The sequence below is a fragment of the Elaeis guineensis genome, chromosome 3 (genome assembly GCF_000442705.2).
Source record: "Elaeis guineensis isolate ETL-2024a chromosome 3, EG11, whole genome shotgun sequence".
Classification (NCBI taxonomy): domain Eukaryota; kingdom Viridiplantae; phylum Streptophyta; class Magnoliopsida; order Arecales; family Arecaceae; genus Elaeis; species Elaeis guineensis.
In genome coordinates this window covers 124,373,289-124,435,885 of record NC_025995.2, presented here as the reverse complement: position 1 = coordinate 124,435,885, position 62,597 = coordinate 124,373,289, and the positions used below count along the sequence as shown (strand labels likewise).

The window sequence follows — 62,597 nt, the reverse complement described above, 5'->3', positions numbered from 1 at the left end:
ATTATATATAGATTTGAATATTCAGATATTGATCGGATAGTTATCTATCGATATCCATATTTTTTTTTTTATGGATATAGGTATAGATACATATATTAGTTGGATCATCAAATTTTTGTGTATATCCAGATTGATTCGAATATGAAAATGAATCCACACGGACCACCTTCATCCTTATGAATCTTTCGACGTCTATTTCTCCATTTCTCGTTGCAACATCTCGGTATCCTTTTATCTCATCAAAAAAAAAAAAAATCTTAGAAAAATGAGACCGAGCTCCTAGTGCCACTTGAAAGGAGGGAGAGAGAGAGAGAGAGAAGATGGGAAGGAAGAGACAATTGGAGACTCATGCAACCCTATACCCATGTGCAAAAGATCTCTCTAATGGAGACGAGTGCCAAAATAGTTAAAGGTTCTTGCTGCATCATTCCTCATCATTTCTGTGCTATTTAACTTAGAGCCGGTACCGCACCTCCTAAGATTAGAGTAGAGAAGAGGGGATTAAAAAATTAATCTGAATAAAATTATAAAGCTTCTCTCACACTCCGAATCCAACATCCAAATCAGACATGTAATGGCTGCACATTTCTCAGAGCAACACCCTAAAGAATATATAAAGCCTGCCTTTTCATCAATATGTACACAATCCTATGCTTTTCACTGATCGGTTTCAAGCTCCATAGAATCTTCTGGATCTATAAAAAAAAAAAACAGAAGAGGTGAGCTTTACGAGCTCAGTAAGTTATCAGTATCTCTGAGGGATCAAGCATAATTAATTTTTAAAATATAACAATATAACAGAATATGTAATAAGATAATTTTCTTTCAAAATATGCTATACAAATAATAAATATCTAAAAATTCTCTCTTAGTCTTTGATGACTACAGCCACGATCAATTTCGTGATAAGATCCGAACGAGACGAGCCCCTGAATAACAAATACGTGATGTATCACCATGTGTTAGCGATCAGTCTCGACCATCTAGACTCAAAAGGAACTAGCTTTGATTTACACGGCCATAATTCATCCCGTGACAAGACAAAGAGACTAGTTTTGAAATATATACATCCGACTCATCAGCGTGTGCCAGCGATCAGCTCTGACTAGCTAGGTTCGAAAGAACTAGCTCTGCCAGCAATCAGTCCTGACTAGCTAGATCTAGAAAAAATATATTTCTGGCTATGGCCAATGATCAGTCTCATTGGCTAGACCTGAATCATAGTCAACTAGAGAATTTTTCTCACAATTTCATAGTAATCAATTTCTCATACATCATCAAACCAGTTTTCATAATAATAGCAAACCAGGCGTTCCATATCTCATTTTCAGAAATAAGAGAATAATTTATTCAAAATTTATGCAAGAATAAATATTTATAATTTAAAGACCACAAAATCATCTCTTTTCAAATTCGTAATTATGCAGAGGTGATGCCATACTTGATCTAATATTTTGAATTATTTTTCATTCAAAAATATCTAATTTTTAAATATTTTATATATAAAAATCTAATTTTAAACACATAAATATGTATAAAAATATACTCAGAGATAACAAAAACTCTATCATCAGTTGAATCCAGATCATGTAGGGATAAAGTTTTCCTATTTCAATTTTTTTTTGAACAGTTTCGATGAAGCGGTAGATGCTGCTGACTTCACATTGAATCGGATCTAAAAGGATCGGTTCTCACATTCTCTCTCCTTAAAAAAAAATTCATCCTCAAAGTTTAAGAAATATAAATCTTTATACGTTAAAGGTGGTCAACCCCAAGAATTTACATATACCAATTTGTTTGGCTTTGGTATTTCTGTCAAACCAAATGCATAATCACATTACTAAAATGCTTGCAAGCAATCTGATCGCTCAGGTCAATCATAATGCTCATGCAATCTTCTGTATCAAAGCACAAACAATTTGGCACTTCTGCATTAATTTTGAAATTTTGTCCGTATGACATATAATCAAAGATCTTATCTTTCCTCAATCAAAATCAGTGCAATCAAAAACTTTTCATTGTATTTCAGATTAAGATATAGACTAATAAGACCAGCACTACTTGAGTGATCGAGATGCTGAGATCAAGATAAATGCATACTTATTTAAGATTGAATTAGGATCAATTGGTTGCAAAAATCTTACAACAAGATCATCTATTAAAATCAATTATGTTTGGAATAGAGTTTAAAATGAATTCAGCATGACACTTATGATGAAGTTTTGATCTCACTTTGGAATAATCAGATGGCTATGAAAATGATTCATAATTATGTAGCAATGACTTTGGGCAATAATGGACCATCCTGATTATGGAAATAATCTCATTAAATCTGAAAAGATAAAATATCGATATCACGATTCCTATGTCAAAGTTTAGATGATAATGAGGGAATAGATCAAATTTAATTAACAATCAACTAACATGAGACATTAGGTCGTTAAAATTTTTTTTAGCACAATCAATATAGTCATATCATGACTAATCTAAGAATCCATAGTACTCACATTTCTCTTTTATGAATAAAAGTTTTTTTTTATTGAAGAATCATATCTTCTATCATAATATATTTCAAACCATATTAATATTTTCGATCAATTTTAAATGACTCAAACCACCATGCTTCCACTGTACAACTCTGATCAATCTTTTTCCAAAATTTCTTAATGATCCACATTAAAATTCTAAAAAAATCTAAGTAAAAGATTTTATTGTCTAAGTATATTGGATCATAATTTCTCTCGAGATAATTATCATATTTGTACCATTGTATAGTCAAGATATTAATTTTAAAATTTGATTGAGTCAAGCCAACTTTAGATCACCTTGACAGTTCAATTAGACAATTTAAATCAATCTCTCTCTTTTGGAAAAATCAACTTCTAAGTTATTCATCATGATTATGTAAATTGCTAGAGCATCATAATTAGAGAAGCAAATCAATTTTAAAGATCCATTCATAATATTAGATAAATAAAATATTCTTCTTAGCCAAATTTCATCATGATCATAAAAGTCTTCCTTACTCGTAATATCCTTAAGTAATTATTTGATTACCTTCTGTTAATATGACTTGAATTTTGGATATTTTAATGGGCTCAAATTATGATTTGACCCGAAGAGCCCACATTACGATCTGAATGAAATATTTTATGAGGTCTGTAGTTCTAGCGGAGGATATGAACCAGTATAAATATTATATTTTCTGTCAATTTCGATAGTTTTTATGAGAGATTTGGGAAATCAAACTGGAGCTAGGGTTTGAAGAGTTCTGAGTAATTGTATCTCTCTTTTCATCATAGTAAAATTTTTTCTCTCGTATCTTGCCCGTGGATGTAGGCTTTACAGCCGAACCACGTAAATTCTGTATCTATTTTTCTTCTCTTCTCTATTTTGTGTGATTGTGCGAGTTTTTGTGTGCCTTATTTTGTGTCTGTTATAACACCTTCTTTCTATTCTCTTCATCAATCAAAACAACTGTAGTCTTCTAATAACTTTCAATAAATTTACGATTGCTATCACATCATATTTAGATTAATTTTCAAAAATAAATTCAATGCTTAGCTCAATATAGTACAACCAATCTATATTACTCAATATATATTTCCTCCTATATCAATTATTTAATCTCGATGTCTTTCTTAAAATTAAATCTATGTCAATCTTCTATGTTTCAATCCTAATGATCATAATTGATATCCATAAGAAAATTTCAAATACTATATAACAATTTAATTGACTTTAAATATCTATAATTATTTTGAGATAATTAATCAAGATTCTAGTTCTATCATACTCTCACTAATCTAAGTTTATGATCTTTAACCTAAGCTCTGATACCACTATATCACATCCCAAATCCAACATCCAGATCAAGCACGTGATGGCCGTATACTTTTTAAAGTAAAATCCTAAAGAATATGCAAGACTTACCTTTTTATCGATACATAATCCTATGCTTCTCACTGATCGGTCTCAAGCCCTATTGAATCCTTTAGATTTGGAAAAAAAAGAAAGAGAAATGAGGAGGGATGAGCTTTTGGGCTCAATAAGTTACTAGTATCTTTGAGGGATCAAGCATAACTAATTTTCAAAAATATAACAATATAATAGAATATATAATATGATATTTTTTTAAAATATATCATACAAATTAATAAATATCCAAAAATCCTCTCTCAATCTTTGGTGACTACTGTCACGATCAGCCTCATGACAAAGTTCGAGAGAGAGTAGCCCCTGAATAACAAACACGTGATGCATCATCATGTGCCAGCAATCAGTCCTGACTGGTTAGGTCCGAAAGGAACTAACTTTGATTCACACGGCCACGATTCATCCTGTGACAAGATAAAAAGACTAGTTCTGAAATATATATACACGACTCATCAGCGTATGCCAGCGATCAGCTCTGATTGACTAAGTCCAAAAGAACTAGCTCTATCAGTGATCTGCTCCGACTGACTAGGTTCGAAAGAAATATATTTCTGACATGTAACCAATGATCAGTCCCGTTGGTTAAATCTAAATCATAGTCGACTAAAAAATTTTTCTCATAATTTTATAGTAATCAATTTCTCATACATCATCAAACTAATTTTCATAATAATATTAAACCAGGCTTTCCACGTCTCATTTTCAAAAATAAGAGAATAATTTATTCAAAAATTGTGCAACAATAAATATGTATAATTTAAAGATCAAAAAATTATTTCCTTTCAAATTCGTAATTATGCAGAGGTGATGCCATATTTGATCCAATATTTTAAATTATTTTTCATTCAAAAATATATAATTTCGAACTATAATAGTTTCTAAATATTTTATATACAAAAAATTAATTTTAAATATATAAATATGTATAAAAATATATTTGGAGATAAAAAAAAATTTATCGTCAGTTGAATCAAAAAATCATAATTTTCGGCACGTAGCTTGATCCTTAGATCTGTATTTCTTTTGATCAAGATCAAAGCCCTCGATCAGATCCAGAAAGGAGAAAAATATTTGATGTAGATTGTGATTTGGGTCGAATCATAAGATGAATGTAATAATCTCGAATTGATCTGGATCCAATCAAATTATGATCCGACCAATCGGTAATTTAAAAAAAAAAAGATAGGCTTTTCTTTGGTTCTCTTTTCTTTCCTTCATTTCATTTTTTTTCTCTTTTTTTTCTTTTCTCGTTCTTTTTCTCACGTCTTCTCTCTCTCTCTCTCTCCTCTTTTCGTTCTTTCTTCCATCAAGCCGAAGGGGGGCTTTCATTACTAAGGAGGAGGGTAGAGGGACGGAGGAGATGGAGTCGGCGGCGGCGTTCAGAGGCGGCAATCCAGCGGTGAAAAATCCCGACGATCGAGGATAACGCCCCAAAACAGAGAAAGAAAAGATTATGGAGGAAGGGGGTTTTCGAGCGACGGCGACTTGATCGTAGCAGTCCGGCGGTTGCCGGAGGTTGCCGGAGGTGAGGAGGCAGGGAGGCTTCGATGGTGGATTCGATTGAGAGGGGAGGGGTTTTAAAGAGAGAGAGATGGCAAGGGATAAGTTCGATCAACCGTGGATAAAGCTGGCCGTTCGCCGGCGTAATCAATCCAACAACCGACCCCTTCCGGCATACGGCTCTATCCGGTCACCCAACGCAGCCTTATCTTCTCCGATGGCTGAAGATCGGGCAGGGACAAAGTTCCCCTGTTCCGATTTTTTTTTTTTTTTTTTGAACAGTTCCTGTGAAGCGGTAGATATTGCCGACTTCATGTTGAACTGGATCTAAAAAAACCGGTTCTCACAGCTTCCAAATGCATTTTGCATCCTCCCGGTTCCTGCTGGGACAACCGTCCACACGTTTGTCAAACCAGCGAGCGTCTCTCCAAGAAAACTAACAGCTTTTATTTCTTGATTTTTCTGTGGAGCTGTATGAATGGTACGCAAATACGAACACCTGAGCTGCCAGTATTGTATCATCTTTTGCATTGGCTTGACGTCAGTTATAATCCCAAAATGCGATATCTTCAATAGAAGAAGGCCTAGTAAATCTTACTTTTTTTTTTGGATGTAATTGGAGGTAGCCAGCGGCTGCCCCCAGCTCTTGTTAAGATGAATGAAGAAAATTTACAAGAAGAAGGGAAAAGGAATAAGAAAAGTACTTCACAGGCTGTGTAAAGTTAGAACCCTCCAAAGAATCTCGCGGTTCTTCTCTGTTTTCCTCGTACGGAGACACTGCCAACCATGAAATGCGTGGATTGGTTTTTGGAGGGTTGAAAGGAGGGATCGCCTCTTCCTAAAACATATCCTCTCGCCAGACTTCCCACCAAATGGGTGCTGGAAGCTGATCATCTGCTCGTTTACCCAACTTTTGATGATTTTTTGTTCTACACTGTGTCCATAGATCATGCAAATTCGTTGAAGAGCCTCTCTAAATTTAATTGAATTTTGATAGTGGACCAGATGCTTCCGGTAAATGGACACTCTGTGAACAGGTGGTTAACTGACTCAAAACCATTACCACATAATGAACATCCTGCACTGATATTCCAGTCTTTTCTTGGCAAGAACCTCTTTCGTGTGAAGTTTATTTCTTAATGCAAGCCAAAAAAAACTCTAAAGAGTTATTTGGTTGGAAGGAGTGGGGGTTTGGAATCAAAATTGGAATAGATGACTCCCATTCCAACCATTTGGTTGGGAAGAGTCCCATTTCGATTTTGAATCTTGGGTAGAATGAGAATTGTTCAATCTATATAAAACTCAATCCCTACTCTCTTCTATGAATTCAATTTTTTATTCCAATTCTGATTCTGATTTCGATCACGAACCAAATATTTTGGAGGATTTGACCATTTCGATTTCGATTTCAAGTCATTTTGATTCTCATTTCTATTTTGATTCTGGTTGCGAATCAAACACACCCTAACTTCCTCGAGAATTGTTGCTTCCCAAGTAGTCTTGTAATACAGACATCTCAAGCTACCGGTGTTCAAGAATGTGTAATAATTAGAAATGATGGAGGAACCATCATTAGGGGTTAACTTTTATACCGGTACATCAGCGATCTGTGAGGGCCTAACCCGTGTAAGAATCTCACGAAGAGCCTCCAACTGTCTCTTCCTAAGTCAAGGGACCTCAAAATCTGATCCATCAAGAAAATGATCTCCGGCATCATTAAGAAACCACAGAAAGAGATCAAAGCAGTAAAGAACCGATCCAGCAATCCTCCCAGAAACAGATGCCGTGCCCATCCCTCAGCACATAATTCCAGAAAGCACTACTCTGCCAGCTGGCTGCTGATGTCTCTCCAAATAGGTGACAAAGTAATCAGGTTTTTATACAAAATTTGATCTTCTTATATTAATTAAGAACCCTTAATCTGCTTCCACCAATGATTCCCGAAGCACTGTTAACATCTTACAGAAATCTAAACAGAAAAAAGAACTTCTATTTTTCTGTTTTCATCCAACTCCGTCCAGAGCTGCCAAACTGAAGAAGTTAGCTGACGAGCGACTTGAGCACCAACTAAGGCACTTTTCTGATGGTTGAACCATTTTTTGTTTCTATATGTGGTACCCACTTGAATTTATCACATACCTTGCAAGTGACAGAGTTCTGGCGCCGACTGAACTGGATATGCTTGGTTGGGGCAATTGAAATCTGCAATGGGGATGAAATTAGATTGGATGACTTCCATTTTAATTGTGTAATTGAAAAAAAAATTATTTTGATTTTTATTTTAAAGAGAAACGGGAATAACCCAATTTTTCTGTAAGTGAATCCGGATCATCCTCGTGGAGTCAAAATCTCATTCCACTAGAATGAGACGTAAATTTTTTTTTTTTAAAATAAACACCTATCCTCATCCTTAACCCTGTCATCCATTTCTCTATCCGCCATGCTTCCGCCTCCGCCACCTTCCGACCATGTCCTCCTCTCTCTCCTCCGCTCTCTCGCCACCACCACCACCTCCTCCTCCTCTCTCTCCATCGGACTCACCCCGCCACCGTCACCACTTCCACTCCTTCCTCGCCGCCGCCTCCACCGCCGACCTCCCCTCCTCCGCCCATCTCCTCCACCCACCCGCCCCCACCACCTCTTCCTATAACACCCTCATCCGCTCCCTCTCGCGCTCCTGCGACTGCAAACCTCTCGCCCTTCGCCTCTACTGTCGGATGCTCTTCGACGGCGCCGCCGCCACGCCGGACAACTTCACCTTCCCTTTCGTCCTCAAGGCCGCTGCCTTCCTCTCCACCTTCTTGGAGGGCACCCAGATCCACGCCCACATCCCTAAGCTCGGCTTCGCCTCGGATACGTACGTCTCCAACAGCCTCATCCATTTCTACGCCTCCTGCAGCCGCTAATCTCTCGCTCGCAAACTGTTCGATAGAATGCTCCCAAGAACGCGCGTCTCTTGGAACGTTACCATCGACGGATACGTCGCAAATGGGGACTACGACACCGCCTTGGACCTCTTCAGAGAGATGCAGAGATCGTTCACACCGGACGAGTACACTCTTCAGAGCGTCATCCGCGCTTGTGGGGGAATAGGGTCTTTGTCTCTGGGGACGTGGGCTCATGCCTTGATATTCAAAAACTTTGATGACAAAGTGGTGAATGATGTTCTGACAAACATCGACGCGTACTCAAAATGCAGGTCGATAACTGCGGCTCGTCAAGTGTTTGACAGAATGCCCACGCGGGATGTGACCTCGTGGAATGTGATGATTCTTGGGCTCGCAATGCATGGCCATGTCGATGAGTGCTTCGAGGCCTTTGCACGACTGTCTGAAGTGGAGAAATTGAAGCCCAATTCGATCACACATTTTTTTTTTGGTAGAATTCGATCCATTCTTGGCATTCTAGCGCATGCGACCAGGAGGTTTGGTGGATGAGGGTAGAAAATATTTTGATTTGATGGTTACTAAGTTTGGGATTGAACTCAGAATTGAAGATTTTTTGTTAAAAATAAAAATAAAAATTTGAGTGGACTCTGATCCTTATTTTTTATATGAGCCAAACAACAACAATGTGAATCATTCATTTCGATTTTGATTTCGATCGTAAATCAAATATTTTGAAAGATTTAATCATTTTGATTTCAATTTATTTCGATTTTTATTTCGATTTCTATTTCAATTACGAACTAAATACTCTCTAACTAACTTGCCTTTGAATGCATGTGATTTGATTTGATTTTGTTCCGCACCTCCGAACACGGATATCTCGTACCAAAATTTCAGGCATATCGAAAATGAACTGTAGGTTAACGCTGTGCTACAAGATCAAGTCATCAGCGTATGTTGGGTCTTATAGGTCTCGTTATCATCAAGCTAGGCAAGCTTGATTGGGTAGCGGCTTTCAATAGACAGCCAAGTTGAACGTACTTAAGGATCCACATGGACCTATGTTTATTCCAACGTTAGCTATATATTAAATAAATTTTGATCATTTATATAGAATCAAAAAATTAAAATAATATTTTTTAATTGATTTTTTTTGAATATGGTTTACATTGTTATAAATAATATCAAAACTAACCTAATTCATGTTAGAAAATACTGTAGCATAGGTTTATTTGGATCCATCACATGGTAATCGCGATGTTTGTAATTAGATTTATGATAATAGTGATTGGATATCGGATCTCTAGTCTGGTTTAGATGTCCAAATTTAGATGTCCAAATTTAAATAGAGGAGCACATAAGAATTCATATAAGCATATATTTGTCCTATATTGACTATGTACTAAATATATCTTAGATATTTATGTACGATCAAAAACTCTGTATAATATGTTGATCAAAATTTTAATTTATCTTAATCAAGATGGAAGATTAAAGATATTCCAATATTTTAAATATGTCAACCAATATATCCTTTGAAATAAATCTCAATCTTGAGGGATATTATAAATCTATAAAATTGACATTATGTACTAAAAAAAATGTATTATATGGTATGTTGATAATGAATTGGTTAATATCTTGAAATTTACAGGCTTGTAACCATCACCCGGGACATGTCCAAGTCATCCACCCATGACTAGCCGTACAGATGTCCTCCACTTTCGCGAAGGATGGGTTGTACCTTTGGCACAGTAGAAGGGTCCCCTCCCTTCGCAAGAATCCACTGTTAGATTTTGCAATGATAGTTGTGAGAGTTGTGCAGCTGGATGATCGATAATATTTGGAGTGCTCTGATATTAGTATAAGATGCGATCTAATGGTTGCCACTACGAAAGAAGATCAACCATTCTTTTGCAGCAAAGGTACAATCCGAACCTTTTAATGAAGAATCTTACAAAAGCATCAAAAAGTAAGGATTTATTTGGATCTTTTGTACAGGATTTGACTGAAAATTTTATAGAATTTATGAGTTAAACCAACACAATCAGTAAAATTATAGGCTACATTCTGGGTTAGTCCTATATTTATAAAATACCTATGATTGGCTTTGAAGTGAGCCAATCCGAATGTCATAGGGAGTAAAAATTTCAATAAGTTTCTTTTCTCCATATGAGATTGGGACCGGCCATTCCAAAGTTATTCATCAGTATTTTATGAATATAAGCCTAATCCAATTTATAGTTTATGATTTTGTTAGTTATACCGGTTCAATCCGTGAATCCTACAGAAGTTTCAACACAATCATATAGGAAAATACAACAAGCCCTAAGGATCTATTTGGAACGTCCAGCAAGATTGGATTGGATTTTCTATTGGATTTGTAGAGCAAATTTTATATTTGCATAGAGCTCATATAGACATATATCCCCCTCAATCCAAATCCTACAAAAGAAAAATAACCCATGGTCTCTTTTTCTTCTTGCAGTCTAACATTGTTGTGCACACGTGTTAAGATTACGGAGCCTTCTCCTCTCCACCACTACGCAAGGTATTGTCCGCTTTCCCCGACGGCGCCGTCCGTACGGGCTGCACGCGGTCGATCACGGTTTTGTCCTCTCAACCCCTCTGGGCAAAAGGCGCCTCACGGGTAAGAGGGAGCCCGCACTACTTAAGCACATGCACACACGCTGCCCACAACAGGTGTTAAGATTACGGAGCCTTCTCCTCTCCACCACTACGCAAGGTATTGTCCACTTTCCCCGACGGCGCCGTCCGTACGGGCTGCACGCGGTCGATCACGGTTTTGTCCTCTCAACCCCTCTGGGCAAAAGGCGCCTCACGGGGTAAGAGGGAGCCCGCACTACTTAAGCACATGCACACACGCTGCCACAACAGATGCCCCCCACTCTGGAGGGTGCAGGTGTTGAGCGACAGGGGCGGGTCCGCTTTCCCCGACGGCGCCGCCCGTACGGGCTGCACGCGGTCGACAGGTCACGGTTTTGTCCTCTCAACCCCTCTGGGCAAAAGATGCCTCACGGGGTAAGAAGGAGCCCGCACTACTTAAGCACATGCACACACCAGAGTTGCCCGATGTGGGACTATTAAGGGAGGTCCCCCCACAGTCTGCCCACAACAAACATGATTATAGATGGGCTTTAGATTGAGATTAGATAGGCCTTTAGAGAAGTATGCGTCGGGAAGACCAACAGATCCGATAGCTACAGTCCCATCCCATTGGATTTCCTTGATAGGTGGTGAGTGATTCTCCCCACAAGAGGTAAATGCCAAAAGAAGGGTCGATGGCAGGACATAGAAGTCAATTAACCGTCGATTGGGGGATATACAAGTCAGTCAACACTGGATAGCGGGATAAAGAAGTCAGTCAACCCTAGATACAGCCACAAAATTATAGGATTAATTGACAAAATTGTGAGTGAACATGAGAAGAAAGGGGCCACTGCAGAATGTGAGGTTCAAGTTCTGCCCTAACGCTCGTTTGTCATAATAGCCAGAGCCTGGTAGAAGGATCATCTCATTTCAGGAGAACCGGGGAGTGGGGATCACAAAGGAGAATGCTTCCAAAGACATTCCTCCTACTCTATCTGCTCCCCCTTTCCGCTTCATTCATTCCATCAGCGATTGCTGCTAGGGAGCTTCCAGGTGAGCCTGATTTATATTTCCTCTCAACAAGTAAATTTAATATATTTGTCATGTTCTGTTTTCCTCTTTCATACTTGACCTTCTTACAGCACCAAAGACATGGACCGTATCTATAAAAAATAACCATTTAACTAAGGTAAGTTGCACACAAATATTTGAAAAAAAAAAAAAAAGATCGCTGAAGCATCATTTATGTTTGCTTTATATGTGATGCTACAGAATCTATCTCATGATCCAAATCCATCTCTTTTCTTATTTCAACCAGTTGGCATCCATATCGATCTCAGAGAGATCCATGGCTCAAACCCGTGTATTCCATATTTTTTTTTTGAGAAAAAAAAAAAAGCAAAGGATTAAAGTAAATTCAATGTCAGCTACATAGGTGTCCGAAGGTTTTAGTGTGTTTCCCTTGTGCGAAAACACAAAAATATTTTTCAGTACAAGAAAATATTCCAAACATAATTATATATTGCTTGTTAGTTAAATCCGAATGCGGATATGACTCTTTCTGTTGGTGCAGGTGGAGGATTAACCTCCAGCAGGCCTATGCCTGCCGGGCACCCGGGAAACATGTACCGTCGTGGGTGCAGCAATTCTTACTGCCGTCGTGGATCCCCATACCGTCGTAGATCCCCACCCCCAGGCCCATAGCTGGAGTTCTTTTCCTAAGTAATACAAAAAAAAAATTATTTATCTAAATAATTCAAATTTTAATTTATTTATGAATTTGATGCAAAAATGATAAAATGTTATTTTGAATGACGTTTTATCAAGACCACGTCATCCTCATTTTTCATGTAGACGTCGTCCAAAAAAAAAAAATAAAAAATTATTTTACATGACGTTTTTAAAAACGCCATTCAAAATAACGTTTTCTAATTTTTCTCTCAAAAAAAAAATAAAAAAAATAAAAAAAATAAAATTTATAATTTTAAATTTATAAATAAATAAAAATTTAATTTTGAATGAATTTGAAAATATAAAAATTTAAATTTTTAATTCAAATAAAAAAGATAATTTTAAATTATTTTCTTCTTTTCAAATTAATTTTTTTTAAAAAAATATCTAAAAAAAATCTTAAAATTTAAAAAATTAAAAATATCATAGAAAAAAAATTAGAAAGAAATGTGAAAAAAATAAAAATTATAATTTTAAATTTAAAAAAATAAAAATTTTATTAAAAATTATAAACTAAAAATTTAAAAAAATAAAATTTTAACTTTAATTTAAATAAAAAATATCATTTCAAATTACTTTCTCCCTTTCAAATTATTTTTTGAAAAAAATATCTGAAGAAAAGAAAAAAATTGGTGTAAAAGAATAAAAAACACCATAAAAAAAAGAAAAAAGGGAAAAGAATAGAATTGAAAAAAAATAGGAATTGTAATTCTAATTCAAAAATAAAATTTATAATTTTAAATTTTAAAAAATAAAAATTTTAATTATAATTCAAATAAAAAATATTATTTTAAATAACTAAATTAATTTAAATTTAATTTTTTAAAAAATATTCAAATAAAAGAAGAAAATACCTAAAAAATGCCAAAAAGATAAAAAAGGGAAAAAATGAGAAAAAATATAAATTTAAAATTTAAAATTTGAAAAATAAAAATTTTAATTTTAATTCAAATAAAAAAGATAATTTCAAATTATTTTTCCTTTTAAATTTTTTCTTAAAAAAATATTTCAAAGAAAATCTTAAAAAATTAAAGAAATAAAATATACCATAAAAAAAGAAAAGATGAGAAAGAAATGGGAAAAAAATATAAGGTATAATTTTAAATTTTAAAAAAAATTAAATTTAATTCAAATAAAAAATATCATTTCAAATTACTTCCCATTTAAAATTAATTTTTTTAAAAAATATGTCAAAAAAATAATAAATTAAAAAAATAAAAAGTACCATAAAGAAGTCATAAATTTAAAAAAATAGCAAAAAATTAAAATTATAATTTTAAATTAGAAAAAATAAAATTTTTAATTTTTATTAAAATAAAAAATATAATTCAAATAAGAAACATCATTTAAATTACTTTCTCTATTTAAAATTAATTAATTTTTTTTCCATACCATATCGTACGTACCTGTATCAGATCGAGATGTACCAGTACGATCCGATTCATCTATAATTAAATTATTCGATATATTATTATTATTATTTACGTTATAATTTCTATAGTCCTTTTAGCATAACTTTTTTTCTCCTAATTTTCTGAGACACATTCGAGTATGTGTATCCATATGCACAAAGCATAATATCCGATCATTTGAAATTAAATAATATAAAAAAAATAATATTTAATATTATTAAATAGAATAAAAATATCAAACGTACAAAAAATAGTATAATAAAAATTTAAAAAATACTAAGTACAAATCTAACAAAGACTAAGTCCCACAAAGACGTGTGGTGCCCGTGGTCGCTTGAACCTTCTCCGGAAGGTCCTCGCCGGCTGCTCCTCCTGCTGTGATGGCTCCTCCCCTATATCAATGGAAGAGATCTGCTGATCATGCTGCTTAGGAATAACTGATGCTGTCGGATCATCTACGGACTGAGCGACCCGTCAACCCTCTCATCTGGATACATGGATGGGCCTGAAAAAAAGTATCATACTCATGTGGCCAACTGGTATCCGATGATATCATCTGGGGATGTAGGAAGAAGAAGGCGCTGCATCTGTGGATCAAAAGGCAGTGGATCTGTGCAGCATCTAATGATGACATCTGTGGAATATGCGGTGATGGCATATGTAGAACATATGTGACAGCGTATATCTCATATCTGGGCCGGAGCTGCTTCATACCAAAGTGCACAGCTATATGGATCAACACCAATCGCCACTAATGTTCCAGAACTTGTTCTCTCTATCTCCCGCAGTATCCGAATCCGTTCGTCCTCATCAGTCGTAGATAAAGTACGACGACCGTCCAACATAAGATCCGACATAAAATCAATCTACAAAATAAAAATAAAAAATCAGTATACTGTAAATTAAGATGGGCTTTAAATTAAGATTAGATAGGTTTTTGGAGAAATATGGAAGACCAACAGATCTGATACTTACAGGAAATCTAGTTCAATCCTATTGGATTGGATTGTCTTTATAGGCTGTAAGTGATTCTCCCCAAGCAAAGGGTGTCCACAACGGGTAAATGACAAAAAAAGGGTCGATGGAAGGACGTAGAAGTCTATCAACCGTGGATGGGGGGATACGGAGGTCAGTCAACGCTTGATGGCGGGACATAGAAGTCTGTCAACCTGGACACGGTCAAAAGATTCCATGAAAAATTGACAAAATTGTAAGTGGAGAGGAGAAGAAAGGGGCCAGTGCAGAATGTGAGGTTCCGGTTCTGCCCCAACGCTCGCTTAACCTTTGAATTTTTTTTTTTAATACAAATATCCGATCACACCAATCTAATACAAAAATAGCTCAAAAAATTAAAATACACAAAATCTCGTAAGACCAGCAGCTAATCCTCGTTCTGTCTCCACAATCAATCACTGATGTGCTCAGCAATAAAAATCACTATCTAATTTGCTGTAGTATTCGTCTCCTGTAGACATATCAGATTCTCACTGCAACAGCTTGACGAAGATATGTCCTGACATTCTGGATAAATGAATAACCTCAAGCTGTCTGGCGTCTCTCTGCATTCAAGAAATGACAATAGCAGAGTCATCTTCAAGAAAATTCTCTCCGCATAGAACTGCTGCTTAGCAAAGATGATATCTGTCCAAATGGCGTGAAGCTTCTCAGTCGGGACCGAAGGCTTAAAAAGATAAGAGCCACCAGCCATCAAAAATCCTCCATCAAGACCGTGGATGACAAATCCATATTCTATTTTTCTTCTTGCAGTCCAATAGGATTATAGATGGGCTTTAAATTAAGAGTATATAGGCCTTTGGAGAAACATGGGGAGACCAACAGATCTGACACTTGCGGAAAATCCGGTTCAATCCTATTGAATTGCCTTAGTAGGCTGTAAGTGATTCTCCCCAAGCCAACAGTGTCCACAAGGGGTAAATGGCAAAAAAAAAAAGTCGATGGAAGGACATAGAAGTCTATCAACCGCGGATGGAGGGAAATAGAAGTCAGTCAACCCTTGATGGCGGGACATAGAAGTCTGTCAACCTGGACATGGTCGGAAGATTCTAAGAATAATTGACAAAATGGACAGGAGAAGAAAGGGACGAGTGCAGAATGTGAGGTTCCAGTTCTGCCCCAACGCTCGTTCGTTGTAAAAGCCCGAGCTTGGTGGAAGGATCCTCGCATTTCAGGAGAACGGGGAAGTGGGGATCACAAACGAGAATGCTTCGAAAGACATTCCTCCTACTCTATCTGCTCCTCCTTTCCAATTCGTTCATTCCATCGGCGATGGCTGCCAGGGAGCTTCTTAGAGGTGAGCCTGATTTATATTTCCTCTCAAAAAGTAAATTTAATCTGTCATGTTCGTTTTTCCTCTTTTATACTTGACCTCATTGTTGTACCAAGACTGGGCCATATCTATTAAAAATAACCATTTAGCTAAGATAAGTTGCACACGAATATTTTTCTAAAAAAAAGATTGCTGAAACATCTTTGATGTTTGCTTTATATGCGATGCTACAGAATCTATCTCATGATCTGAATCCATCTTATTTCTTATTTCAACCAGTTGGCATCCATCTCGATCTCAAAGAGATCCAAGACTCAAACCGAGTCGTGGGATTACCAGCATATTATTCTTCAAAAAGAAAGAAAGAAAAGAAAACAGTGGATTAAAGTATATTCAGTGTCAGCAACGTAGCCTACCCCGTAGATGTTTTTCTTCAGAAACACATTAGCTTACTTAAAGTGGGGGCGTTCGTTGGTTTTAGTGTTTGTCCCTTGCAAGAAATCACAAAATCTTTTCCGGTGAAAGTAAACATTCCAAACATAATTATATCTCTCTTGTTTAGTTAAATCCGAATACGGATATGACTCTTTTTATTGGTGCAGTTGGAAGAATTCACCACGACAGGCCTATGGCTGCCCCGATAATCCGACATCGTCCTGTTTGCAGAAACCCTGCGTATTGTCGTGGAATCCCTGCCTTTCGTGCTCCACCTCCCCCTCGTGCACCTCCGGCCCCATAGCTGCAGAGTAAAACCGCGTAGGTGTACTGCTACTAATGGCATATTGCCATGAAATGGACGTATGAACTAAATAAGCGGCTGCATCATGATGTCATGTTTGGTTTGTTGTACGTGTACTGTATGCACCTAACTATAATTGGGAATTTTAAAGATGCTATGTTGTTCTGCTACTCTTGTATTGAGTTACGGCCTCTCTCTGTTATCCACTTCTTTTTTTACCATTTTTCACAATCCATGTTCGGATGGAATTTTGGGATCCTCTACTAAATGCATTAACTATTAAATGGCCGCTTGCCCAAATTCTTTGGAACACTAGAGCATCCTTAAAAATTAAAGCCTTTCTGTGCCTAGTTCACATAAACAATTTGGATATCAGGATGCCTTGCAGAGGTGCAAGTATTGATTTCACCAGATCCACCACTGAGCCAGTGAATCAGTCCAACCATAGACCAACATGCACAAATATGTGTGTATTGCATCCCTTTCATTCTTTTTGCCAGCATTGGTGCAGGGTGGCACGTGGTTGGACTGGTTCATTATTAAGTTGGCGGACTTGGTCCAACCGATAATCACTCCTTACTGAGAAAGCTGCGTAGGAACTTTGATAGCTGTGCTTTCTATGACGATGCCCCCGAAATAGTTGACCATGTTTTACTCTCTTGTTTTTCTGCTCTCTATTCTTCATGGCACATGGAAAATTTTTCTTGATCCATTTTGCAATCAGCTATTCTGATGCTTTTAGTAGCATTTAATTAGTCCTGTTCTTAGACTGAGAGGAACTCGCCATCTTTTTTTTTTTTTGATAAAGGAGCCGAAGCATATCAAATTAATGAAATAAGTACATTACAAAGAAAGAGAATCCAAAAAATATATAGTTACAATGAAGGCTGTTGTGCAGGATCCGGTACCACGTATTGCAGCAGGAGGAAAGAAAGAGACAAAACAAAAATAAATCAAATACGTAGATCAGCCAAAAGGCTCGTTCCACGGGGTATGCAAGCTTCACTATAAAAAAAAAAAATTTATAAGAGAAGTCACACCCTCAACCCTCGTACACCAATCTCTCTCTCAACAAGAAGCTCTCCCTCTCAAAAGCTTTCTCTAGAAGACTCCTGAAGCGACCGCTATCCATTGGTTGACAGTCTAGTTGAAGTCCTACCTCTGCTCTCTATCGGTGTCCTTGCTACATCTGCTCATCCATAGATCTCTGTCGAATCACACTACCACCTCTCCAAGCCTCGGTGCCCATAGGCCTTCTTAAAGGCTTCAAATCAAGTACAAAGAGTGTCCTACCCATCTCTGGATTCAGTCAGCACCCAAATCGGACCTGGATGTTGGATCTTGATTGCAAACCCTACAGCTCGTTGATCGTACATCGATCCATGAGAACATCCATAAACCATGAGAAATCAGTGAAAAACTAGCATCGATCAATAGTGGACCGCATGAAACCAAGCGAAAAATACCCTGCTGGTCCACATGCTCCCGTATGGACCGCCCAGCCCGAGGACCACGGCATGCCGCACGGTCTGGGCTGTGTTCGTGCATGGGCTACATGCGCACGCTCGCACGTTGGGTCTTGCACTGCTTGCGGGCCAGCACGTGTGCACTTGGGCTGCACACACCCACGTGGGCTACACCTTCTACTCGTCCATGGGCCCCCGACGGCCATGGGCCATACCTACTGCTCCTGAATCTCCTGTACGTATCTCCTCCATCGAACTCCGTTTGGATTATTTTTGAGCTCGTTGACTCAATTCGTCATCTTGGACCATATTTTGGTTTATTATAAATCAAATATCGAGATATTTTTTCAACAATCTCTATCTCAACTCGATATCCAGTCTTCTTCTAACTTTGAGAGCTTTTGGATCTTCTTGCCCCCATGTCCTGGAACAAACATCTGCGGATCATGGATGGGCAAATGTAGAAGTCGAGCCAGGACACTCGATTCTATTTCTATCGCATGCTATGCTCCTCCTAACCTAAGACCTGCTCGGGATAGCCTCCTACGGCAATAGAAACTTTATCCTGCGGCATCGTCTTCATTCTTTCGAGTCTCGTGTCCATACCCGATCCACCTCCACTAGAGCTCCACCTTGCTTTGGGCTCCCCCAAGCTCTTGAGGCTTCACCTTATGTTAGGCTCCCCATTAGATAGTAATATTCTCTCATCCTCTTTTTTTATCCAATATCACTTTATCACTACACAAAACTTTCAGAATTCCTCCATCAGCTCTCCATCTGTAGCCGATCAAATCCAGTCAGTTCAGTGAGATAAGATTCTATTTGAAATCAGGTGTGTATTGTTAGAAGTTAATTTATAATTAATATTAGTAAAAGTTTAAGAGTCGAATCATTAATATGTTATGGGAATCAAAGAGTCATGTAACTCTTAAATCAAAGAGTCTACTTAGAAAAATTAAGGGTCATTTAGAAAATCAAGAGTTACTTTGTATTCATGAGGATAGCCTAAGAGTCACCTTCATGTATCTATATAGAGGACCTTATGTAATGAGACAAGAAGTATGGAGTAATCTATGATTCTATAATACAAGAGTATTATCCAGTTCTTCTCCCATTTTATGTATTTTCTATGAGCATCATATTCTATCAAAGTAGTAGTATTTGAGTTTATGATTATGCCCATCATCCTTCCAACAAATTGATATCAGAGCAAGATCGATCCTAAAGTAACTATCAAAGCATAGGGTTGATTCTATAGCAACTCACGAGCCTAAGAGCTATAAAGCCATAGAGCCATAGAGCCTCAGAACTTCAGAATCAGAGAACCTCAAAGCTCAGAGCCAGAGAGCTTGAGAATTTTCTGAGAAAGTAAAAAAAAAAAAAAAGCATAGTTTTTTCAATAAAATCGAGAGGTTGAAGTAAAGAGACTTCTTTATCAACAACAACAAGTGTGTGCAATGGAGAATGAAAAGTCTATATCTATGGTTGCACCATTCAGACATATGCTCAAAAAGGTACTTGAAAAATTGAATTTGTCACCAGCAAGATATACATGTAAAAAATTTGGACCAGATCATTTATCAATTTTTGTAGCAACAGTTGAGTTTGAAGATTCGAGTAAAAAATTAGTGATCGATGATCATGAAAGTACTACAAAAAAGAAGCTGAGAATGATACTATGCTACAAGCAATCAAATATTTGAAAGATATTTATAATATTATCATTAAAGATGTTCATTTTCTAGAGATGGATGAAGTTAAGACTGTTACAAAAGATTTGTATAAAGTTATGAAGATTTGAAGAAAAGTTATGAAGACATAACGAAAGAGCGAATGAGTTAAAGCTGAAGATGGAAGAAAGAGTGATTACAGAAGATACTAGGATACATTCTCATAGAACAAAAAGAAGAGCTTATGCTGTACATGATTTTTCTCTTGTTGCAGTCCAACTTCGTGATTAAAGATGTTATGAAAATTGCAAATTAAGGGAGAGTGTTGGAAGTTAATTTGTAATTAAGATTAGTGAAAGTTTAAGAATCTAGTCATTAATATGTTATGAAATCAAAGAGTCATATACTTTTAAATCAAAAGTCCACTTAGAAAAACTGAGAGATCATTTAAAAAATCAAGGGTTACTTTGCATTCGTGAGGATAGCCTTAATCTATGATTCTATAATATAAGAATATTATCCAATTCTCCTCTTACTCCAAATATTTTCTATGAGCATCATATTCTATCAAAGTAGTAGCATTTGAGTTTGTGATTGTATCCATCACCCTTTCAATATATGTCGGGCCTCCCCCAATCTCCTCACTGCATCATCCTGTATCCTCCAGCTGACCATCTCGATGCCTCTGACGCACAGCTCGATCCATCTGACAGATGAACAGTGCCCTCACTGCTTTCCAGAGAGTCAAATAGCTTCTCTCTAATATACATGATAGATGCATGTAGAATCTAAAATTCACTGCTGAAAAAAAGTAGATATCTCATAAGATATTACTAGGACATCATCCTCTGATTCACTACTGATCGTCGCTACCGTAGCCTCATCTGATCTCTTCATTGTGGATAATCTCTGGCTAGATGTTCCAACTCATCGTACTGGTAACATTTGATCTTGCTCAAGTCCTTCATCCTAGACTTGGACCACCCACCTCATGATCTCCTGCTGCTTCATCTGCTACCACCTGCTCCTTCAGAAATCGTCAAAGCTGAGCTACTGCCGTCTGAGCTCGAAGTTGGATTCTCTCTCCTGAGAACATTGTTCTAGAGAATTACTACGGTGATCTCATCCATCTTGATGGTGCTCTTCTCTACTAGAAGAGCAGTCATCAAGGACTCATATGAAGGGAAGCAACACTAACAAGACCAACGCCCTGGCCTTCTCCTTAACTTTCTCATCAATGCGAAAAAATCGATGAGAATTTTTAGAAGTGGTTAAGATACTCTTGCACACTCTGTTCTTTAGTCATCCGCAGTTGATAGAACTATCTCTAGAGAAAAAGAGTGTTGGTGAGGGATTTTGCCATGTACAACTCCTCAAGCTTCAACTATATCACCATCGAAAAAGTCTCGCTAAGTATATAGATCACCACATCATCTGTTAAGTACAAACGGATCATACTCACCGCCTGCATCAGGAGCCATCTCCAATCTTGTACCTTCATGGTAGTCGTTTCTCCTCACATAAGAGAGCATAGATCAATATTTGCTGGATGAGCACATCCTTCACCCTCACTTGCCATAAGGAGAAATTGCTCTTTGCATCAAACCTATAGATCTCCATCTTGATTAAGCCTATCTTCTTCATCTTCAAGCTTGATCACCACCATCGCAACATGTATCCTGGTACCTCCTAGCTTTGATTCCACTTGTGCAGGATTCAGTACCATGCATTGCAGCAGAAAGAAAGAAGAAACAAAACAAGAAATATAATCTAATATTTGGATTAGCTAAAAAGCTTATCTCCATGGGGCATGCAAGCTTCATTATAAAAAAAAAAAAATTACAAGAGAAGATCACATTCTCAACCCTTGCACACCAATCTTTCTCTCTCAATAAGAAGCTCTCCCTCACAAAAGCTCTCTCTAAGAGACCCCTTGAAACGACCGTTATCTGCTGCCTGATAGTTTGTCAGAGGTTTTGCCTCTGCTCTTTACCGACACCTCTACTACATCTGCTCGTCCACAGATCTATGTCGAATCATGCTACCACCTCTCCAGGCGTCGATTGCCCACAGGCCTTCTTAAAGGCTTCAAACCGAGTACAAAGCATGTCCTACCCATCTCTGGACTCCAGATAGCACCCAAACAGCACATAGACCGTTGGATCTTGACCACAAACCCTTGCAACTTGTCTGATCATGCATTGATCCACGAGAACGCCCATGAACCATGAGAAATCAATGGGAAACCAGCATTGATCCATGGTGGCCATGTGAAATCAGGTGGAAAATGCCATGATGGTCCATGCGCTCCCACATGGACTGCCAAGCCCATGGACCATGGTACGTTGCATGGTCTGGGCCACGCTCACACGTGGGCTGCACGTGCGCGCTAACACGCTAGGTCGCATGGTCACCAGGATCGAGCCCGAGCGCTGGGCTGCGCACTGCTCATGTGTCGGCCCGCACGCACTTGGGCTACATGTGCCCGCATGGGCTATGCCTGCTATCGGCCTGTGGGCCCTCCAATAACTCGTGAGCCGTACTTGCTACTTCGAACATCCTCCTGTATGTATCTCCTTTATCTGAACTCCGTTTGGACTGTTTTGGGACTCATTAGACTCCGTTCGTCGTCCTAGATCTCGTTTTGACCTTATTATGGATCAAATTTTGAGATATTTTCTTCAACAAAAATAAATATTTGTACCTAAAATAGTATTTATACTGAACCAAAGCAAACAGAAGAAAACCTTTATAGAAGCATAAACTTTCTCCTCGCTGGCACGGCCATGTAGAATGAATTGACGAAGAATGAGGTGAGGCAGACGGGACTTGAAGCGCATAAACGACCTTCTTTTTTTTTTTTGATAGGATAAACGACCTTCTTGAATGAATCGCCAATTCAACTTCTCTTTTATTTTTATATAAATCTTGATCGTTTGCGTGTTTGATAATCTACAGTCTGGCCGAGGACATGCCAAGCTCGTTGCTTCCAATGCATTTTGTCGGTATTATGTTTTTGGATTGTAGGATACTATTTATACCAATGCTTTGTCCAATGCAGACTAATTTCTTTTTTTATTAGTACAGTGGGGATGCTATTGTGAGGGTTCAACTATGAAACCTTTTTACATGATGCGTTGAGAATAGGAGCGCAAAAAACCAGTCTTTTTTTTTTTTTGATGAAATCGACGCTAGGGAGACTTGCCTCCTAAACCACCAGCTTTACTGACAGAGAAGTGTACAACAGGAGCAGCAACATGAAACAATGCACAGAAACAAGAAAACCAAGATCAAAGTATGCAATCAGGTGCAATGAAAAGAGAGTATGAAACAGTGAAAGTAGTCTGAACAGCGAGGAGAATTGGAAGGGCAGACCTGGTCGAAACAGAGGAAGTAGTCTGATATAATATCATGAAAGACATGTTCAGAATCATGACGACCAGAAGTAAAAAGGGATGTAGATGGAAATGAAAGGTAATTAATAATTCTGAAAATAAAAAAAATGATATAAATAGAGATGGGAGGAGATTAATGGAGGATGTGGATGGAGATGTGATTAGATTAATCTGAAGACAGAATCTTGATAGATAAAGAAGTGGAAAAAAAAAAGACGAGGGATATTGAGAGGGCAACATATATATATTTTTTTAAAAAAATTAAATTTTCACAAATGCAGGTTTTAACTTACGGTGCTGCGACAATCAAAAATGGGAGGATCAATTTTACATAAGTCATGTTCTTAGGAATCTTAAACGTGATCTAGAATTACTTTTAGATTGTAGCCACATACTAAAATTCTATTTTTAGATCCGAAATTACTTTTAGATTGTAGCCACATACTAAAATTCTATTTTTAGATCCGAAATTACTTTTGACGAGTAAAAATATACCTTCAAATATGTACATAATCTGCAGATGGAGAGAAGCAAGAGTTACCGCTGCAAGGATGAAATAGCTTATCCAAAAGAGATCTTAGAAATCCTTTCCAATTTTTCTCAGATCTTACCAAAGCAAGAAACTCTTTAGAACCATAGAGAATTGACCGGTCATTTAGAAAATGTGTGACTTTGCAGGCAATGGCAGTGGGGAAGGAGCGGAGGAGCTTCTACTGAGAAAAATGTGTGCATTCCTTTCCCGTCCAAAGGAGGACAGCGATGACGATAAAGATAGATAGTTGCTGTTCTTTAGGAAAGAAAGCATGGACCCAACCAATCACTGCAAAGGTTGCAGGCATCACCTTTGGGAGGAGTCAATGCAAGAGAACGGAAGATGCACCCTAGATTAACTGAAAATGGACAGGAGGACAACTACCGAAATATTTTCTAGTTTTTCTTTTTCCTTTTTTTTTTATGTTAATCCTGTTGAGAAGACGCGCAAAGACAACATTTGATTGTTGAAAAGGCCTTGATTTTCCAAAGAGTCTGAGCCGTTTTCAGATTAATGCCTCTGGTATTTTTTTTGATGAAACGGTGGAGAGAAGCAGAGGAAAGTCACCAGTTGAATTAAGCTGCCAAATGCTGCTGTTACAGTTGAAAGAAAGCTGGAAGTCAGCCAAGATGGCATGCGATTCTTGGCAAGGGTAGAGAGCCACATCTGAGATTCCATAGATTAAAAATAATATATCAACAGTACCAGATTTACGAGCGCAAGCCCGATAAAGGTGGGGGAATCAGCTAGGATACGAGGGAGCATTCAAGCAAAAAAACTAGTGTGAAGAATTACATAAGGATCAAATCCGACCAAACCATGCTAGTTTTATCAACAGACCGTGTTATCGCAAGTTTTGACTGTAGAGGTGAATTTCACTAATTCACGCATGGCCTCATTCCGGTATCAATTTTTCTTTTTTTTTTTTCTCTTTTTTTTTTATCCTATGTGCAGCATCACGCATGATCGTATGGGATTATTTACAAGGGTACAGAATCTTTTTTATATACTTGAAAGGATATCAATGAGACTCCCACTATATATACGATGAATAAAATATTCGATAATTTTTAAAATAAAAATATACTTTTTAGGAAATATTGAAGATTCATATGGTTTATTTCTGTGAACCATGCGGTGACGTCAAGGATAAGATCCAATGGCCCTGCAAATTGCGTGGACATGATTTGCATCCACACATTTGTGTCACCATGGAAAGGTCCATGGAGGCTGCTTTGGATAATCCCCGTCTGATCATCATGAGCCTGATGGGAGTTCTCGGCTCCGCACGATCTGCAAGTCACACGGAAGCCATGATCCCCAATCATGGGGACGTAGTAATTGCTTGTGGACCCCACCAAGTAATCGGGTCAAGAGAAGCTATGGGTCTCTCCGCTCCGTAGGGCTGAAATCGGATGGTGTATCAATATATCCATATCAATATTTATTTTCTCCGATAGATATAAATATATATGGATATAAATATTATTTAAATATAAAAATTTATATTCATATTTATTTTAAATATATATAAAAATAATTTAAATATTAAAAATATGAATATAATTACAGATATTATCTAAATTATTAAATTTTATGACTACGAATTAAAGATATTACTAAATAGATGATAAATTAAGTTAATAATATGTGTATATGGTTGTATATTTTTCTTAAAAATTAATTAGTACTATACAAAATTATATATAGATTTAAATATTCGGATATGAATTAGATAGTTATCTATCTATATTTATATATTTTTTTTTTATGGATGTAGATATAGATACATATATTAGTCGAATTATCAAATTTTTATCTATATTTATATTGATTCAGATATAAAAATGAATCCACACGGATCACTTTCACCTTTATGAATCTTTTGATGCCTATTTCTTTGTTTTTCATCGCAACATCTCGATATCCTTTTATCTCATCCAAAAAAAATTCTTAGAAATATAAGACCGAGCTCCTAATGCCACTTGAAAGGAGGGAGAGAGAGAGAGAGATGGGAAGGAAGAGACAATTGGAGACTCAGCCAACCCTATACCCATGTACAAAAGATCTCTCTTTTGGAGACAGTGCAGAAATAGTTAAAGGTTCTTGCTGCATCGTTCCTCATCATTTTTGTGCTATTTAACTTGGAGCCGGTACTGCACCTCACAAGATTAGAGTAGAGAAGAGGGGATTAGAAAATTAATTTGAATAAAATCATAAAGGTTCTGTCACACTCCGAATCTAACATCCAGATCAGGCACGTGATGGCTGCACACTTCTTAAAACAAAATCTTAAAAAATATATAAAGCCTGTCTTTTCATCAATACATAATTTTATGCTCCTCACTGATCAGTCCCAAACTCCATAGAATCTTTTGGATCTGAAAAAAAAAGAAAAAAGAAGGTGTGAGCTTTACGAGCTCAGTAAATTATCAGTATCTCTGAGAGATCAAGTGTCACGCTCCGAACCCAGCACCTAAGTTGGCCACGTGACATGGCCACACAAACCCTAGAGCAGTGCCGTAAGGATCATGTAAGACCTAAATAATTAACATTTCAAAATTTTAAATAACCAAATAAATACCAAATAAATCAACCGAGTCATAACTTCAAATCAAAAGTAAACTTTGTTCAATACAATTATTCAAATGTTCATTGGTATCAGAGAATTTAAACTAACTGAACTACTAAAAGCTTCAGTTCTTATTTGCTCTCGTCCAAACCATCCAAACTAAGCATCCTGTGAGTCTGAAAAAAAAATAAGAAGAAAATATAAGCTTCTCCAGTTCAGTAAGAATCACTGCACAAGTACATCAAGCCAGTAGATAAAATTAATATTTTTAAAACCAATACAATTTTATGAAGACTCCTACGTATATAATGACTCGAATATTGACATGAACATGCATTTAATAAATATGGATCATCACATATCACCAAGTGAAGTTTTCATTCATTCTTGAATTACATGTTATATGTTTCATCTTTTCACATCTTCGGTTTGACAATCTTTTATCCTTTTTGACTTTGAACTAACCCAGACCATACCTCAATTTCTTTCTAATCTAATTTTTCTTTTCATATAAGCCTTTCAAGACTGTCCCACGATGAGGTTCCGGCCGGCTGTCCCACGTATGAAAGACCGTGAGAGGCTGTCCCAAACATAAGCTCCTGGCAGGCTATCCCAGTCATGAGCTTTTGGCCGGCTGATCCACCTACAAGCCAATGGAGGTTGTCCTAGGCATAAGCTCCTGACAGGCTGTCCCAGACAAGAGCTCCTGGCCGGCTGATCCATATGTCGAGGTTAGTCCAAACCATATCTTTTTCATTTAATTATTGATTTCATCGAATTAATTTTAAATTATAAGATGATCAAATTGATAAGTCATATCCATAAGACTCATACTATCAATCATAGAAATCTTTTCATAACATGCTCATATTTAAAAAAGAATCATATAAGCCATATATCGATGTCTCAAGCATAGAAAACTCATCAATCATAAATCCAGTAATGCAAAATCAACATCATAAAACTAACGAACAAATAACATATATGGTGATGATCATGTACAGGATTCTTACCTCGATCAATGAGAAATCAAACTCACAGCCTTATAGTCTGAATATCAAAATCCTACTGATTGTCCTCCTGTTCGTTGGACTGTTCTCCTATCAAACAAATCAATTTAATCAAATTAATTTTTTAAAAAAAATCATATATTGAGGTTTATCGGAACCCTTACCTGTGTCCCAATTTTTTTTAATTATTATTATTTTTTTTTAATTTTATTTTAAGAATAGAGAAGAGATTTCTTCTCCTCTTCCCCACGATCAAAGCAGGGGACCCGACCCCCATCCCGAACACCTCCCCTTCCCACGGCCAGGGTAGGCCATCTCCGGCCACCCTCCTCGGCAACCTTGGTGGCGGCGAGGCTACCATCCCGGTGGTAGCCCCACCCATCCTTGCTGCCAGCGACGGAAGGAGAGAAACAACACAAATAAAGGTGTCCTATTTGAGCCCGAACCAGCATCTTGCCGGCTTCCAAGCACATTGATGGCCGGAAAGATTAATCTGAATAGAAGGGCGAAGAAATATACCTTATTCTGGCGGTCAAAAACAGCTCCGGTGGTCCCTCTCTTCTGATCAACCGCTCATGGCTCTCTCTTTTAAAAATATCTCTTTTATCATCTTACTTGTCCATTAGTTGTCACGCTCTACTCCGGTGATCCGGCTACGGTCCATGTAACGAGCATCAGATAAAATTTCTCATGAGTTCGGTATTTTACCTTCAATATCAGGAAGACATGTTTCAGTTACACATGGCAGGTGAAATTAGTATTTCCATAACCCTTACATCAATGCAATGGTGCAGTTTGTATTTCTATTATTATAATCAAAACTTTTGGGTGCATGGCTTCAAAGCTAACTTCAATTTTGTTATATTTTCCAGGCCATCATTTTTCTGTAATTCCGCAGCATAATTTTGGCTCCTCCCTTGCTTGACAGTTGATATTTTATTTTATTTTTTTCTTCGTTTTATAATGCACACGCACTGTACATGCATGTTACATAGTAGTTTTATTGGAATAAATGAATATGAGAGATACACATGATAGCATACCATGGAGTTTATCATCCAATTATTGAGAGCGGACGAAGAGTTTACGATTGGTTTTATTGAAAGAAATTAATATGAGTGATACGCTACAATGAATATTTTTTTCAGCTGCGCCTCGCCCTACCGGGATAGGTTGGTTTGGGCCCAGATCGGCGGCCTATCGAAAATGGTACGTCAACCGACAGCTGACCACAGCCTCTTTTAACGGCTCACCAGCTACTAGCCTTCTGCCGGCGGTTGGTCTCATTTCCTGTCTGAAATTCAGATATTTGACTGCCTTCTTTGTTTCTGGTTAGCAGATTAGCGTTAGGGTACAGTAGTTAACTTGTTCCAATATTTTACTGATCATAATTCTTAAAAAAAGATAATGTACTTTTTGCACACCGTAGTAATAGTAGGCTAGTGAAACACATTTGTTTCAGAGAACACATTATTCGAACCAACACAAAGGACCATGAATTGACATCTGGACAGATAGATTAGTGAACTATTTATTATCCCAACATTGCAAATGCAGTTCTAATTGTACTCATTTTGTTGACCACAGTTTGCATATCCAGCCGCAAATTCGGTGCCTCCTTGGAACACCAGAGACCAATATCAATCATGGAGACCAAGCATTCTGTCATCCTCTCTCTAACGATGCTTTCACTCTGACCGCCAGTTTCCATGCTTAAGAGCATGCTAGGGTCCACTATCTCCATTACTCTCTCAGGGAACCCATCTCCACAAAATTACGAAGCGATCGACCATCTTTAAACATATCATCAGTAGGCCTTCTTCCTGTCAGCAACTCTAACAGCAGTATCCCGTAACTGTACACATCTCCATGTGTAGAAATCTTGGCACCCATGCCATACTCTGCAATTCATATTCAGATGTTCATAGTATATATACAAAGTTTCGAATATTCTACGAAGACTTCAAATTTAAAAAAAAAATGTTATATATGGAAGTTCAGAACTTTTACCTGGAGCTATATATCCGATCGATCCTTTTAATGCAATCGAGTAACTCGGGTTTTGAGTTGATATGGAGTTGTTTCCACGTAGAATCCTTGCTAATCCGAAGTCACCCAGGTGAGCACACATCTTGTTGTCAATTAGAACATTGCTCGGCTTCACATCGCAGTGAACAATTGGAGTTGGGCCATGATGATGATGAAGATATTCTAGTGCCAAGGCGACATCAATGGCTATGTCCAACCTTTGAGCAAGGCTTAAATGCCTTGCCTCGCAACTGTCAGATACCTTGGAATGCAACCACTCTTCTAGACTCCCATTAGGCACAAACTCGAAGACTAGAGCTTTGAAATCATTTCCACTGTGATCGATGCTTGAACATGTAGTAATGATCTTGATGAGATTTCGATGTCGTATATTTCTCAAGGCTTCACATTCAGCTAGATAACTCTTCAAAGCTCCTCTTTCATGGAGGTTGAGTACCTTCACTGCAACAACTTTGTCGTAGGCATCTAGCATTCCTTTATACACAGAACCGAAACTCCCAACCCCAATTAGATTGACAGAAGAAAACCCATCAGTTGCTTTGTGCAGTTCGGTGTAAGAAACCAATTTATGTTGATGCCCTGATGAAGACTCAGATGGGTGTCTCTTCTTGGGCATTTCTTCCAGCAGAGAATGGCTAAAAGGAGAACAATCAAACCAAGAGCTATGATGACAATTATGAGTATATTTTTGAGTGAAACAAATGTTTTTTTTTCATTTGAGCATGAAGGAAGCAGCAACCTTGGATCGCCCCCGCAGAGCTTATCATTGCCTTGAACAGAAAACGCACTTGTGTTCATAAAGAGACCTTTAACTGGCACCGGACCCTCAAAATCATTGAAAGATAGATTGAGATATTGAAGAGTGCCAATGTCACCGAAAAATTCTGGGATTCGGCCAGACAGCTTGTTGTGCGAAAGATTGATCCGTTGGATACTTTTCAGATTGCTCAACTGCACAGGAATGTCCCCCTCAAAGAAGTTGCCTTCCATGAAAAGGTAATTCAAGGTCACACAATCACCAAGAGCACTAGGAATTCTACCAGAGAGTTTGTTTTCAGAAATATCAAGCCGAATGAGAAGATTCAACTTGCGGACATCCGATGGTATGGACCCAGCCAGAGAATTATGGGACAGATCAAGGACCTTTGTAAGAGAAGAAATGCTAAGAACCTCACTCGGTATGGTGCCACTGAGCTGGTTATAGGAAAGGTCCAGCATGTTTAGATACATGTAATTTATGAAGTATTTTGGAATGTTTCCTTGCAGATTATTGCGTTCCAAGCGGAGTTCTTCAAGCTGAGTGAGGTTGCCAAGCGAGGCCGGTATTGGCCCCGAAAATTTGTTCCCAGAGAAAGTTAATTGAACCAAGTTATGAAGCTTCCCTATTGTACCAGGAATGTTGCCGCTGAGAAGGTTATAACTCAGATCGAGTTTCTGCAACCCCTTGAGGTTCTCAATCTCTCGAGGAATCTGCCCTGACATTTGAAGGTCGGCCAACAATAGCCGTTCTAGTTGCCTGGAGAGGTTTGCAATAGATCTGGGGAAATTGCCTGCAAGAGGATTGCTGGATAGATCCAACCATTTTAGATTTGTACAGTTGGTTAGAGAAGTAAAAAAACTCCAATCACTGGCATTCCTTGCCTCGAGCCGGTTGTACCCGAGCGTTAGCTGAGATAGATTCTGAAGCCGTCCTAGATTTGAAGGCACTAGTCCACTAAATTTGTTAAGAGAAAGATCAAGTAGTTGGAGGTTGGAAGCATTGGATAGCGAGGGTGGAATAGGTCCTTCCAGCTGGTTGCCCATCACGCAAAGATATCGGAGTCTAGGAAGAGTATGGCCTATGTTCGGTGGAAGCATTCCGATGAAATGATTTGATGCCAAACTCAAGCGCACCAAGGACGAGAGATTGTACAGAGGAGAGGGAACCATGCCTGATAATTTGTTGTATGATAGGTCAAAATACTTCAAGCTTGTGATGTAGCTAAGACTCTCTGGAATTTCCCCCTCCAATCTGTTCATTCTTAGATAAAGAGAGATCAGTTTCGAGCAATTACCGAGAGAAGCAGGTATGGGTCCTGTGAGACTGTTTTGACTGAGAAGAAGATTAGTGAGGGTGGAAAGGTTCCCTAGAGAAGGTGGCATGGTTCCTGTAAGACTGTTGTTCGATAGCATAACAGCAGTGAGCGACGGGCTCCTCCCTATCCCTGCTGGAATGCAACCAGAAAAATTGTTAGTGCCAAGATTTAGCCATGAGAGTTTTGGAAGAGAGAAGAGCGCATCAGGAATCTCTCCGATAAGGTTGTAATTAGCTTCAAGAGAAATGTTGCGGAGGTCTGAGCACTGAGACAGAGAGGCCGGAATCTCTCCTTCAAGAGCATTGTGGCTCAGGTCAAGATCCTGAAGGCGAGACAGGTGGCCAATCTCAGGTGGGATGAATCCATTTAGGTAATTTCCGGCAAGGTGGAGTCTCTTGAGGAAGGTAAGATTGGCAACAGAGGGGATATGGAACCTCTCAGGTTCAGTGAGTCTAGCTCCAAGGCCGTCACTCTTTCTGGATGCCGGTGGCTGCCGCAGGTCACGCCATACCAATTACAGAAATGGAGAGTCCTGTTGCTCCACGAGGACAAGGCGTCGCCCGGATCTGATAGCAGGGACTTGAAGGAGAGGAGAGCGATACCGTCTCCGGCGAAGGTTGAATTGGATCCTGGGATGCGAACAAGAGAGGATTGGTGTGTTAAGGTGGCCATGAAGGCGAGAAGAATGATAGTAGCTTGCGAGGAAGGAACCAAGCTACAAGCAAGAGAGTGTAGGAACCCCATTGCCATGAAAACATGCATGCCTTCAGCTAGCGATCGAATCCACCCACGGCTGTTATATTGTACTCTACGGGCGTAAATTCAGTATCTGCACTTCTAGAGTCGTGCAAAACGCGTTATAAAAATCCCCATCCGACTTTCGTCGATGTCGTTGTTCCACATCATTAGTCCAACACAAAGCTACCTTCCTTGCATAAATTTTTATACCAATGACGTCTCCTTCGGGAGTTGGTACCTCTCTTTTCACCTTGTACTGTAGAGAGTTCCATTGTTGACTTCAAACGTGGTTCTCGATCACGGCGGCGGCAGGGAAAGGGAAAAAAGACAGAGATTTCTAAGGTTGTGACTTCAAACATGGTTCCCGGTTTAGGTGTGCAGCGGGAGGACGGAAAAAGGGAAAAAATGAAAAAGACATGGACTTCAAAGCTTGTGACTTCAAAGGTGGTTTCGGTTCGGGGCGGTCAGGGGACAGAAAAGAAGGGAAAAAGGCAGACTTCAAAGCTTTTGAGCTCATTCGGTCACAAGCAGTGCCACTCACATTAATCAGCTTGGATTTTTGTTATACTAAAGTATTAAAAAGTTCAAAGCCTTGTTGCATAAAATTCCAATGGTCAAAATTTGTGACAGATTTTTATTTACTGTACAGTTTGGGGTTTTGTCTAATATACTATGATTATATGTATGAATTATAATCGACAATATGCTTTTTACAATCGACATGTCCACGTTGTTCAAATTTGTTACAATTTGAGTTGTACTAGATCCTTTTGGAAATTGGTCTGATGATTATATGGAAACATCTCTCTGATTTGATGATGGCAACCCAAGGAAACTATATACTTTGAAACTCCACATACTTGCCATCTCATTAGTAGGCAATATTTGAGCCTTCTATATATGATGCAATTAATCATTTTTCTTGTTGTTACCCTTGAGGGATATTCTTCGTAGAAAAAGCTTTTTGCAGGGGATTGGTGCTAGGTAGCATTACTTTCATTTGTAACAATTTAAGATATTTTTCTGGCATGGTTGTTAAGTACTCATTTAAGAAGAAAACATAATTGCTGAGGTGTTAATTATCCTGAAGATCCCTTTTTTTTTGGGTACACACACTGAAGATTTTTCTTTGCAACTTACCTCATGGTTTTGGTGATGAGAAATGATTGTCGCTAGGTCATTTCCTTTCTTCCATGCAGCCGAATAGAAGTCCAACCGGCAACAGTACATAGTAGATGTACCATAAAGAAAAGAGGAAAATGTTTATAGATGTCATAACCTAGCTCGAGTCAAATTTGGACAATAAATGATTTGCTTTTCAGGAATTAGCAGAAATAGTAAGCAATTTTTGATTCCTGGCAAAACGTGCGACGTCAAAGTCAACGCAGCTCTAATTAGACTTTGTCCACTTATTTATGCTCCGTAAGAATTAAGCTACGTATGATTGACTACTTTTGACGGACTTGGTCAAAGTCAACTATGTGTTTACTGCATAAGCTTTCTATCAAAAGTCACAGTCGTTGTTGGACTTTTGAAATCGCGTGCGACTACTCTTTTTATTGTCAGGAAGATCCGCCAATCACGTTGAAAAGTGGCCCCGGCCTCCGTAAAAGGAATTGTATATGCAAAAGATAGAGCAGCATTTGGGATCCGCCCACATGCAATGGATTTAATTTATAATAAATACGCTCAATGAAACAAATATTATTATAATATTATTTTAAGATGGCTAAACAGATGATTGTAGCTGCCATGATTTTTTTTATTGGCTGAATATTATAGATCAAGTCTGTCTAATAATTTGATCATATTTTTTTCATATTTGTATAAGCTTTATAATATTTTCTGTACTCATGAGCTTTAATCACTTCTCCTATTACGTGTCATCTATTCAGATGTCTGCATGGGAATTTAACTTGAGGGCAGGATTTATAGTCACCATCCCAAACGTTCGTAATGAGTATCTTGTAATTCTATACATTATAATACTATATATAATATTCTTTTTTTAATAAATCAGATGGATGTCCTTCTCATTTCTATCAAAAAAAAAAAATTCTTTGCTATTGATGTCAATGGTCATCTTATATTTCGCCCGAAGCCTGTCTGCCGGATAAGCTTAACCGCATGTCGTATGTTTAAAAATAAAGTTAAAATATATGTATGTATGTATGAATGTATGTGTATGTAGGTATACATGTATAGATGTAGTTTCATGCCATCAATGTCCGTATCAGTGGTGCATGTCCATTTTCATACTAGTTTCAATAATTTAAAAATTGTGCAAGTCCAGCGTATCCTACGTGCTCACGGATGTACTCGCATTCGAGCTGTCATCACATTACTTCACTGATATAATTTTTCTCTCTTGGTATTCGCATTACTTGACTATTATTCTTTGAAAAATTCTTGGACACCTGACTTTGTTAAGAATAAAAATGCTATCCCTGCAGGAACTTTTATCTATTATAAAGATTAATTCGTTAATCATACTAATCTTCTCGTGCCGCATGAAAGAGTTTTTCCCTGAAAAATTAAAGTCATGGCTAAGGGCCATAGAATTACTAGCACTATTCCTATTCGTCACGTAACAAATCATTTTCAATGGACGGATTGACAACTAGTGTCTTTTTTTGGACCATATACACCAGGGTAGGTGGTTTATTCAAGGTTTTATTGCAAAATATTCCCAAACATTTCACCAAAAACTTGATTGGCCAAAACCTTATGCACGCAACTTTTTTTTTTTTTTTTTATCTTTTTCTCTTTTTTTTGTAAATGAGAAAGATAGCTGCTGGTTGGAGACTTTTTTTTCTTTTTTGTGTAAATGGAGGTACTAGAGTGCTGTTACATTTGTGCTATAGAAGTCAATTGTTGGCTGACACATTATGTATTTTCAGAATCTAAATTTGTACTTGTAATACTTTCATTATAAATAAAGGGTTTTTTCTTTTCAATCATGCTTATGTACCCATGATTTATCCTAAAAATTAACAAAGATTATTTTTTTATATTCTTAAAGAGTTAAAAATTTGAGACATACATTAATTAGTGGTTAATTTCTAAATACTCCCGATCAAGAGATCATCACGGAGGACAGTGATCAATTCATTTGAAATCGGTACACGGTTCATCTTTCTTGTGGGCAGATGAGTTTTAAGTCTGCAGTGTAGAGACACTGGGGTGAAGGTGCAAGTAGTTGTTAGAGAACAACTTGCACTGAGCGTGATCAACACGAGAACTACATGGATATCTACTCACTCGTCAGTGGTCTTCTCGATTCTGCAGTGGTGTGAGTGGTCCTTTGATCTGCGGTGATATTGGCTATTCGCAGCGAAGCTACTGAGTTTGACTGTATGTTCCCTTGGTCCCTAACTATTCGGATCCTTGCTGTGTATGTTGGCTTCAGTAGGTTCAGGTTCGTTGTTTGGAGTATGATACACCTAGATGGAATTCATCAACCTTGGTAGTGTAACACCCGGCCCATTTTGAGCCCTGGACCAAGCCCAAAAGCCCAAAGCCCATAAAAAAAAAGAAAGAAACAGAGGAAAAGACTCCCGAAGGGAGTCTTCTTCCTCCGTTCACCGGCTCCCAATCGGAGTCGGAAAAGAGCCCCCTCCAGCTCTATTTAAGAAGGAGATCCTTCCTCTCTCCCTTCCACCAAAGATCCGAGATCCAATCGGTGACAATCGTCGAAAAACCACCGTGGAGACCCGATCTGTGCCCATCCAATTTCTCACTGGAAAGCCTCACCGACGTCGAAGGTGAGCCTCCTCCTCCTTCCTCTCTTCTCCCCTTTCCTTTCCGTACCGATGTGCACACTCGCCAGCGACCGGAGTCGCCAGATTTTGTTGCGAAAGAACCTCTATTTTGTCTATTTTTCTTCGATTTTCCGACGTCGATGGTCACCGCCGACCACCGGTTTGGTCCCTCTGAGCTGTGGGATCGTCGGCCCTTGTCGTCGGCCACCGCCATGCCGGCTGCGGCCCTTGGTCGGTCGAGCAAAGGAGGAGATTTGAGATCCCCTGTTTCGGCCCAAGAGAGGGCCGTGGGAAGAAGAAGGAAAAGAAAAAAAAAAGAAAAAGAAGAAGGAAAAGAAAAAAAAAGGAAAAGAAAAGAAAAGAAAAAGAAAAAGAAAAAGAGAAAGAGAAAAAGAAAAAAAAAAGAAAGAGAGAATTTTTCTCTCTCCTTTCTCTTCCTCTTTCCTCTCTCCTCTCTCTACCTTCTCTCTCCAATTTCTCTCTCTAGATTCTCTCTCTAGACCTTTTTCTCTCTCTTTATGGATTTTATCTCTCTAGTGTCTTTCTCTCTTTGATTTCATCATGGATCTTAGGATAAACTTGAGATGAAAATAAGATGATCTGAGATTGCTCCGAAATTCGTGCAGTAGATTAGATCCCGATCCGATCTTTATTCGAAATTGATAACATCAATCATGGTTAATCCATATTGAGTCGTCCTGATATAATCTTTGATGATCTCGATCATGATTGCCTCGTCTGAAGGATACAAAAATTTTTCTCTCTATTTCTCTCTCACTTTCTCTCTCTACTTTCTCTCTCTAGAATTTTTTTCTCTTCATGAATTTTATCTCTCTAGAAGTCTTATGGATCAGTGGAGGATCCAGATACTTAGATAAATCCTAATTTTGATTAATCCTAAGAGAGATCCTCGATTTGTGTTATTAGGATCGATTATCGGTAATTTCTCTATATGTGATTTTTATATTGATCAGGGTCATGAAGAAATGATTGTCTGCATATGATATCGAGTGGAATATTTTATTAAATAAATTCATAAATCAAAGAAGAACATTGATTTCTGTGCTTGGATCAGTCACCGATAAAGGTAAGAATCTCTGTACATGATCACTATTATATATATATATATGCTATTTTACTGTTGGTCTTGCATCATTGATTTTGCATCGTTGAATTTGAGATCGATGAATTTATTATACCTGAGATACTGTTATTTGATTTTGAGTATGAGTATGTTATGTCAATATATATGTATCAAAGATTGATGGCATGATTATATGGATATGACATATCTGAATTGATCATAATGCAAGACAGAATTGATTTGATGAAATCAACACATAATGATTAAATGAAAAGAAAAAGATATATGGTATAGACTAGTCTTGTCATGTGGAACAGCTGGCCAGGAGCTTATGCCTGGGACAGCTCGCCAGGAGCTTATGCCTGGGACAGCCCCCACTGGCTTACAAGTGGATCCACCGGCCAGGAGCTCATGCCTGGGACAGCCCGCCAGGAGCTTATGCCTGGGACAGCCGGCCAGAAACTCATCCTGGGACAGCCTTGAAAGGCTTTTTAAGTGGATTCGATCCGAATAATGACTGAGGTATAGACTTGGTTAGTCCAGAGCCAGAAAAAAAATATTAAAAAATTATATGATTATGAAAGAAAAAATAAAAGATAAAATATAAAATAATTATTGAATAAAAGTATTTTACCTGTTAACATATGATGATGCATCTATTTTAACAAGACAGAAAATTTATGGATATTTGCATTATTCTGGATATTGAACATCGAATTTTATATTTTATTGTTTATCTTTATTTTTAGATTATATTATTATATCAGTGTGATATGAAAATTTTTACTGGACTGTAAAGCTCACACCTCTTCATCTTTCTTTTTCTTCTCAGAGTTACAGGACGTTCATGATTGGCTATGGCTTAGATTTATGGGTGAGCAGATGGATAGATAGAGTGTCATAGTACCTGATCAGAGGATTGAAGAAATTTAATTTGTAATTATATAAGATTTTATGAATTATTGTTGAAATTAATTATTATGGATGTTAAGATTGTAATGATTTATTTTGGCTTTGGATATTTTTTAGGACTTGCTCTAAAGAGTGTGCGGCCATCACGTATCCGACCCGGATGTTGGGTTCGGGGCATGACAGGCAGAAAAGGAGAAGTCCTAAGTGATTTGCAAGATTGAGTTCAGAAAGTCTTTAGCCAAAGCAAGTATAAATACTGAAAAAGAGTTTCCATGAGATTCATAAATGAACTCGAGTCGAGCCAATCTTACATAAGACTGACGATGGGGTTTGACGAGTTCTCTATAACCTCCGTCAAGTCGGGATTCACGATAAAAGAACTAAATCATATGATAACTGCACATAGGGGTTCGTATTTTCATTCTACTGGATCGTCACTACATACTGCTAGGTGTCACTGATGGATTGTGAGACTCATCGGACGTCATCTTGATGATCGATGGCCCTCGAAGGTTAGAATTGAAAATGTTCCAATCCATCGAAAAAAGTTTCGATGATATTGTGATAGAGATCACAATATATAGCAGATAGAATGAAACCTATGGGATCACATATTAAGGGATCTAATCTCAAATTTGCCAATTGGGCCTATAAAGTTCTAATGGGTTAAGGTTTATTTGAAACTTATTAGGTTTATGAGAATCATGCTAGCACATGGTTAAACCTAATTCTTCTCGAGATTTTAATTTGATCAAGTCCATAGCCTTGAACCTAACCTAAATTCATTTGAATTTAATTGGACTCTTAATTATAAGTCCAAAAAGATTTAATTAAGTCAATTAGTTGGTATAATTATCCTAACATTATCTCTTCCATATCTCCTAATTATCTCTAAGTATGCATGTGGAATAGATGAAAGAATGGGTGGCGTATTTTTTTTTTTTAAATTATTGAGCACCATATCTTAGAGGGGCCCACCCCCTCTTATGTCTCATGGCATGAAGGAGAGAGGGTGGGGTCCATGCCCCATCTCTTATGACTGGAGATCCCTTTGTGGGGTGCCAAGAGTTGGCGTCCCAACCACCTGACATGTATTCCATGGATGGCTATTGTGCATGCTTAAAAGGGCTAATTAATTATCTTTTATATCTAATTTTATTTAGCATAAATCATATTTAAAAAGTAGAGGATTCTTATGAGATAAGGATCTACCTTTTTAAGATGACAGGGTTCCTAATATGTGTCAGGGATTATGTCTATTTAAAGGGAGGTCTCTAGGATTTCTTAGTATTAATTTTTCATCAAGAAAATATTCTCTCTCTCCATCTCCATGCCTCCTCTCTCTCATATTCTTTCTTTTCATGCCCAAAGGTTGGGTGTTTTCTCTTCCACACATCTAGAAGGAGTTCTGGTGACTTAGAGATTAAGAATCGAAGAGAAGAAAAAGCTGCAGATCAAGGAGTTGATCTCTCAGTTAAGATCAAAAGAGTTGATCAGAGTCCTCAAGGCCAAAGTTCTTCTTGAGAAGAAGAATTTTCTACGAGAAGAAAAGTTGGAGATTGATCTCGGTAGATACCCGTAGAGGTCGGACACGTGTGCGGCTCCATCTTCTACGAATCTGAGATCATCTGAAGTGATGAATTTCTACCCATGCAAAGATAATGAGATATGATCTCATATTTTTCTTAAATTTTAGATTAATTATATGTGCTTTCTTCTTAGCTTGGATAGATTTAGATCTAGTATCTTGCATGTGAGGTTAAAGGGTTTAATCCGATTTATTTTTTGCTATATATTTTTAAAATTTTAATATCTACACATGCTGCCTACCCTATTTTCTATCAGTGGTATCAAAGTCAGATTTTTTGAAAATACATATGATCTAATTTTTAGGTGATCTGAAAGTTTTAATGATTTAAAATTAATTTTGTGCTGATATAAGGTTGTTCTGGTATAGGGTTTACCCCCTATACTGCAAAGGTTGTCATAGCATGAGATTGATTGATTTTAAAAATTATTTTTAAAATAATTAAATTAAATCTTTTAGATCTAAAAATTAACATATATAATATGTTTATTTTTGATTTAGATCTAAAATTAGAATGATTAAAAGTTCACATCAAACTGGTATAAGGTTGTTCGGATATAGGGTTTACCCCCTATATTATAAAGGTTGTCCTAATTTGATGTGAATTAATTTTTGAAAAGGTACTTTCAAAATATTTTAATCATTATTTTAGATCTAATTATATATATATTTGATATGTGTAAATTTAGCTTTAGATCTGAAATTAATGTATTTGTGATGCATATTTAATTTATATCTGAAACTACATATATTCGATATATGAAACTAGGTTTAGATCTGAAACAGTTTCAAGATCATAAGCCATTAATAGTATGCAATGAAATATAATCTAAAATTATTTTTAGATCTAAAATTAAGTTGTTGCATGTGGGTATGGATTGAATAAATTAGGTCTAAGTGATCAAACTACAATTAGGGTCTAATTGATTAGATCAGGCTAAAATCTATTTTTCGATTTTGAGCAATTGATTGAACCTAATTGATGGATGATTAGGATTAGATCAAAAGGGTTCAAAGTCGACTTTAGTTATAGTTGATCGCATCGATTCACATTTTAATGTCAGTTGATTGACTCAAGATCAAAATTTGGCTTAGTGGCTCGGATCCGTTTCAATAGGTTAATCTAATCAATTCTAATCGACCAATTTGGTGTCCAAGATAAGTATTTAGATGGTTATTTAATTAGTTCTGTTGTCTGATCTGATCAATTTTAATTGATGTCTAAAAAAAACAACGGAGGGACCCCACGCATCTTAACTTATCTGGCCATATTGAGAGATTTAGTTTCATATTAGATTACTTATTGACTCGAGTTCACCCATGCCAGCTAGGCTGGTTAGATATATTGATGTGCTAATCTAATTTAATTAGTCGGATGTCAGATCTGCTGATTTAGAAAAGACCTAAATCAAAATTTTTCATTAAATATTAAGTCTAAAGGTCTTCCATCGTTGTAGAGATGCGGATGCTTTTCTGACATTGATCGTTCTCGGCTGGCTACAGTGGTTCGGTTGCATCGAAAAGGTACAACCACTCTATTGACATGTGATGTCTCGGGATAGAGATGGGGTTGGACCCAATAACTGTTAGGTGAGGATCCCGATAACGTCTTTGCACCCGCTGGTGAACGATGGGTTTGACTTAACTAAGGAATGTGCCAATAACTGTTAGGTGAGGCCAAGGACTTAGAGACTTAGTCCGCTGTATCTTGCTTAGTGAAGTAATAGATAAAGTGTTGTCTACTCATCGGTCTGTACTCACCAATAACATTAGGTGAGATGTGTATAGATTAATGAGACCGCAGTACCCATTTGAAACTGATCGCGTATAGGTTTCCTTTTCTCCACTTGAGGAGTGTAGGAGATTCAAAAAAATAGTAAAAATTTTTTATTTATTTTTAAAGTCTCTAAAATAAATAATATTATAAGTATAAAATTTAATTAGAAACTATTCTCTCTGCAGATAATCATATCGAGTTCAAACCCTTTAGCCCGAATCCTCGATACAAATAGGTTGACTGACACCAATTACAAAGACTGGTTTCAAAATTTAAAAATTATTTTTAATTTTGAAAAGCTCACCCATGTCCTCGATCAGAAAGTGCTTGAGTTACCTGCTCGCCCATCTGCTGATCAACGAGCTATACTTGAGAAGTGGATGGATGAAGATAACAAAGCAAAGTGCTACATCTTAGCATCAATGTCTAATGATCTTCAGCAACAGCACGAAGATATGAGGACTGTCAAAGAAATGCTAGTTCACCTGCGAGAGTTGTATAGTGAACAGAGTCGCACAGCTCATTTTGAAGTCTCCCAAAGATTTTTCAGAGCAAAGATGCGTGATGGGCAGGCCGTCAGTGATCATTGTTTGACAATGATCAAGGACATAGAGGAGCTTCAGAAACTCAGTATGAACATGGACAATGAACTACAGGTGGATCTGATCCTCCAGTTTCTTCCTGACTCATATGAATAGTTCATTGTGAACTACCATATGAATAAGATTGATGCTACTTTGTCAGAGTTATGGAATATACTGGTAACTGCAGAGGGCACCTTGAAAAGTTCAAGGGGCACAGTTCTGGCTATGGAGCGGGTTTTCTCCAAAAGAAAGTCTTCTTTCAAGAAGAAGAAAAAGCCCGTAAAGAAGTAAAAGAATGAGGCCAAGCCCAAGAAATAGGTTCTGAGAAGGCTGATGATAAAGAAAAATATTTTTATTGCAATGTCGAAGGCCACTGGAGAAGGAACTGTCCGGCCTATCTGGCAACTGTCAAGAATAAGAAGAAGGATGAACCTTCTGAAGGTACGTCTGAGTTACTTATTATAGAAACTAACCTAACGGTTTCCTCTTCTTCTAGTTGGATTCTTGATTCTGGTTCAAGTGCTCATTTGTGCACTTCAATGCAGGGTTTTGAAGAAGTTAGGGGGCTAAGGGAAGGCGAGATCACTCTCCGAGTCAGTAATGGAGCAAAGGTTGCTGTTGTGATCATTGGAACCAATCCTCTACGACTACCGTTAGGATTTAGTTTATTTTTGAAAGACTATTATTTTGTACCTGTAGCCAATAAAAATTTGATTTCTATCTTTGTGCCGGCACATGATAATTATAATTTTCATTTCAATAAAGATATGTGTTCTATTTATTTTGAAAACAAACTTGTGGTACGTGCTTTCTTGATTGACGGTCTTTACCATTTGCATACCGATGAAAGTGTAAACATTAACGAGCAAATTGTGAATGCCATAGAGTCTAAGAGATCAAGAGATAGGATCAGCCAAAAGTATCTATGGCACCTTAGGCTAGGCCATATTGGAGAAGACAGACTCAACAAACTAGAGAAAGATGGTCTTCTTGGATCATTGACTTTCGAGTCTTATCCAGTCTGTGAATCATATTTTCAAAAAAAAATAGCCAAGCTACCTTTGTGGGACAAGAAGAAAGGGCCACTAAGATATTAGCCCTGGTACATACTAACGTATGTGGTCTATTTGATATAAAAGCTAGGGGTGGCTATATCTACTTCATAACTTTTATCGATGATTATTCATGGTATGATTTTGTGTATCTGATGCACCGAAAGTCTGAAGCCTTTGAAAAGTTTATAGAATTCAGACATGAAGTAAAAAATAGATCGAAAATTCATAAAGATTCTTCGATTAGATCGAGAAGGAAAATACCTTAGTGAAAAATTTCAGATCTATCTCAAGAAAAATGGTATAGTCTCACAATGGACACCTCTAGGGACACCTCAACTCAATGGGATATCCGAGAGGAGGAATAGAACTCTATTGGATATGGTTCGATCCATGATGAGCTTCACAGATCTTTCTGACTTTCTTTGGGGACATGCTTTGCTGTCTGTAATTCATCTTTTGAATCGGGTTCCCTCTAAATTCGTTCCTACCACACCATATGAGTTATGGCATGGTAAGAAATCAACTCTTGGGTACCTCAAGATTGGAGATGTCTGGCCCATGTCAAGAGACAGCAGGCGGACAAGTTAGAGGCTAGATTCTTTAGGGCTTGTTTTATAGGATATCTTAAAAAAATCATGGGATACTACTTCTATATTCCTAAGGATCACAATGTGAAGGAGAGAGGGTGGGATCCATGCCCCATCTCTTATGGCTGGAGATCCCTTTATGGGGCGCCAAGAGTTGGCGTCTCAACCACCTGGCATGTATTCTATAGATGGCTATTGTACATGCTTAAAAAGACTGATTAATTATCTTTTATATCTGATTTTATTTGACATAAATCATATTTAAAAGGTAGAGGATTCTTATGAGATAAGGATCTATCTTTTTAAGATGACAGGGTTCCTAATATGTGTCAGGGCTCATGTCTATTTAAAGGAAGGTCTCTAAGATTTCTTAGTATTAATTTACATCAAGAAAACTTTTTGTCTCTCCATCTCCATGCCTCCTCTCTCTCATATTCTTCTTTTCCATACCCAAAGTTTGGATGTTCTCTCTTCCACATGCCTAGAAGGAGTTCTGGTGACTTAGAGATTAAGGATCGAGGAGAAGAAAAAGAAGGCTGCAAATCAAGGAGTTGATCTCTCAGTTAAGATCAAAAGAGTTGCTCAAAGTCCTCAAGACCAAGGTTCTTCTTGAGAAAAAAAATCTTCTATGAGAAGAAAAGTTCGAGATTGATCCCAATGGATATCCGTAGAGGCCGGACATGTGTGCGGCTCCATCTTCTACGAATTCGAGATCATCTGAAGCGGTGAATTTTTATCCGCACAAAGGTAATGAGATATGATCTCATATTTTTCTTAAATTTCAGATTAATTATATATGCTTTCTTCTGGGCTTGGGTAGGTTTAGATCTGGTATCTTGCATGTGGGGTTAAAGGATTTAATTCGATTTATTTTTCGCTGCATGTTTTTAAAATTTTAAAATCTACACATGCTGTCTATCTTGTTTTCTATCAGGTGCTACCCCCAATTTATTAAGGCGCAAAGTATGAATTTGTAATGTTTACAGAGGAATATAGAGCATGAGTTTGAGAGTATAACAATAATCAGCTATTAAGGAGAACAAGGACAAGATTCTTTCTTTTTTTTTTTTTGAAATATATTGAGACTAATGATATTAAACCATTAGTCACCTAATTTATTTATAAAAAATCAAGTGAAAATGCATTACTGATTTAGAGTTATAGGTTCAACCACGAATGAAAATGCATTACTGATTTAGAAAAGAAGACTCAGCTGTTGGTAAGATGCACCAAAGATTGTAGTCTTGTCCACATATTTTGATGTGCAGTCTCTGTCTTAGACGAGTAAATGTGGCTCCAATTGTTGGTTGGAGTTGACTTGACAATCGAGATTTTGACATGTTATTAGCAATTTAATATTTTTATTTGCACAAAAAATTCATGATAAGTCCTAGACATTTATATAATTAGTCAATCCCAGACACTTTCTTGTTTTCAAGTAGACCAAGTAAAAGCTTTAATTTTTCATTACGGAATCGTTTGATGTTCTTTGAGAGTCTGAATATTTAACATGCATTGATCTGCAGGTATTTGGGTGCACCTTTTCAAAAGAAGAAATTATTGTGAATAATTTTAATTTATATGCATCCAGTTAGGCCCTTCATTGATTATTGATACTTTTTTGCCTTGGGTGCCAACTAGTCCAAGTCGACATGGTCATTATCAGTGGTAACCAATGACCTGGTCCAAGTTCCTCGTACACCCAGGTGGTTGGTAGGGGGAAGTGCCTCCCTTTTTCCCGAAAATAAAAAAGAAAATTCTTTACTTCATTCCACCATGCATGTCTTTTACTGCTGTGAGAGATCGTTTGAGGGATCTTTAGCCTGCAGTCAGAATTGAACTCGAAATCAAAATAGATTGGAATAAAAATTGAAATGACCATGTCATCTGAAATATTTAATTTATGATCAAAATAGAAATCGAAATAGAGATTTAAATCCTTTAGAGAAAGTCAAGATTAAACTTTAGAGAGATTGGATCATCTCATTCGAGTTCAGAATCGAAATCAGAATGAAACATCTCCCAATCAAAATGGTTGTAATGGGAGTCCTCCATTCCCATTCCTATTTTAGCCCCCAACTCTCCTCAATCCCTAAATCGATATTATAGATTATTAATCATGATTTCAACAATATCAACCTAACTAACAAACCTACTATCTCAGTGATAAAACATGGAAACTCTACTACTAAGGTGGGGAAACGGTTTAGATTGCCAAGTGCAATACAGAAATTTGGATAAAATCTAACGAGCCCTGTATTACAGCGATCCCCAGTGCAAAGCGGGGAATGGAAGCCACACACGGGAAGTCGTGGGATTAGTTCATGCTCTGCATCATCTTTTCTTGCGGTCGTCGATGGCGACCCTAGCCGTTTCCTTTAGGTGGAAAGATGTCGTGGTTTCCAAGGTAATGTTTGAAGGCAACGGTCACCGAACAATCACGTAAGGGCCGTTTCTTGACCTTTTATCAATCAATATATTTATATTTGCGCTGTGCTGCCGTGCTAACCTGCTCTCTCTTTTTTTTTTTTTTTTTTTTTGAGGGGAGTTGGAGAGGGGCGACCCAGCGCATCTACCTCCCTGCTAACCTGCTCTCTCTCTCTCTCTTTATTTTTTATTTTTATTTTTTTTTTTGAGGGGAGTTGGAGAGGGGCGACCGACCCTGCGCATCTACCTCCCTACTAACATGCTCTCTCTCTCTTTTTTTTTTTTTGAGGAGAGTTGGAGAGGGGCGACCCTGCGCATCTACCTCCGTGTTATCATAGTTGCTAACCTGCCTTCAATTGGCTATAAATATCACGGCTACAAGAAGGGAATCACGTCGTCTCATCTTTAGACCTGACTCCTGAGGGGTGTGTTGAGGCCCAAGGGATGATGGCTCCCCATACACGCATACTGCTGCTCATGTTTCTTGTGTCAAGCATGGCCATCAAACCCGTTTTGGCCTCGAGGGAACTTGTTCAAAACGCTCAGCAAAGTAAGTATCGCGCGCTCTCTCTCTCTCTCTCTCTCTCTCTCTCTCAAGGAAAAAAACAAAAAAAAAATCATCATACCTACTTGTCATAGAATGGCTTGATTTTTTTGATGGGGATAGAATAGCTTAATTTAGCAAGTGAAAAACTTTATTTCATACGGATGGGACATAAATGGGTTGAAATCATTGGCTCGTTGGCTTCTCTCATATCATCATTTCTTCTCATCTATGAATGAATGAGCTGCATGTATTCTCTGCTGCATCAAAATTTTGTCAAGTAAACATTGCTCCAAACAATTGATATGCTTATGTAGAAATATGCTTGTTTATCATACTTTACTATACGCCATGAACTTGCTGTCCAGTGGGCCCCTTTTTTTTTCCGAGGTGGGGATGGTGGTGGTTCTAGATTGTTTAATCCTGCAAGAGTTGGGATCTTCAAGTATTACTGCGAGCCTGAATCAACTTTATATCGGGTCTATATATGATGAGCAATGCGCACCCAATCTACCCATGTCAAGTAATAAAAAGCATTTTGTTGAATAATATATGTTATATCATTCACATACTTTGGTTTTATGAAAATCTTTTCGAATTTCTTTTAGCCATGCGGTATCTTATTATGTTGGGTAAATATGACAACCAACTAAAATTCTAGGCCAAGGCCGCTGTGTAGATATATGGAAGCAATTAAAACCTTGCATACAAGATTTCTTCTATTAATTCCTCTGTTAAACTATTACATATCCGTCAAGTTGATATCTCTCGAAATGTTTGCATGGAAGATGATGAGTGGAGTTCTATTTTATTTATGTTTTGCTTATCAACAACTGATACTGTCCTTCACCTATCCCCATGCATTAGTTATTTTTCATGGTTGTTGCAGAGGCAAAGGTGGTGGGCAACGAGAACTTCCATAGAATTACAAATGTGGTAAAGAGGATGCCCGACCCCTACAGCGGCCCACATTATCCTGCTCCAAATGCCTATCGCGTACCACCCGAATGCCCACCAAACTGCAGCCCCTAAAAACCAAAGGTACATTTTTAAGCAATTGGAAACACCTTAATTTGTATCTCGAATTTGATCAAGGCCGAGTTTTAGTGCAATATATGGAATTGTTGTTTTATTCAGGACTCTAATATCCATTTTGTCGCTCACAATCTAGCAAAAATTTGTTTTGGAAAAAATTAAGACTGATGAAATATGATCCGATCCATCAATCCGATCTGCGTTCGATCCGTCATAAATAGATTTAGATTTAGGCTAAATAGATTTGAATCATAAACGAATCGATCTGTTTAATAATTGGATCGGATTTAGATTTTACATATCTGTTTCATTTTATCCGTTTAATATTTAAGTCAGATAACCCATTTAACCTGTTTAAGCTATTTCTGACCCATTTAACCCGACCTATTTAACTTGTTTAACCCATTTAAGATCTATTTAACTTATTTCTGACGTATTTAACCCGATCTGTTTAACCTGTTTAACCCATTTAACCTTTTTAATCTATTTAACCTAATTTGATCTATTTAATAAATAGATTAAATGGATCGGATCGGATTATCTATTTAATAAACAGGTCGGATTCAAGTTTGAATTTTTGATCTATTTAATAAATAGATCGGATTTGAATTGATAATTTTTTGATCCGATCCATATTGATCCGATCCGTTTATAATCCGATCCGATTGCCACTCTTAGATAAAATTTGCGCATGTGAAGCATTTTTTAAGCAATTGGAGGGCCCGCAGATTACTTCGTGAGCAGGCCTAAACTATCTAAGTTTCTATTTTTCCTGATGTCAATTAAGTATTATATTGTTGTCAAATTAATGTAGTGGCTTCTTGTTTTTTACCCAACTTCGTTAGCAAAAGGAAATGAATACTATATTTACTGCAGCTGACACTGTTTATTGTACCTGTATCAGTTAACCAATTGGCTTATAATGTTGTATGATTTAGTGCAGAGGATCATTTCGGAATGGTGACCTTAACTAATTCGATTTTGTAGAGGAAAAGTAAGAGGGTCGTCTGGTTTCTTGGTGCGAACATCAAATCTGCAAGACTCAATTAGTCTTCTACAAATGGATTGTCAAGGTTCTCCTTTCAAGTACCTTGCTTGATGCAAGCTTTTTTGCTTTGCCGATTATCAAAATAATAAATAAGATGCTAGAACTAATGCGTCATGTTGATGCATTAGACATGCTACCTGTATGGTGAGTGTTGATGTATTCGCCCTATCGATGGACGAATCTTTATGTATCCTACTAGTGCTAATTTATTGGTTTTCATGATGTATGTACTCTTGGTGTACTCCCTCGATCCATCATTCCTTGACTTTGGTGGACTGGAACTCAAATTTGTTAGAGAAAAGAAAAGGTTTCGGGTGACGTGAAGGTTTATAATGCTTTTTTTTTTTTTGATGGATAAAGAAGCAGAGCTTAATATTTAAATAAGAAACCAAAGACCACGTCTGCAGATAGACAATTCAAAATACATATTAGATGAACTATACATACAAGTGGTTTAACACAAAAAACTCTTTATAATTTAAAACAGAAATTTTGATAAGCAACAGCCTCTCACATAGCCCAACCTTCCTGCATTGTAGTTTCCAAGTCCTGATGAGATGTCTTCCCAAAGAACCATAAGAAGCAACCCTTCCAATGAAGTAAAGTATATACCAATGCAGTAAAACTCTTAAGTGCCAAAAATCAATTGTAATTGAATCAGTAGCTTTTGCAATGGACTAGAGAGAACAGCAAGTGCTATGAGATAGCAAATTGTCCTCGACATGATGCGGTCACCAAACAATATAGACTATCCTGTGGGTGATATTATGAAACAATGATACAAAGAAGAATGACAATGGTCTTCGGAAATTTGCTCTTTCTGTGCATTGTTGCTTTTATTGAGTAATCTATGATCACCCTGTTCCAAGGAGGCAATAAAACATATACTAAACAAATATCAGTATACAAAGATCCAAAAGAAACATTCCAAAATACTGCCTATAACCACATCAACAAGTACTACAGTATGTAAGACGGATGAAAAACAAGGTCTCATTAGTTCTTGTCCAAGGAAATGTAACTCCAACTTGATTATAACATCAACTCTGCCAGGTGCCCACTGTGCTGCCAGAATTAGAAAAAATGAATTATAATAAGCAGCTAATAGAGTTAGGTTGACAACTATGTCATCTGAAGCATCCGCATATGAAATTGTCCTAGGAATATGTGAATGTTCTAGCGCACAAGTATGTTGTATTTTTTTGACTTGGTCACTTTTCTGTTTCTGAGCCTGACATCTCGGAAACGGAACTTGGGCTGTTTCTCCTTATTTTAAGGAGAGAATGAGAGACGTTCGGTGTGTGTGTAGATCGTGAGGTGAGGTTACAACTAATCTTTAGAGCATCAGTTTGGAGGAAGACTTTGAGTCAGAGTGCTTCGTTTGGTGTGGAGGACCAGTACTTGGTATGAAATTCTCCTTCTGTACTTATTGTTCTTTGATATAGTGAATTCTCTCTCTGGCTCTCCCTGTGGACGTAGGAGATTTATCTCCGAACCACGTAAACCTTGGTGTTTTCTTGTGGTTTGCAATTGTCTAATTTTTGCTGTGCTTTATAAATCTTTGCACACAATATCATGCTTGATTAATCACACGTTTGATGCTCCATTCTGCTGTGGGTACATATTTTGGTTCCTCTGATTTAACATTTGGTATCAGAGCCTTTGTCGTGTGATTTTTTTTTTTTTCGCATGTTCGGGTGCGGCAAAGATGTCGACCACTAAGTTCGAGGTGGAGAAATTCGACGGCAAAATAGATTTTGGCCTATGGCAGAAAAGAGTAAAGGTGATCCTGGTGCAGAACAGTCTTCACAAAGCCCTTTTAGGAAAAGAAAAGTCTGGAAAGATGACTGAGGACGAGTGGGACGAGATGGATCTAAAGGCTTTAAGCACAATACAATTGTGTCTGGCTGATGAGGTTATGTACAACATTGCCGATGTTGAATCTACTGCTGATTTGTGGACAAAATTAGAAAAATTATATATGTCGAAGTCACTTACCAATAAACTATATTTGAAGAAACAGCTTTATAGCTTATGAATGTCTGAACTGACTAATCTTTTAGAGCATATGAATGCTTTTAGTAAGTTGATCTCGCAGCTTCGTAGTGTTCAAGTCAGAGTGGAGGAAGAAGATCAGGCATTACTTCTTTCTTCTTTGCCAAAGTCCTATGATCATTTGGTGACCACTATCTTGTATGGGAAGGATACTCTCAAGATGGAAGAGGTCAAAGCAACCTTGTTATGAAATGAGGCGAGAATTAAGCCTGATGCAGGTGAAAGTTTGACAGCAAAAGGTATGGATCAACATAGAGGACGTCAGAAAAACAGAAGCAATAAGAGCAACCATTCCAGGTCCAAGTCAAAAGGGAGGAACAACAAATGTAACTACTGCCGTCAAGAAGGTCACTGGAAAGCATTTTGTCCCAAGTTAAAGTCCAAGTAGAAGAAGAAGAAAAATGATCAGGTTGAGGAGGCCAGTGTTGCTTCTGATTTAGAGAAGGAAGGAGAAGTTCTCGGCATCTCTGAAGGTATGGACTCTTCTGTTGCATGGATTTTAGATTCTGGTTGTTCCTATCATATGTGCCCATATAAAGATTGGTTTACTTTTTATACACCATATGATGGGGGTAGAATTTTGATGCGAAATAAAACTGATTCTAAATCAGTAGGGATAGGAACTGTAAAAATTAGAATGTTTGATGGAGTTATTCGGACTTTAACTAATGTCAGACATGTTCCTGATTTACGAAAGGGTCTTATCTCCCTTGGTGCCGTTGATGAAATTGGTTGCACTTATACTGGTTCTAATGGTATTTTAAAAGTCAAAAAAGGTGCTTCGGTAGTTATGAAGGGAAAAAAGATTGGAAACCTGTACAAGTTATTTGGAACAACTATTATAGGTGATGCAGCTGTGACATCCTTTTTTGATGATGATGATGCTACAATATTGTGGCATGCTAGATTGGCTCGTATGAGCGAGAGGGGGATGTTAGAATTGCACAATAGAAAATTACTCAAGGGTGTTAAATCTTGCAAGTTAGATTTTTGTGAATCATGTGTTCTTGGTAAGCAATGCAGGATAAAGTTTACTACCTCCAGCAACAGAAGCAAGGAGGTCCTTGAGCATGTGCATTCTGACATTTGGGGTCCATCCCCAGTGACTTCTCTTGGAGGTTCCAGGTATTTTGTCACATTTATTGATGATTTCTTCAGAAAAGTATGGGTTTATTTTCTGAAGCACAAGTTAGAGGTATTTGAAAAATTCAAACACCGGAAGGCCAGAGTTGAAAAAGTGATAGGCAAATAGGTGAAAGTTTCGCGCACTGATAATGGTGGAGAGTATACCTCAAAGGAGTTTTGAGAATTTCTGTCTAAAGGAAGGCATCACTCGGCATTTCACCATTTCTAGAAAGGCACAACAAAATGGGGTAGTGAACGAATGAACAGAACACTGCTTGAGAAAGCTCGCTGTATGAGGTTGTTTGCAGGTTTGTCAAAGCTGTTTTGGGCCGAGGCAGTCAATACAGCATGTTATTTAGTCAACAAGTCTCCTTCGACAGCATTGGGACTCAAAACACTAAAGAAAATTTGGTCCGGTAAGCCAGTGGATTATTCTGACTTGCATATATTTGGTTGTCCTGTTTATGTTTTGTTACAGGATGAGCAGAGGACAAAACTTGATGCTAAGTCTAAATAGTGTATCTATCTGGGATACAAAGTTGGTGTGAAGGGGTTCAAAGTATGGGATCCTAACACCAAGAAGTTAGAGCTCTATAGAGATGTTATTTTTAATGAAGCTTCAATGTTGAAGAAAATTCAGCAAAAGGTTCAAGATGAGAAGAAGGCCAGTAGTTCAGTTCAAGTAGAATTGAGAGCAGATAAAGAAGATGTCAGTAGAAATTCATAGGATTCTTCATATCAGGACGAAGAGCAGGTGCAACCACATTAGGAGCCTTACTCTATTGCAAAAGGGAGGGTCAGAAGGGAAGTTCAAAAACCTTTAAAATTTAGAGATACTATAGCTTATGCTTGTTTGGTTATCTCTTCTGATCCTTTGTGTTTTCATGAAGCAATAGAAAGTAAGGACAGCAAGGAGTGGCTGAATGCTATGGAGGCAGAGATGAATTTTCTTCAAAAGAATCAAACTTGAGATTTGGTCAGACTTCCCAAAGGAAAGAAAGTAATCGGCTGCAAGTGGGTGTACAGAAAGAAGGAAGCTTCATCTGCAGGAGAACAAATGAAATTCAAAGCCAGATTAGTAGCCAAGGGTTACAGTTCGAGGAAAGGAATAGATTTTGATGAATTTTTTTTTCAGTTATGAAACACTGTTCTATAAGAGTCATGCTTGCTATGGTGGCTATGTGAGATTTAAAGTTGGAGCAACTTGATGTGAAGACTGCTTTTCTACAAGGCAACCTAGATGAAGAGATCTATATGTTGTAGCCAGATGGTTTTGTCTAGAAAGAAAATGAAAAATTGGTATGCAAGCTGAAAAGATCTCTGTATGGTTTGAAACAGGCTCCACGATAATGGTATAAAAGATTTGATACCTTTATGGTGACACATGGTTACTCTAGGAGCAGGTATGACGGCCGTGTCTATTTCTGCTTTCTCAGTGATGGTTCTATTATCCTATTAATGCTATATGTTGATGACATGTTGATAGCCTGCAAGTCTATGCTTGAGATTACTAAGTTGAAACAGGAACTCAGTTCAGAATTTGAGATGAAAGATCTAGTTAGTGCAAAGAAGATCCTAGGTATGGAGATCCAGAGAGATCGGTATATTGGCAAGTTATGGTTGATCCAAAAATGATACATTGAGAAAATATTGACCAAATTCAACATGGAGGAGGCCCAGTTTGTATGTACACCTTTAGCTCAGCATTTTAAATTATCACTGCAGCAGCGTCCTAAAACTTTGAAAGAACGTCAGGAGATGCAGAATGTATCGTATGCTAGTACAGTTGGTTGTCTGATGTATGCAATGGTTTGCACTAGACTTGATTTATCTCAGGCCGTTAATGTTGTAAGCAGGTATATGACAAATCTAGGAAAAGAACATTGGAATGCAGTGAAGTGGATTTTGCGTTACCTGCTGGGTACATCGAAATTGAGTTTGTTATTTCAGAAGAATGCAGGTTTTGATATTCTGATTGGTTATGTTTATTTAGATTACGCAGGTGATCTTGACCGCAAGAGATCCACTACAGGGAATATATGTACTCTAGGTGGAGGTCCCATCAGTTGGAAATCTATGTTGCAAGATATCGTAGCTCTGTCTACCACAGAGGCAAAATATATTACTGCAGTTGAGGCTGCTAAAGAAGCAGTCTGGTTAAAGGGTATGGTGAAAGAGCTTGAAATTTTTCAGAAGTCTGTTTGTCTGAATTGTGATAGTCAGAGTGCAATTTGTTTAGCGAAAGATCCAGTCTATCATGCAAGGACAAAGCACATTGACATTCAATATTACAAGCTCAGAGAGTGTGTCTGGTGGCGACATACAGCTCATGAAAGTTACAACTCAAGATAATGTTGCTATATGATGACAAAGTCTTTACCAGCAGTCAAGTTCCAGTATTGTCTAGACTTGGGTAATGTTCTTGGGAGCTAAGGTGTGAAGACCCTAGGGAAAGGGGGTGTTGTATTAGAGAGAGATTTGTATTTTTTTTTCTTTCTTTATCTTGAAGAGAGTTTGTTTCAAGCACTTTGTCTGACCAAGTCAATGGTGGAGAATATTGTATTTTTTTGACTTGGTCACGTTTCTGTTTCTGAGCCTAACATCTCAGAAACGGAACTTAGGCTGTTTCTCCTTATTTCAAGGAGAGAATGAGAGGCGTTTGGGTGTGTGTAGATCGTGAGGTGAAGTTACAACTAATCTTTAGAGCATCAGTTTTGGAGGAAGACTTTGAGTCACAGTGCTTCGTTTGGTGTGGAGGACCAGTACTTGGTGTGCAATTCTCCTTCTATACTTATTGTTCTTTTATACAGTGAATTCTCTCTCTGGCTCTCCCCGTGGACGTAGGAGATTTATCTCCGAACCACATAAACTCTGGTGTTTTCTTGTGGTTTGCAATTGTCTAATTTTTGCTGTGCTTTATAAATCTTTTCACACAATATCATGCTTGATTAATCACACGTTTGACGCTCCATTCTGCTGCGGGTACATATTTTGGTTCCTCTGATTTAACACAAGTAAAGCAGAATAACCATTGAAAAAAGACTAATATCATGATATAACACTTAAAACAACATATAAAGCAGAGATTGCAAATGGTAGATTTCCTTGTATTCAGACTTATAATAGATTGATAATATTGCTGATGGTACTTCAAGAGAATAATATGATTGCAGTAGCAGGACCTCGCAGGAAAGTACGGAGACAGTAATTTTCTTGAAAAACCAACATGGAACAACAGGCCGAGGGGACACCCAAACATATAATATAAATTATAAGAGAATGAGAAAGATCTGCCCCAAAATTATGAGCTGCTGCCTGATCTGAGCACAACAATAATATAATAGATAAGATGTAAAGAATCAGAAGTCTATAGACACTAAGGAGCAAAATTTCTGGCAAGTCAATTATAGAAGGCCTCTGTTCTATCCTTGTAAAGTAGACCCACATTTGGCATAAGAAATCAAAGAAGTTCAGTTGATCAGATAGAAAACCTCGTAGAATCAAAACTATCCATAATAACATCATAGTAAGCATGTCTATAAAATGAAATAGAACACATATCTGACCAGATTATTTCAGCAAATTCTGGCTCAAGATCCTCCCCCTGGAATACCTGCAAATCTCTTAACAAAACCTTATTAGCCAAATAATCAGCTGCTTGGTTTGCCTATCTATAGGTATTAGAAACCTTGCAAGAAACACAATAAGACTTCCAATATAGCAGATCCTTCATAATAGAAAGATGTTGAAAATTATTTCCATTCCACTTTAAAATCTATGTAACTACAGTCAAGGAATCACTCTCCAACCATGTCTCCCTCAGTCCAAATTTCTTAACTGCTGTTTGGATTCTGAGCCAAGTCGCAGTAAGTTTAGCATATGGGATAGAGGAAGGAAAAAAATTTTTTCTCCCCGACACCAAGCAACTGACCATAATGATTTTTTATTACATAACCAGCAGCTGCTTGTTCTTTTGTCACAGAAGGATCAAAATTTGTTTTACACTATAAGAAAATAGACCATTAGCAACGGTTAATTGTCATCGCTAATAATCAATTTGCCGTTGCTAATAGCACTATCGCTAAAAATTCGATAAAAATAATCTCATCACTAATTATCATTATTAGCGATGGCAATTCAGCTATCACTAATAATACTAATTAGCAACGATATTAGCGATAAAAAACCATCGCTAATAATTTTAATTTTTTAATTAAAATATTAAAAAATTATTAACGATGGCATAATTGTTGCTACTACCATCGCTAATAGTTTTTTATTTTTTAAATTAAAATATAAAAAAATTATTAGTGATGGTAAGTACCATCACTAATACTATCGCTAATATTTTTTAATTTTTTTAAAAAATTATAATTAAATATTTTAAAATCTATTTTAATCATATTAACAAGCAATAATATTTTTTTTAAAATATGTTATAGATAAAATAATAATTATTTAACATAATTATAAATATAAAATTAATTATATGATATTAAAAATATAAATTAGAGTCGATCTCAGGAAGATTGGAGTCGACCCTGGCTCGTTGGCACGAAAATGGCTCGTAGAGGGGATGCCCATGGGTCGACCCCTGTTGAACAGAAAGCACAAACTGAAAGCTGATTTTTTCAGAACCTAGGAGGAGTCAACCCCTGAAGAATTGGAGTTGATCCCAAGGAAAATGAAGTCGACCCCAACCATGGGACAGGCCATAACTTTTATCTTATTGCTTTAATATCTTAATTTTATGATAGTTTATTACATTCTCCTTACAACCATACTAAGATTAACTTAATTCAAAGCACATACATGTTAAGAGTTTAAATTTCATATAAGAACCCAATTTATCCCTCCTCTTGAGTTGCTACCTCTGAGAAACAATATGTCGATATGGAGTCATATATTTCGATATACTATTTTGATTTTCGAACAGATTATTTTTATACATTCTATTCGATGATACGGAACTATAGATACCTTCAACCCATCAATTAGATGGTTAGATTAAATTTTTACCCCCTAGATCTTCTTTTTGAACTGAAACAGCTTTGAAAAGAATAATAGGGCATGTTTTATATGAAAAAAAATTATAAAATAAAATATGAAGATGTATTAAGGATAAAATATATAAAAAATCATAGGAAGCATAACATCATCTCCAATCTTGAGAAAGAAATTTAGAAGCTAACCTTGAAAAAAGATCCCTCCGCATGAGAGAATGTGTTTGGGAGAGCCTCTCATCAGTTTAGTGGTTTAAAAGCATCATCTGAGGGGGTTTTGAAAGGGTTGTGCTGTGCTTGAAGCAGCCCTCCACTTTCATTTACATATTGTTTAATGGATATAAAAGCTTAAGTGGGTTAGAATGATTTTTCTAAAAAATATTTGAAATAATTTGCATCTGATTTTTTTCTCATCAAGTTCATAGGAGGTTGCTGTTTGCAAGATCATAGCAATCCAATCCCAAAGAAAACCATCATTTGAGAAAAGATTTATAGCCTTATATGATCTTTAGAAAATATTGATGCAGCAAGATAGTGAATGAAAGACAGAGAAAAAAGAGAAAAAAATAAATCAGTTCACCATTTTGATAAGTTTTGGATCAAAAAAAATTTAGCACTCATCTTTCCTCAGTTCCTTACCTATTGAATACTTAGAAAAAAATTCAACACTCATCTTTATAGCTATTCATCCTTTTTTTAGATATTTACTAACAATAACATGTGCTATGCAACATGATTCAATTAATTAGCAAAGAAAATTAGCAAGAATATAATGATAAGCCAAAGTTACAGTTGTATTGAATATTAAATGCTATGTCAAGATCCAAATAATATATAATTAATAATATATAAATAAGAATTAGCACTATACTCATTCTTCATGTATTGAATACTTGATCTATATAATCAAAAAATAATTATAGAATTGCATCACTTTTTCTCCATTTCAAGAAGCACATAAAGTATGTCAATTCAAACCATAACAATCATTAAATATAGAGGGTTGAATTCACCAACACCAAACATTCATTCAAAATAAAGCAAGCAAATATACAAACAAAATATACCCATCATTTGCAACAATCTGATCAAAGAACATACTTTAACATATAAACAATAGCTATATCTGTTCAACCAAAAATATTCTTTGTAAGTCAACCAAAAATATAGGCTACTAAAATATGAGGATGAGACGATTTGAACTATAAATCTTTGAATGGTCCATCCACAACCTTATTCAATAAATCAAGTGATAATATATTCATACCTTTTAAACTTTTATGTATAATTACTTATACAAACCTCTAGCAATCATCTGCATTTTGCCATTCAGCTGCTCCAAGCCTCCATCGACCAAGACACCTGAGAATGGAAAAAAAATAAAAAGAACAAAAAAGAAAAATCAATGAAAACAAAGGAAAGACCAAAAAAAATAAATTAAAGGTAAGTCCCTTTCCAACATAGATTGATCATTTTTTTTTTTACCTTCTTTTTCGTTTCTTCCATTTTTTTGGAGATCTATCGGAAGGAGAGATCGGATGGATTTCTTTGGAAAGAGAGCGGCGTATCCGACAGGGAGGGCAGGCCGGAGGCTCGGGGCTCGGAGAGACGGTCAGGAGGAGGTAGGGCGGGAATTGGGGAGGTGGACCGAGGGCTCGGGGCCCGGAGAGGCAATCGATGGCTCGAGAAAGTCGGATCCAGTAGTGGGAGGAAGAGGGGGATCAGAGGCAGCTGGGGGGAGGCAGGTTGGGGGCTCGGAGTGGTGGCTGGGGCTTAGGGATGTGGGAGGCAGTTGAGGGACTCGGGATCCGATGAAACAGGGCTGGCAGAGGTGGCCAGGGGCTTGAGGAGGCGGCCAGGGGCTCGGGGAAGCCGGATCCGGAGTGTGGTGGGAGAAAAAGGGGATCGGAGGTGAGGTAAAGAGGGGGGTGATGGGGGGAAGGGGGGAGGCGATGAGGGTCCGATCCAGCAAGACAAGGGGTGGGAAGGAAAAGGGAGGCCTGACGGTGGGACGCCAGCTTCGGGAGGCCATCAGGAAGAAGGGGGAGCTCAGGGATGTGGGCTCTGGGAAGAAAATGGGAGGCCTGGCGGTGCGAGGTTTGGGTGAGGAGGCCGCGGGCTTCGACGGCACGACGTGAGCAAGCGAACCAGGAGAGGGGGAGCGGGGGGTTCGATCAGTACCCAGTGGGGGAGGTAAAAATCGAGGGGGGGAAAATTAAAAGAAAGAAAATGAGGATTTTAGCGAGGAAGCCAAAACTGAAGGTAGGAGAAGAAAAATCAAATTATTAGTGATGAATTTTTTCATCGTTAATAATGTCATCGTTAACGAGTATTAGTGATGGTATTTTGCCATCACTGATACTATATTCATCATCACTAATAAATTTAATAAATAAAATTTTTTTTTCTACGATGGCTCATTTCATCGCTAGCAACTCATTAGTGACAGCACTTGCCATCACGAATACTATATTCATCATCGTTAATAAGTTTAATAAATAATTTTTTTTACGATAGTTTATTATTTGATCGTGATTGGTGGTTGGTAAAAACTACTATTAACGATGATAAAATTACCATCGTTAATAGTCATTTTTCTTGTAGTGAACTAGGACTCCATAGAAAGGTGGCAGTCACCTCACATGATTTGGGGAAACTCTGTTACAATTTTGCTGCAATACACTGCCCTAGTGCCCTGACGGAGTATAAGCATCACAAACAGGAATGAAACCCTCAGGATCAATATATTTCACCAGGGTGTTGGTTTATAATACTTTGTTGTCATTTAACGACCTTGGTTCTATATATGCTTCACTGTGTGAGCTTTTAACTCCTGCTTTTTGGTCGTGGGTGAGACAATTTTTGCTGCATGTCTTTATTCTCCATATTATATATATATATATATATATATATATATATATATATATATATATATATATATATATATATATATATATATATATTATGGGGTCACACTATCTCGATCTTCATCCTTAGTTATCATCTTCGGACAGCGTCCTCATCTAGAATTTGACGACTTCATTGGATTAACCCTGACCTCGGGGTGGATCCCAACCAACGACTATCAATATTCTAGAAATGTTGAAACTGTTATCAAGAGAATGTAGACCAGTGCCATCCTTTTTAAATTTCGGACGGTTGCATGAAACTCTTGATGGTTATGATGAAATATGGCATGCAAGTTAATGTCACTAATTATCAACTTATCATGATTACATAGTGGACCATGTTTCTTCATGATGGCTATCGGTTAATAAGATAACGTATTCTTCCCCTTTATAAAAGGAGTCCACAAAAGACCCTTAGGTAAGCTTTTTGGAACAAGAAAAAGCACACATTCTTACTAAATTCTCCCTCATTGTTTCTAAAACTTCAGCTAACTTAACTTCAGAGGATCCTCCATTAGAGAATCTTCAATGATCAGACTTTTCTTGCACGTCCCAAGAGCATCCAGCCATCCTCATTTCACCACCGTCCACCAAGCTCCATCTTGGATCACTGTCAACCTAGCTACTCCTCCTTGGTTTGAAATCTTGCTTTCTCTCTCTCTCTCTCTTTCTATATATATATATATATATATATATATATAGACACACACTACACACATAAATGGTGTAAATATATTGTATATATAGTACATATGGACGGCCAGTGCTAAAACTAGTTCTGATCCTCGGTAGCGGATGAACAATTCTCTGGACGCCCTTGAGGGGTTCCCGAGATTCTCGAAATCTTGGTTCTATCTGGTGGGCTCTGGTACGCAGCCTATCATTCCATAATTGTCTCTATCAGTTTCACTTGTTCTTGCAACCAGTCTCTAAATCTACTTTCGGTGCACTTCCTCTTCTTGGTGTTTTGAATGATGATTTGTGGTTCCTTTCCATCATTTTTGAATTACTTCGGCCGATGCTAGTGATCCACACTAATTAACTTTCTGCCTGCAAGCTGTTTGTTGCCTGGCCTCTGAAGACCTAGTATATTGGATAGAGGGCCATCAGCCCTTCTATAAATAGAGGGCCAGGAATTCTTCGATAGTAAGTTCTAAATCCTAATTTCAAAACTAGAGTGAGACTATGTTGATAAGAACTGTGTCAGTTCTTGAACAAAAACTCTAGTTTCCGCTTAGTCCAATCATTCTAGTTCCACATAAACCCTCTTCTTGTGTTCTACGGCTCTTTTCCACTTACTGTTCTCGGGCTCGAAACTGACTTGAACATTGGAGAGTCAAGAATCGAAGGATCCCCACCCAATTTTTGATTTGTTTTGTAGATTTTCTCGAAGGCATTTTAGATCGGATTGCTACCAATCTCCAGCTCGATTTTGTCTGATCTATCCCAATCTCAAATCTTGAGTCTCGCAGTAACACAAGTAATGAAGTAATGTATCTCTTCATTCTCATCCTGGCAGCATTTTCATTTCTACTATTGTTATTAGCTTCTTCCCATTCTTCTAGCATGATCTTGGGATCCAAAATCTCCATGATTCTTTTCAAAAAAGTCATGCCAACAAATTTATGAAGATTTAAACTATTCTTAATTAAATGTATCATCCATAGGTTTCTTCCCCATAAATATCTCTAGCAAAAGTATTCTATAGCTATATACAACTCCCTGTGTAGAATAGCATTGTCATCTCTAATTAGTTTTTATATAATGACTATAATCACATAGCCGTTTACAAAATATTATCTCCATCTTAATTTTTTGACAAAAATTTTTTATTGAATAAATTTGGAAAGATGCGAGAATAAATTTAATAATTACATATGCTGCTTTATTGGGGATATTTTGGCCAAGTATGAATTACTGCCATTCGAAAATTTATCAAATATCAATCCTTCTATGATATTTGTTTTATCTTTTTTTAAAAAAAATAAGCATGGAGCCTACCGATTTTTTTACCATCTCTTTCTTCCTTTTTCGTATATACCAAATATAGTAATCTGACATGGAAATTATTTTTCTATGCCAGATTACCCCTAACCAAACGGGTGGTAAGAGTCCTTTGTGGAACCAAAGTTTGTTCCACAATTTGTAACACATAATCTCTATGTGGATCAACTACGGAAGTAATTGTCCTTTCTTAGTTATAGTTTATATTGTTGATTTGTATATACATTATGCATGCTTCCAAATATGGACATATTTATTTTATTGGAATGTGTAGATCCATTTCATTTATATGTACAATAATGTTCTATTATTTGCTTTACATACTAATTTTACTAAGACGTCGTTTATTATAATTTTTCGCTTTCCATGTTTAGCGGTCTTATTATCTCTGTTTATCTATGTGCCCTCTCTTAAAAGCATTCAGGATACCGTTTTTGTAGGGAACCATCATGATGCTATCGAAGAATTCACCATGGCCTACCAGCAAAT

At 37.3% G+C, this 62,597-nt stretch overlaps 1 protein-coding gene, 2 long non-coding RNA genes and 1 pseudogene across 4 annotated transcripts; 3 read left to right on the top strand and 1 right to left on the bottom strand.

The window, feature by feature from the left end:
- Window positions 1-7,207: 7,207 nt before the first annotated feature.
- LOC105037084 (pentatricopeptide repeat-containing protein At1g59720, chloroplastic/mitochondrial-like) lies at window positions 7,208-8,988 on the top strand (annotated as a pseudogene).
- A 5,347-nt stretch (window positions 8,989-14,335) lies between these two features.
- LOC105040330 (uncharacterized) lies at window positions 14,336-17,273 on the top strand. Its single transcript, XR_831095.4, has 2 exons — window positions 14,336-16,388; window positions 16,967-17,273. It is a non-coding gene; the product is annotated as an uncharacterized lncRNA (long non-coding RNA).
- An 11,852-nt stretch (window positions 17,274-29,125) lies between these two features.
- Window positions 29,126-32,772, bottom strand: LOC105040354 (receptor kinase-like protein Xa21). The gene is given in 5 exon segments (XM_073254829.1): window positions 29,126-29,512; window positions 29,515-29,649; window positions 29,759-30,412; window positions 30,415-32,298; window positions 32,301-32,772. Coding segments are annotated over 5 exon segments (3,237 nt in total). The 5' UTR covers window positions 32,635-32,772; the 3' UTR covers window positions 29,126-29,282.
- A 13,856-nt stretch (window positions 32,773-46,628) lies between these two features.
- Window positions 46,629-49,242, top strand: LOC105040331 (uncharacterized). Of its 2 annotated transcripts, none has more exons than XR_831096.3 (3): window positions 46,629-46,935; window positions 47,819-47,970; window positions 48,903-49,242. It is a non-coding gene; the product is annotated as an uncharacterized lncRNA (long non-coding RNA). The 2 variants fall into 2 exon arrangements; XR_002164240.3 differs by having other exon boundaries at window positions 46,650-46,935; window positions 48,908-49,242.
- The last annotated feature ends 13,355 nt before the right edge of the window (window positions 49,243-62,597 follow it).